The sequence below is a fragment of the Ptychodera flava genome, unplaced genomic scaffold, assembly GCF_041260155.1.
Source record: "Ptychodera flava strain L36383 unplaced genomic scaffold, AS_Pfla_20210202 Scaffold_66__1_contigs__length_654902_pilon, whole genome shotgun sequence".
Classification (NCBI taxonomy): domain Eukaryota; kingdom Metazoa; phylum Hemichordata; class Enteropneusta; family Ptychoderidae; genus Ptychodera; species Ptychodera flava.
In genome coordinates, this window is record NW_027248388.1 from 352,877 (window position 1) to 420,824 (window position 67,948).

At 37.5% G+C, this 67,948-nt stretch overlaps 2 protein-coding genes and 3 long non-coding RNA genes across 5 annotated transcripts; 2 read left to right on the top strand and 3 right to left on the bottom strand.

Annotated features, from left to right (window-relative positions):
* The first annotated feature begins 26,761 nt into the window (after positions 1-26,761).
* LOC139128739 (uncharacterized) lies at positions 26,762-28,103 on the top strand. Its single transcript, XR_011551389.1, has 3 exons — positions 26,762-26,781; positions 27,121-27,384; positions 27,812-28,103. It is a non-coding gene; the product is annotated as an uncharacterized lncRNA (long non-coding RNA).
* A 118-nt stretch (positions 28,104-28,221) lies between these two features.
* On the top strand, positions 28,222-40,085 carry LOC139128723 (hemicentin-1-like). The gene is made up of 15 exons (XM_070694452.1): positions 28,222-28,225; positions 28,511-28,774; positions 29,422-29,685; positions 30,788-31,057; positions 31,674-31,937; positions 32,389-32,652; positions 33,292-33,555; positions 34,195-34,458; positions 35,199-35,462; positions 36,559-36,822; positions 37,340-37,645; positions 37,958-38,098; positions 38,383-38,401; positions 39,292-39,368; positions 39,563-40,085. Exons 1-15 carry the CDS (start codon positions 28,222-28,224, stop codon positions 39,577-39,579), a joined length of 2,946 nt encoding a protein of 981 aa, XP_070550553.1. The 3' UTR covers positions 39,580-40,085.
* A 3,168-nt stretch (positions 40,086-43,253) lies between these two features.
* On the bottom strand, positions 43,254-48,775 carry LOC139128724 (tyrosine kinase receptor Cad96Ca-like). Its single transcript, XM_070694454.1, has 10 exons — positions 48,764-48,775; positions 47,488-47,541; positions 46,768-46,996; positions 46,341-46,451; positions 45,817-46,004; positions 45,212-45,319; positions 44,649-44,760; positions 44,120-44,216; positions 43,771-43,870; positions 43,254-43,616 (listed from the first exon to the last, which is right to left on the bottom strand). The coding sequence occupies exons 1-10, from the start codon at positions 48,773-48,775 to the stop codon at positions 43,563-43,565; spliced, it is 1,065 nt and encodes a 354-aa protein (XP_070550555.1). The 3' UTR covers positions 43,254-43,562.
* Position 48,776: 1 nt separating this feature from the next.
* On the bottom strand, positions 48,777-51,854 carry LOC139128746 (uncharacterized). Its single transcript, XR_011551392.1, has 3 exons — positions 51,597-51,854; positions 49,705-50,003; positions 48,777-49,042 (listed from the first exon to the last, which is right to left on the bottom strand). It is a non-coding gene; the product is annotated as an uncharacterized lncRNA (long non-coding RNA).
* Positions 51,855-52,152: 298 nt separating this feature from the next.
* Positions 52,153-54,713, bottom strand: LOC139128743 (uncharacterized). Its single transcript, XR_011551390.1, has 4 exons — positions 54,587-54,713; positions 53,998-54,264; positions 53,310-53,568; positions 52,153-52,410 (listed from the first exon to the last, which is right to left on the bottom strand). It is a non-coding gene; the product is annotated as an uncharacterized lncRNA (long non-coding RNA).
* Positions 54,714-67,948: the final 13,235 nt, after the last annotated feature.

Below are 67,948 nucleotides of genomic sequence, written 5' to 3' on the forward strand. Positions count from 1 at the left end.
TATATATATATATATATATATATATATATATATATATATATATATATAATATATATTACTTGTTTATTATTTATTTATTTATCTATTTAGTTAATTGGCTAGTTAGTTAGTTAGTTAGTGAGTGAGTTAGTTAGTAAGTTAGTTATTCATTTCCATTTTAAAATAATGTTGCATATTTTGTTTGCTATATCTTCACGACGTAGATCCACCAGTCGTAAGAATTGAAGGACCTTCGGGACCCGTTTCCGAGAATGATTTCATCACGATACGTTGCACGGTAGAAGATGGAATCCCTGATCCGTACAAGATGTCTCTTTACTTGTCCAACGTTACCGGTGTCTTCGAGGTTGGTTGGACTGAAGATCACAGCGGAGTGACAAATCACGAATTTGATATCGTTGACATCAAAAGATGGTCTACTGGTAGCTACTACTGTGTTGCCTGGGCGTCGTCAACGACAGCAAAGATTACGATGGACGAAGTGACACAATCAAAGTCACTGTGAACTGTAAGCTTAAGTATACTCAAAAGACAATAACTTTCTTTGCTTATTGAAAAAAAAAATGCTCGTGCAAATTTAAATCATGGACCTATCAATATTCCTATTGCAAATCGACACTCGGTTCCTTTTTAGCTCACGTGTTCACACGTGAGCTAATGTCATAGTGATGTCTGTCTGTGTGTGTGTTAGTGTGTGTGTGTGTTTTCTGTCTGTCTGTTTACACGATAACCCATAAAAGCCTTAACAGATTCAAGTCAGATCTTGTACACAGGTACCATATATTTCTTGCAAGAACTGATTAGATTTTGGTTAGTGTGACTTGCATATTAATGAAGTTATGCAATATCATTTTTCCGTACAATGGTTTCCCCATGGAGATGATAATGACAGTGTAGACATATATCAAGAAGTACTGCACAAAATTTCATGAAACTTTTCACAGAATCTCAGAACATTATGATGATACTGTGAGAGTTATGTCAATTATCTGCTCATTTGCATATTTAACGAACTTTTGTTATTAGTCACATAGCTATGTAATTCCTGCACCAAACTTAATGATAAGTGCAACAAATATTGATCTGATATATCTAATTATACTTAGAAGCATTAGCCAGTGTCAAGTTAATAAATAGCTCATTTGCATATTTTATGAAGTTTTGTAATTAGTCATATAACTCTGATATAACTGCACCAAATGTGATAAATTCTGCTTCAGAGACTGATCGACTAATATCTAACTGTGGTGTAAAGCACTTAGTAGTGTCAAGTTAATTAAGGGTTCATTTGCATATTTAATGAACTTTGTAATTAGGTATATAACTCTGAAATTACGGCGCCCAAGTCAGTGAAATCAGGTACAGATATTGATGTGATAAATATCTAATTGTACTGACAAGCATTTGACAGTGTCAAGTTAATAAATAGCTCATTTGCATATTTTATGAAGTTTTGTAATTAGTCATATAACTCCGAAATAACTGCACAAAATGTGATGAAATCTACTGCAGATACTGATCTGACAGATATCTAACTGTGGTGTAAAGCATTTAGTTGTGTGGAGTTAATTAAGGGTTCATTTGCATATTTAACGAACTTTGCAATTAGTGATATTGCTCCAAAATCACAGCATTACATTTGATGAAACTTGCCACAGATATTGATCTAATAAATATTTAATTGTACTGAAAAGCATTGGGCGTGTCAAGTTAAAAATTAACTCATTTACGTATTCAATAAACTTTTCTAATTAGTATTTTTTGCTGAGAGTACTGTGCGAAAGTTGATGAAACCTGCTACCTCACACGGGTGTCGATTATATTGGTATGAATTGGGTTTATTGGCAGGAATATTGAAAAACATAGTACAATAAATCCTCGTCAGAGGTACCGGTAGTTAGGCCGGCATGAGACCACATACACGTCTAGTCTTATTAGAAGTCTGTCTTCTACTCTGCGTCGTGTGCTCAATTGATCTGCTGTCAGAATGCTTGTCTTTGTTCTTGTGTTTTGGTAAGTGATTATCCTGAGGTGTGCAAATGTTGTATAACATCTCCTTGCTCGTTGATTGTCACTTAAGATGAGACAGGTCAAAGGTACAATTGTTTTAAACAACTACACAACAGTTAAGCAGTAACTCATGTCATAGTGTATTATTTCATGCGTCCAGTAGTGTCTGATAAATGTCAATACATGTCGAGTCATCAGCAGTCAATTTCAATGCTTAACAACTAAGTTTGTTATTTTGTCAAACTCAAAGTCATCTTTTCCATTCAGGGCCCACATTAGTAAAGTTGTTCTTTGAGTGAATGCTAAAAATTCTAGTCTGTTTACTGGATATCCAACATTCTGTGAAGCTCACTACTATTAATGAACCTGTTGTGAAACAGTTCATATCTGGTTCTTATATGTTTTCATGGTTTTTAATGCATAATTCGTGTTAAGGATTTCTTTCTGTTTTTTGAATGCATATTTTCTTTCCAGAACTACTTTGTCTCCAGCGTTGGTCTCCCCCGGTATCTGCGTACTCATTCTCGTCACAAAAAATTTGTCTAAATTCATGCGTGTTTCTGGCACCGATCTGTAACGTTCTCTTTCTGAATCGAATAACATTCGACAAATGTCTGATTTCATCCACCATTGCTTATGCTTTTTTCCTTTCTTCTGCTTCTTCGTGACAACAGATAAGGACGATCCAGCTGCCAATAAGACTGTAATTATTGCTGTTACTGTTGGGGGTCTGTTTCTTTTCATTATGTTCTGCGTTATCATCAAAAAAATAACTGAATGGAGAAATCGAGAAAAATACAGACCCCAAGAACTTGGTACGTACAAAAGCTTTATGAACATAAAATATTGTACATTAAATAGTTAGAGGTTATTACCCAAAATCGCCTGTTCCTGTGTCGTATAAGCATGAGTGTCATTTGTGCTGCGTCACACGAAGTCGAGTGTCTGACGCAGCACAAATGACACTCATGCTGATACGACACAAGGAACAGGCGATATTTGGTAATGACCGATTTATCATATACCCATACCCATAATTTTCAGGGAGTTTTTACTAATAGAACAAAAAACCTTAAATTTTTAGGCTTTACTTTATTACGCCTTGCGCATAAATATCAGAATGTTTATGTGAACAGGCTTCATTCATAAAGTATACGACGAAGATGTCAACATCACGCTGCAAGTCGTCCATATTTCAATGAAACCCAAGAAGAAAGACACCGGGATACAAAAATCGTCATACAGAAGGAACATTTTAAGGTGCAATATGCTATTACAACTGTAACCGATCAAAAACTGCTCAGCTTTAAATCTATCCTGATTTCGATCGTCATACGGCACAGAGCTCGCGCGGAGAGGGGACGCCATTTTGTTAGTTTACCTTCAGAATTGCCATGTCAACAGTCGTCGCGCGCGCGACATCGCTGTCACGCCACCGCACTCACTACCCGTTCGGTAGAGACCGTGCACAGTGCCGGCGCCGTGCGAACGGCAGAATGTTTGCTAGAACTTACCAAAAAAATAACCATGAGAAAACATTTCAAGACTCAACGTGATATTTCCGTATTTTGCAAGCAGAAATACCCGTGTTCCTCGAAGCCCTTCAAGTTTTTACGTCGGTGACATCGCTTCGCAGGCGGGGAGCGGCAGCCATTTTGTTGTTTACGTTGTTTACCAACAAACTGCTAATGTAGTTCGGGAAAACTCTAAAACTGATGACGTTCATCGTGCATATCTCGACGTTTACCGTGAAATATCACGGCTGATATTTTACGTTGAACGTCACTAGGATGTAGCAATATGGGCATGGGTATATGATAATGAATAAGGTTATGGAAGAAAAATTGAAAATGGGCTAATGTTGTTAGTTTGGGAGGGCGATAAGTCTTATTGCATTAAATAAACAAGAGAGAGAGAGAGAGAGAGAGAGAGAGAGAGAGAGAGAGAGAGACAGAGAGAGACAGACAGACAGAGAGATTTGTCAAAAGAGATTGAATTAGGAATCTTTTCATCTTTTTCAGCGCTCGGTAATTTCACCAGGTAAGCTTGTTGTATCTCTACTGTACGAAATTTAATATCATTGATAAAATAATTGCATTTTGTCTTGACTTTGTTTTATATCCGCATATGGTGAGCGAGAAATAAAGTATCATTGAATTGGATATATTTGGAGTCATTGAGTTTCATACTGTAGGAATTCAGTTGTAATACATGGGAATGATATAGACAATGCATTTAAACTTTCACCATATTTTTCTTCGAAACTCGATGGTTCTTGCTGTGTCCTATTTAAAAGGAATGTTTAGGTCTTGTATACGAGCTACATGCTTTACAATTATAGGTGATGTTAATTATTGTCTGCATAAAAAGTTGTAAAACACTAACATTCACACCCGTAATGCCACTGTGATTTATTGAACACTCTGCATTAAGGTGTGACGATTTGGATTTATTCAACAGACTTATCCTTTGGACAGACCGAGAAAATTTTAAACACGTAAAGAAAATTGAACTCTTTGTTTGTTCCAGCTCGTCTTAGATTGTCTATATCTGCGGCTGTAGCTTGTCCAAGATACCATGCAGTTTAGTTTTTTTTTCTTTGCTGTTTTCTTGTCTAATGTATAAGGGACATTAGCTGTAACTTTTGACTAATTTTTCACTACTCTGTTTCAACGTATCAACTACAGAATTTTACTATAATCCGATAATCATGACCAATGCCCGGTGTCTTGCTTGCCAACACAGCCTGTATATGTGAAATGGCCATTGTAATTGTTGATAAATGTATTTTAGTTCGGACCTGAATACAACATTTAAACAATAACAATGCAGATTGTAGTCATAAAGGGTATATTTATGAGCTAAATATTAAGAATTTTTTCAATGGTTCAGGGATTCAAACCCGAAACTGCAGATGATACACAGAACAAACAAAATTTTAAAAAGTGACCAAAGTCACAGCAAATGGATCTTTAAGTGCATCATGTCCATGCAAACCCAATGCACAATAACTTATCCTTGCAGTGGCGAAACCAATGATGCGTTGGATATGGTTATATTAGAGAAGGACAGGTCATCGAATGATGGGAATATAGGTCAAGGTATGTAACTAGTGGTTTAGACTTGGTATCACTTCTTTTGAAACAGTTTTTTATTTCATCTAAACCTTCCAAAATCGGTTTTTACTCCCTTTAGCAAATGCACTTCAAGATTTCCCGTTGAAAATTATGCATTGATAAGCCTCGGTAATATCCTTAAAATATGTGTCTGCGAATTTTTCTCTGAGTCTCCATTCAAATTATAAAGCGACAATTACATTTCAATGAAAAGCACCTTAGTCCAACACCTTCAATAGTGCATAACAAAATGGCATACGACAGGAAATCCCAGACACGGATTTGAAGGATATTACCAAGGCTTGCCAATGGTAAAATTGAACCGAAAATCGTGCATCGTATTCGCTAAAGGGAAGAAAAGCCGATTTCTGAACGTTCATCAGAAGGCCTGTCACGTGACTAGTATCGAAGCAATGACTGTGTTCTGTGCTCGGTTTGATTGCCCGATGTAAGGACCTTTAGGAAATATATACTTGAGTTGGGTCGGAAGTTCTATAACAGAGAGAATCTGAAAGTGTCTATTTGGTATGTTGCTACCTTTAGAACGTACTTGAAATGAACATAGAAGCTGATTCATGTCTTTTGCTAAAGTAAATATTCATTTCACTTATATTTCTTAAAGCGTTTCCATTATATCAATTATTCTTACATATTTTCTTTTGGACAGAAACATATACCAGTGATACTGTGAAATCTTCGATGTGATGGTCAAGTAAGAAGAGAAAAAGGATTGCATTCATTGTGTTGATCTCCGTTTATGTAAGCGTAAATAAGTACAAATAGCGACGACCTCAATTAATGAAGTCAAAAGACTGCAAATGTCATATTTTACACAGATAGAAATAACTGCGTGGTTCATTTGAAAAATGATACTACATTTAACCAATAAAGCACACCCTAAATCGCCATCAATATATTGGTATGATATAATAAGAAATATTGCATGTAAAACATGCTCGTAATTCTCAAATGATCACTTTATTAGTTAATTTGATGTATCAGTTACTGTTATTTGAATATAAGCGAATTATTATCCTTTGTATGGACTAAAATGTGTTGTTGTGTTACATGATTGTGTCACTTTCAGTTTATTCAGCATTGTCAAGGCATTAATAATTCATTACATTACTTAGTTAATTATATTGATAGATACGTAACACATAGCCGTGTTGACCTAAATTGGTAATTTACTAGGTTTAGGTATCACTTACTGAGATCAACTGTAATGAATTAGGATGAGCTTTCGAAGACAACAGTTTTGAGTATTCTTTGCTTTTCGCTTTTATTCATTCAACATTTGCATCTGACGGAAGAGACTGTTGTCTTCGAAAGCTCCTACCAAATCAAACGAGTTGTTCTCAGTAAAGTGCTATCTAAACCCTACTAAATTAATTATATTGAGTAATATGTGCGATTTATTGTCTTTTCAAAATTTTATAGTGGTTTGCACTGCCCGATGAACGAATCTGAAAATAGCGACAGCTTTGCGCTTTTTGCGTGTGTTTTTATTTGTGAATAAAGATCAAGCTCGATTTGCTGGTTAGATATTTTGATTTTCACTGTTCCGTTTATATCTTCCGCAATGTTATGCAATTGTTAACCTTGCTCGTGCTTGTTCTGGAAGCTACGACTCTCAACAATTACACTGTCAGTTAAATCAAGCTGCTATGTGTACGAGAGGGAGAACTAAAGTGTATTCATTTAAGATTTTATCAAAATGTGGACACGTTTCAAGTCTATGAATACACGGCTATTGACACAAATACTGTTGACACCCTTAAACGACGGGGATTTATTTAAAGCTGAGGTTAAACATCTGCAAATTATGTAACGGTGCATTTGTGTATAGATAAGCAACTTCTTTCTCCGGCTCTTTAAGACAACAGTTAACTCCTTCGGTGTTTGATCGACCAGGACTTACTGTGAATACTGTACTAAATCCCTTGACATGTCAACGCTACTTCTCTATTTCTAATAGAAAATTATTATGACAATTTGCTCCCTAATGCCACAAGTCAAATTCATTGTCTCATAAAGGCGAAGTGCATCACTTATGAGACGCCAGCGTCTTCACTGATATATCAAGTCAAGTTCAAAGATATGTCAAGTCAAGTTCATTGTCTCATTAAGGCGAAGTGCATCACTTTATGACACGCCATCGTCTTCACTGATATATCACATTGTTTGATATTTCGATGTCACTCACTCAGTCGGATTCCAAGGATCAGTGTGACGTATTCATTTCTCCTTGTCGTCATAGATGTTGGTGACCAGTTCTCCGTTTTCATGCAGTTTGCTCTCTAACCGGATTCTTCACCATGTTCCTATTAGATTTTACGTGGATCGATCATGTGGCCTCGCACAGAAGACTGAAAAAAATACACTATTTTCAATATTGCATCCTCATTTTTTATCATTGTACATAGGAACAACGACAGTACAACAGAAAAACCAAGCAAAATCTTTTTTTTTCAAAAAGGTAGTGTTATTAATTAACAGATCCCAATCGCAGTTCTTTGGCTAGTTCATCTAACCTCCTTGTTTCAGATTTGCTATAACCTCTTTATCAGACATTACATGGAATGGATTATGCACTGAAATTTGTGTTACAAAAGAAAAATACAAATGAATACACCACTAGACGTGGCATAATTAGCATGTGCTTGAAATTGATCGTTTGTTTTAAAGTGTCAAACGCAAATGGCCAATTGTACATAAACGAAAATAATTGACTCATTGTTATAAGACAACGCAACAAGTAACGGTATTGCAATTGTATTATTGAAATATGAACATTATTGTTGAGCGAACCCATTATTACTATCTCCCATCCCGCCACGCCAAATGACCAAGCATCAAATTTAAGTGACTGGATTAACTCTTGTGACCATCCGTCGTACAAATAGGGAGCCCTATGATGGAAAACGCAGAAACCGCGCTTTATATCGGAACTGCTCAAATATGGTTAGTCATTGTGAAAATTTACATATCAAGTGATTTCTCATCAACCTATGACCTCGTAAAACACACCCAAAGCCTGTCAATTTACAAATTCTGCCACCATTAACAAAATATATCACGCCCGAGATCTCTATGACAACACTCTGTAGAAGAGATAGTCATATTTACCACATCTGTATATGCGAGCAGCAGACGAACCACTTTTAATTAGATAGCATAATCGACTTTATGTTGCTTTTGAATATTCACCATGCTCCTAAATTACATGTGCATTTTCTCTAAGCAGTCACATTGATTACGTCAGTCTCAATTTCCTTTGTGGGCTTTATCACTCACCAACGTCTGCTTAAGGTTCATTGAAGTACGTCCTTTTCTACTCAGCTAGCCAGTTTTTGTCTCTTTATGGCAGGAAAATTTAGATATTCACTTGTGTTACGTGCAGAGAAAACGAACAAAAGGGTGAACTCAGCAGTTAACGTGTAAACAAAATTTATTACGAAAATAAAACTAATTGCTAAGTCAGGGATAGAGTACAAGCTTTAAAAGTGTACAGACTACTTATCTCAGCTGGGACGGCAAAGCTCCAGTCTCAGAGTTGTAACAGTCAGTTGGATGAATGAACAGTCCTTTGGCTTGCAGGCTTGAAGCTGCACAAAGACCACAGTATAAATCCAGCGTTGACAGTGAAGGTCTTGAAAAGTCTTGAGAATGACTACTGCTGGAGTTTAGTAACACACAAGAGACACGATCCCAAAAGTCTGACTGGAAGCTGTGCACGTCCCTTTTATAAAGGCATGTAAGAACAATCTAGAACCTTTTATTGACATGCTAATTACTGTTCTAAAATTATCTCCCTTACACAACTAATCAACTTTCCAGAACATTCCAAACATGACTAATTGAATTCAAGGTTGTGAGGTCATCAAGGGCAGTGACCTTGGAATGTTCTAGACTGATTGAACTCAGGTCATGATGAGTGTGGGGGAAATGACCTACATAACACACCCCCTCTTCAAAAAAAGAAAATTTTCAAAGAAAAATCTTTCTTTTACAAATGTAATCTTGAAAAGGATTTAAGTACTCAAATTTTGTTTTACTCTAAAGTAAAATTTCTTGAAAGTGAACAACAATAAAATTTCTTGAAAGTGAACACAATAATTTCTAAATACGAGAGAGACAGTCTGCAATTAAATTGTCTCTGCCTTTGATATGTCTAATGTCAAGATTAAACTCCTGTAACATTAAACTCCATCTTAGCAATCTCTGATTTTTGCCTTTAAATTTCTGCAGAAAAACAAGAGGGTTGTGATCAATATAAACCACTATTGGCTGATTTGAAGAAGTAACATAAACTTCAAAATGCTGTAAAGCTAATATCAAAGATAAACACTCTTTTTCAATTGTAGAGTAGTTTCTCTGGGATTTGTTAAATTTGCGTGAAAAATAGCAAACAGGATGATCTACACCATGACTATCCTCTTGCAATAAAACAGCACCAGCAGCCGTATCACTAGCATCCACAGCTAATTTGAATGGCAAAGTGAAATCTGGTGCAGACAACACTGGAGCACTTGCAGTATGGCTTTAAGTGTATCAAATGCCTGTTGGCATTGCTCTGACCAAACAAACTTTACTTTCTTTTAAGTAAGTTAGTCAAAGGCTCAGTAATTGTGGAGAAATTTGGACAGAATTTTCTGTAGTAACCAGCCATACCGAGAAAGCGCATCAGTTGTCGTTTGCAGTTTGGTATGGGAAAACTTGAAATGGCACTGATTTTGGCATCAACAGGTTTTACCTCACCCTGTCCTACAGTATGTCCGAGGTAAGTCACCCTCGCCCAACCAAACTCAGATTTGGCAAGGTTGACAGTCAACATTGCTTTACTCAGTCTCTCAAAGAACTTCCGCATGAGCTTGATGTGTTCCTCCCAGGTGTCACTATACAGGATGACGTCGTCAACGTAGGCTGCACACCCATCTAGCCCGGATATGACGTCGTTGATCATCCGTTGGAACGTTGCCGGAGAGTTCTTCATTCCGAATGGCATCACCTTGTACTGGAACAATCCGTCTGGTGTAACAAAGGCGGATATTTCACGAGCACGATCCGTCAGAGGGACTTGCCAAAATCCCTTCAGTAGGTCAAATTTTGTCACATACTTGGCTTTTCCCACTCGGTCGATGCAGTCATCAATCCTCGGGATTGGGAAAGTGTCTGTCTTTGTTAAAGTGTTGACCTTCTCCTAAAGTCTGTGCACATACGATAACTGTGATCTGATTTGGGAACAAGTATGCACGGCGAACTCCAGTTACTTTTACTGGGTTCAATGAAGTCATTGTCCAGCAGGTATTTGACTTCTTCCTGTAGATATTTCGCTTTTGTTGGATTCAGTCTGTATGGATGTTGTTTTACAGGCTTACTGTCCCCAACATCAACGTCGTGATAGATGACGTTTGTCCTCGTTGGAACATCTTGAAATAGGTGTTTATATTCGTGGAGCAGTTCTTTCACCTGTTGTTGTTGTTCTGGCTGGAGGTGTGCCAACTTTGTAGACTCCAGCTTCTCCAGGATTTCTGAGTTTTGAAGCTTGACCGAGCCCAGCTTTGAGTTTAGAGTATTTTCACTCAAGTCAGTTTCAGTATCACTATCTTCATAATGGTTTGAACTGACTGCACTGACAGGCTGAGTTATAGTAGGATTATCCCTATCCAAATATGGCTTAAGCATATTTATGTGACATAGCTGTTTTTGTTTTCGCCTGTCAGGTGTTATTATGATGTAATTTAAATCGCTCAATTTTTTATCAATTAGGTATGGCCCAAAGTAACGAGCATGGAGTGGTTTGCCAGGAATTGGAAGTAGAACAAGAACTTTTTGACCTGGTTCAAACTTCCGTTTTGAGGTGTTTTTATCATATTTGGTTTTCATTGACTGCTGAGATGACTCAAGATTTTCTCTGGCTAATTCACATGCTTTAGAGAGTTTTGTACGAAAATCTGACACATATTGCAAAATATTCAGACAATCATCATCGTCTGATAGGAATTTTCATCGTCTATAGGAATTTCTTTTAACGAGCTTAAGTGGGCCACGGACTGTATGTCCAAATACAAGCTCAAATGGGCTAAAACCAAGAGACTCTTGAATTGACTCTCTAACAGCAAAGAGCAGAAAATGAATTCCTTCATCCCACTGCTTCTCTGTGTCAAAACAGTAGGTCCTAATCATGTTTTTCAAAGTTTGATGAAATCGCTCAAGAGCACCCTGACTTTCTGGATGATAGGCGGATGACCTATACTGTTTAATGCCTAGCTGATCCATTACTTGTTGAAAAATACCAGACATAAAGTTGGAGCCTTGATCGGACTGGACACATTTAGGGAGGCCAAATAAAGTGAAAAATTTGACTAAAGCTCTCACTATAGTCTTTGTCTTTATATTTCTCAGTGGTATGGCTTCTGGGAACCGAGTTGATGTACACATTATTGTCAGCATGTACTCATTTCCTGATCTTGTTTTTGGTAGGGGCCCAACACAGTCTATTAGTATCCTACTAAATGGTTCTTGAAATGCAGGAATTGGCTGTAAAGGGCCTTTGGAATGGTCTTTGGCTTCCCCCTCCCCTTCTCCCCCCCCCCCCCAACCCCCCCCCCCCCCCCCCCCCCCCCCCCCCCCCCCCCCCCCCCCCCCCCCCCCCCCCCCCCCCCCCCCCCCCCCCCCCCCCCCCCCCCCCCCCACCCCCCCCCCCCCACCCCCCCCCCCCCCCCCCCCCCCCAACCCCCCCCCCCCCCCCCCAACCCCCCCCCCCCCCCCCCCCCCCCCCCCCCCCCCCAACCCCCACCCCCCCCCCCCCCCCCCCCCCCACCCCCCACCCCCCCAACCCCCCCCCCCCCCCCCCCCCCCCCCCCCCCCCCCCCCCCCCCCCGCCCCACCCCACCCCACCCATGACCCCCCCACCCCCTCCTCCACTCGTTTCCCGCAGGGCCCCAACACAGTCTATTAGTATCCTACTAAATGGTTCTTGAAATGCAGGAATTGGCTGTAAAGGGGCCTTTGGAATGGTCTGATTTGGCTTTCCTACCATTTGACATGTGTGACAAGTTTTACAGAAATGTGCTACATCCTGCCTGAGATTAGGCCAATAAAAGTGACTGAGAATTTTATGATAAGTTTTCCTGACTCCTAAGTGACCAGCCCAGGGCGTTTCATGGGCCAGGCGCAATATTTCAGCACGGTAGGGCTTTGGAACCACAATTTGATGTTTTATAGCCCAATCGTCATCAACCAAAACATCTGGAGGTCTCCATTTACGCATGAGAATACCAGATTTTGTATAATAGGAAACAGAGCTATCTGAAGTTTTACCTTCATCATCTACCCTGTCAAACAAAGACAAAATATCTGGGTCTTTGTGTTGTTCTGCAATGAGATTTGATCTAGAAAATGTCTGACTTTGGTCAGCAGAAGTTTTACTGGAAGTTTCAAATCCACGAGGGATAACGGAATGATCCGTGTCAAACACCTGACTGAGAAAGGTGTCATTTAAGTCAACATCTGTGACATTATTTTTGAGAGTATTTTGATTCTCGGAAGTTTTCTTTGACATGGCTCGAGTAATGGCACATGAAGGAAATAAATCGGGTATCTCTTGTTCAATTGGCTCTGGATCCTGATCTAAACTAGGATTATCAGTCACAAGTGGATTAGTAATGACCTTGTCCCCAGCAAGGTCGTTTCCAAGAAGAAGGTGAATCCCTTCAAAAGGCAAAAAAGGCCTAATACCTAAAGTCACAGGTCCAGAAACAAAGTCCGAAGACAAATAGACATTATGGAGAGGAACAGGAATGTAGTCATTACAATCTACCCCTTAATAAGAACTTTAGAACCTGAAAATGACTTTTCAGAAAACGGCAGGGTATCTGCCAACAAAAGAGACTGGGAAGCCCCGGTATCTCTTAAAATTTTGACAGGGGTAGCGGAAGAGAAATCACTAGAAAGTGATATAAAACCATCATGAATAAATGGTTCGAAAATACCCATAATGCTATCTTGAGAAGAATTGACCTTGACCTCATTAATTGGGGATAGAGGGGTTTAACCTCAGAAAATGTGTTGCACACATTATTAGACTCTAATTGAGTTGATGAAGAAATAAAGCCGGTGGGCTTAGATCCACTTTGACCACTTTGACCTTCACGTTTTCTTTTCAATTTGAAACACTCTGACATTAAATGGCCGTCTTTCTTACAATAATTACAAGAAAGTGTACCAAACTGTTTGTCAGAAGGAGATTGAGACTTGGGATCTGATGATGTGGGAGTGTTACTTGAACTCTGTGAACTGTTGTCATTTGATTTTCTACTCTCCTTTGAGAAATTCTTGGATGAAAAGGAGGAGTTAAATTTACCTGCATTGTTTCTGTATGAAAAGGACTGGGATGGTTTGCTGAGAAATGAAGATTTGTGGGTCAATGAATAATCATCGGCCAAACGTGCAGCAACCTCCAATGTATCTGCCTTTTGTTCATTGATAAACGTCTTGATGTCACTCCGGATGCACCTTTTAAATTCCTCAATCAAAACAAGCTGTCGTAATTTGTCATAATTCTGACTGACCTTTTCAGAGAACACCAACGATCAAACAGTTGTTCTTTTGTTCGAGCAAATTCAACATAAGTTTGATCCTTCACCTTCTCACAATCCCTAAATTTCTGACGGTAAGCTTCAGGCACCAACTCATAGCCCTTGAGAATTAATTCCTTCACAGAATCATAATTTGAAGCCTGCTCTACTGACAACTGAATGTAAATTTCTCTGGCTTTACCCACCAAAGCACTCTGCAAAAGCATAGACCAGGACTCCTTAGGCCAATTCAGACTCTGAGCAATTTTCTCAAAATGAAGGAAATATTTATCAACATCCTTTTCTTGGAAAGGGGGAAACTAACCTGAAATGCTTAGTGATGTCAAACTTGTCTGAAGGGAAGAATTTTCCTGACTGTCCAAGCTCTAAACGTTTTATTTCTACCTGTAATCGCTGTTCTTCTCTCTCTGTCTTTCTTCCATTTCTAATCTTTCTGCCTTTTTTTTTCTTTTGTCTTAATTCCTTTTCTTTTTCATTCGTATTTATTCTTTTCTCAAATCTGCCTGTCTCTCTTTTTCCATTTGTAATTCTTTTTTCTCTCATTTGTAATTCTAGTTTCTTAATCTCCAAATTTGTCTGCAATTCTAATTCTAATTTTCTGAGTTCAGAGGTAGACTCGGGCTCATAATCTTTCAGGGTGGATTCCTCAAATTGGCCTAAATCAACTAGATGTTTGGCAATACGGTACTGTATTTCCCTCTTGCGCATAGATCTTTTGACTTCTACTTTAAGGAAATTGGCCAGTGTTATGAGGTCATCTTTTCTGAGGGAATCAAATGTGTCCTGATCAAGGTCATCCATTTCCTCTGGTTTAAATTCCGCCATGATTGAATTTCGCTGAGTTCAAAGTATACAGTAGTTTTGAAAATGTTGTCAAAATGTTGTCAAACGGCTCAAAATATTCGTCTCCCGGACGAGCCCCCAATTTGTTACGTGCAGAGAAAACGAACAAAAGGGTGAACTCAGCAGTTAACGTGTAAACAAAATTTATTACGAAAATAAAACTAATTGCTAAGTCAGGGATAGAGTACAAGCTTTAAAAGTGTACAGACTACTTATCTCAGCTGGGACGGCAAAGCTCCAGTCTCAGAGTTGTAACAGTCAGTTGGATGAATGAACAGTCCTTTGGCTTGCAGGCTTGAAGCTGCACAAAGACCACAGTATAAATCCAGCGTTGACAGTGAAGGTCTTGAAAAGTCTTGAGAATGACTACTGCTGGAGTTTAGTAACACACAAGAGACACGATCCCAAAAGTCTGACTGGAAGCTGTGCACGTCCCTTTTATAAAGGCATGTAAGAACAATCTAGAACTTTTATTGACATGCTAATTACTGTTCTAAAATTATCTCCCTTACACAACTAATCAACTTTCCAGAACATTCCAAACATGACTAATTGAATTCAAGGTTGTGAGGTCATCAAGGGCAGTGACCTTGGGAATGTTCTAGACTGATTGAACTCAGGTCATGATGAGTGTGGGGGAAATGACCTACATAACACTTGTTTTAATTATCCTACAGTATGTACGCCTCTGCATGGTTTGAATCACTTAGCGATTATATTATTAAAGACTTTGTTCGAACGCTGTACCAAAACACACGGGGTTACGGTAGTTATATCCAACATCAAATAAGTTCTATAATTTACACGAATACGGGGGTAACCTTCTTCGATGACAGATGACAGCATTTGCGACTTGTCTATCGAAGATGATGATGTCGCCGCTTGTCGGTACGGTGGCTTTTCTCCAACGCCGAGTATTCGGCCGCTAGTCATTCTCAAATACTGAACCTGCAAGTTGCCGATTTCCATATACTTATAGTAAACAGCATGTAAATCTCATTTTTAGTAAACGTTACAGACAAAGAATAAAGACATGCTGCCAGAGAAATGCTGAAGATTTTAAGTTCACAGGATCATGACATATTAAGATATGCCAGACGTAAATACAACGCGCGGGCGCCACTGATTGCCCAACAATATTGCGCTATATTTACATAAAGATGTATAGTTAATGAGTGTCTTGATGGCATAGGAAGCTAAATCTAACCTGTTTCGGTACAACATCCAACCAGTGGCAAGATTTGTTTGTGCCAACCAATAGTTTTCATCAACTCGAATTCATGAAGCAGACGCTTCTTGTCTTCTCCGGTAGCGTTCTTCAATCAAAGAATCACAGAAACATGAGTTATTGACTTGAAGTTGAAATCATCTCGGGTAAGGATATGACTTCACAGTGTATATGATGTGAGATTTGTTGGAATCACCTGTGACAAAGCCCTTGACTTCTGTTTGGCATTTGGACTCTCTGTCTGTATGTCTGTCTGTCTCAGTCTGTCTCTTTCCGTCTCTCAGTTTCCCTGTCTGTCTCTCTGTCTGTCTTTCTCACCGCTGGGGGAGCCCTTCAGTTTGATGAACTACCCTTTTGAGTTACCTTGTAATGAGATCGAGTGTATCCTAAACTCGTTGTTGATTATCTGTGTTAACGTTGTTTTTTTTTTTTTTTTTATATATGAGAAAATAAACTGAAAAAATGTAACAAAATCGCATGCGATCACGCGATGATACACGATCCAAGCCGACGGCAGGCCGTCCAGACTATTCAAGTCTCATTCCGAAATGGTTACAAACTTTACCTAGAAACATATTTTTTTTCAACCTAATTTTTTTTCTGGTGATAGGATTGCGCTCTCTTTTCGATGTAAATTATCATGATTAACATCACAGTGTTGGCCTTCTTACACCTAGACTTCCGCCTCATTCTTTGTTCAAAAAGGTATATTGCTTTGCGTGTTCTGGGGGTTAACATGTGACGTCATCATGTATGTTAATCCGCGACGTGGATCCCTATTGCTCTTCTGAAAAACGGACGCATATAGCTATGAATTTTTCTTTGATATCGCATGCATTTTATCTCCAAACCATTAGAGGTTATAGCGCGAAGCTTGTTGAATATCACGTCGTATACGAGTGAAGTGTTTGTATTTTGTAAGTAACGCAGCAAAATGTCATCGTATTCATTGGTATACTCCTTAGAAAAGAGTTTGTAGAGCAGTTTGTCCGTCTCTCTTTCTCTCCATGACATTTAGTCTCGGCTTGGCTTAGGGATTGTATACTCAGCAGCTGGTCTTGTGTTGAGGAACTGTGGATCTTTTCGCAGCATAGGCTAACATAGACTCAGGGTCCACGATCGTCTGCGAGTCCATGTAGTATATTTATGAGCCGCTGGACAAGCAAACACTCGCCATCGACGAAGTTATAGTTTCTCCCATGTCTCTTGGTATGCTGAGAATGTAAGTAGCGACGTAACAGCGACAGCGAGTCTGAGAGAGAGTGACATTTGGACAGGTTGTCAAAGCGAGTATTTGTAAACAATAACATGAGGGCGTGGATTCAATCAAACAATAGATGTAAAATGAAACATGTCAATGATGGTCTTGAAGTAATCATCCGAGGCACGTATGTCACAATAAGTGTTTTTATATAACCGACACCTTGACAACCCATCACGTGTCACTTCCGAACGTCCAGACTACCTTCAATTTTATTAACATAACTCATACGTAGCTTGGTTACGTTGTCGATGTCGCCTTTGATGCCTGCTTCGAAATAACATCATTTGCTGTTTTGAAAGTCGTATAGGAATGGGTTACAAAGGGGGGTCCGTTACATTTATCGATTTATATTCAGACCCCCAAGGAGGCTCAACTTTGACAACAGTTCAAAATGAATATTTTTTCTGTCAGTTTTAAGATTGCATTCACTGCCACATGCCTATACGTCACTATGATGTCACTAGTGACGCTACACCATGGCAGTTGTGTATCCTTTAGTTGCAGCGTGCTGTGTTTAGAAAGTTGCGTCTATGTGTCGTTCAAAAGACAGATTTTGGTAATGTCGGGCCATGTAAGTATTGAAAGTGTCCATTTTATGTAAGCATCAAACATAAGTATATTGAATGGAATTATTTTCCTGATATACTGAAAACTGAAGAGTATTTTTACAGTTTTTATGAACCGACGCCGGGATCAACTTTACAAAGCGTACATTGTCGTGTTGATGTCCGACCCGCATACATACACGTTCCCTGACTACCTACCTAAGAGACCCTCTCTCGCTAACCCTTAACCTTTGGTCGAAGAGATGAAAGTCGACACCGACAATATTTGCATTTCAAGAAAAAAGAAAGCGTTTAAGATCCGTCATGCAGAATTTACACGCTCATTTGTTTACCTTTGTCCTCGCATACCAGGTCAACGTAAGGACACTTGAGTTACACCATATTCATCTACCACACTGGTTCGCGTGACTGTAGCTGTACGACAAAATAGCACGGTTACAGTAGATATCCGTACGAGTGGCAGTCGCACTATTGGCGGAGAACCAACAAATTTCAAAATAGTTGAAGGCGTCGAAAGGACGGGTTAGACATCCTGATTAAACGATGCCTGTCACTGGATCCGTGTTTTCCTTCATCACATGTGCTCTGTGCTGCCATCTACTATCACACGAGGAAGTCAGTAAGTGTGCTTTACCACAATCATCAGCGTTGAGTTGGTAACTTAAGTCTTTTAAGTTAGTGAAAAGGTTGTATGCTAGTAGTTAAAGAAGGGCAGGAACTCTTTTGTTAAAAGCACAAGCTTCTGAAAGGCTGGCAAGGTGTAAAAGCTAATCAAACGGTAGGAGATCTAGCTATGGCGTGCGTTCGTCCGTTGAAAACACTGAGGGGCGGGTTTCGGTCAATGCTGTCGTGGCGTCGTAAAATTTCTCTCAACTATGTATCTCCTTAAGTAAAGAATATAAACATATGCAAATATTGATCTCACCTTTAGATGGACAATCGATCCACACCTTAATAGTTAAGAGACTACATTTTTGTCCTCAAAACGAAAATTAATATGTTCAGATTTTGTCCTCTCCATAAATCATGTCGATCTCAACGTTGCAAACTAAGCTCATGAATGTCACAGTTAGCTATAAGGGAAATCCCTGTTAAATTAAAATAAAACAGACTGTTTCGAGAAGTCGCTTGATGTGTGCACCTGATTCTGAGAATAATACAGTATCGTATAGTTTACAAAACATAAAAATCCCTTTAACGAAAATAGATCAGTGAAAGTTGCAACGTTGGAGCTTCAAGACTTCTGGTGAAAAAGTACGGCCGGTCATTTTGACAATAATTGCTGAAGTTAGAGTAAACAATTATAATGTCCACGCTTCTGGCCTTTAATGTCAGGTCAGCTCTCTGTTAAAACGACATACCGGGTGACACTAGCTACGGATTTTAGCTAGATAGGTTTCACAATTTTTTAACGACCTTGTTCCACCTTGTTATACGAACGCAATTCCCACATACGATATACCGGAAGCGTGTACTGACTCGTTTTGGATATTGCGTGTCTTTCTCATGATTGACCGGATACTCGGAGCACGGAATGTTGAATTTACGGTACGGTTTCTCGATGATTTGCATTATGGAAGAATGTATCATTATCAAGTGAGAATTTTCATGAAACTCGGATTGTAAACCCACTTGCTATTACTTATGAGAGGGAATTACGTTGTAACATTAATAGACTTTTCCTTTGTTTTACATGTCAAGCAAATCTTGTACTTCTCCTAGGAAGTTGAAACACCCACTCTTCAGCTTGTCAAGACAGTATGCGTGTTATGTGGACTATTATTGTCGACATATCATTTGAATTGTAGGTTACCCTGGATTTCATTTGTCAGCAAAAGCGATGCAGTCAGTACATGTAAAGTCTGAGTGGACAAGCTGAACACTGTGTCTCTCAAAATTCTTTGCAATCTAGCACAATAAACTGTAGCAAACATACTGAATAAATAAGCGAAAAATGTCACAAAATGTTTCTGTCAATTTGAACTTGGTTAACTGTGAAAGTTAACTGCACACTTTGAGGTAACACGCTACAGAGGTAACTTAAGCTTAATTTTGTTAGTTTTTGTTTTTTTGCTTTTTGTTTTTTTTTAATAATCTAACACTTAAGCTGTTCATCTTGCTGGACTCTTGAAGGAACTCCTTCAAAAACTAAGGAGCAAATTGATTTTCAAGAAGCAAATTAGTTCCCTAAAAGCCATCGTTTATTTTCCCGTGTAGTGAACGCAGCGCGTAGTATCAGTGCAGTCACGTCGTACTTGCAAATTTAAGAATTTAACAGGCAAGTAGTTAATACTGGAATCCATAATCTCAATAACGAACACGTTCTAATAAATACCGAATAATGGTTCTTGTGAATTTAAGCAAATATGATCAGTCATTTAAATCATTCTGACAAGAGTGATTTTTGCCAAAATGTTAGTTATGACTTTCTTGCACTGACGTGACGAACGTATAGTGTCGCAACTGTGTTCAGCTTCACTCTTTGTTTTACTGGGGAATAGCCTCAAGCTGTCCGTTGCGAACAGTAATCGTACGTTGTCCAGTCCTTACCAGATATCCGAGGTACCACGGGACCGTAATACTTGTGTAATTGAAGACGAACACGCCGGTAGAATTGAGATTGATGGCTTTATTTACAGCACGGGAACTCAGCCCGAGTTACAACTTAAGCTCTCTCATCATCGTCTCTCTCTCTGAATGAATGTCATTTCTCATTTATCACAATTTTAAGCTTACTCTCTTACGTAATCTACCTTTACTCAAACGGTAATACACATTGTATTCTATTGACACACCATCTCGTGATACAACGAAATGCTGACTTTTCATGATATGTTGACTCTGCAAACTTACAGTCATTGTCGACACTTTTATTGCCACTTGGATTGTCACCTTGAAACATCATGCGCTTTACACCTGTACAATCACGTCACTTTCTTAAATCAAAGATGCTTACATGTAAAATGCTGACTTGGGAGATATTACAGCACAAACCAATATCATAAAATCCTGTTCGTGTCACTCGGTACTTGGTGGAAAATAGACGTTCGATGTGAGGAATTTAAGACTGTGACACTAGTACCCATTTTGAAGCAAAGTAATGGTAAATTATAAGTATCGTTTCTTTTCTAGTTTAACATTTGCAGACGGACAGCTGATTCGTGTTCTCCATTAACTTTGATGCTTTTTCACAGTATTTTTGTTTGTAAGTATAATGCAATTTCGTGCTCTGCTCAATCATGACATCTTGTCAGTAAGCGTCCATAAGTCGTGTGCAATGCAATGTTGTTCACTACATTTGAATTCTAGTCCAGACCAAATTTCACCGACCCACAATAATAGAGTAGTTTACACTTGAGTAGGATGAGTAAACAAGTAAAATGCTTTATCTAGACATGATGAAACACTAGTTGACCCACACATACACATACACACATACACATACACACATACATATACACACAACCAAAAGTGAAAACATCATAAGTGTAACAGTTACTGACCCTTGAAGGATAGCTGTTATCTTTAACGTAAAATTCTGCCAATATTATGTTAGAATATCGCAAAACTTAATAGGCAAGTACAATGACAATTTCTCAGTGCATTTTCTTTCAAGTCACCGGCTGGATGAAATTACTCGGGCCAGGAAAACAATATACCTTTTGTGTTCATTAGTAATCGTGTAAACCAATATTCATTCCAATTGAAGATATTTTAACCCAACAATATTGCAATTGCTGATACATGAGCATGATCCGACCCACTGTCATAATATTCTGATATAGCAGTGTCACCGTGTTGAGTAACCTTAGTCCACAGTAAGTGGAGCGTTGGGAAGTTTTTGTGCTACTTTACGACAGAAATGGGTCGAGAATCTGTGACCTTTGCCCTAATTTGATCGAAACCATTCAACAACAGCGTCGTCCGACCCCGGTATAGCTAGTTGACACGCCCACTTCAAGCTTGTAGTTTTATTGAAAGGATATCCAATGACTTCATTGGCATCGTAAATAATGTAAAGGTGATGTGTGTATGCATAACTTCATGCAGTCGACAACAGTTGTGGCATAGTAACATAAGCTCTATTGTATTGCTGCCCGGTCCGCTGATTTCTGTTTACAAGCTGCAGGAAGGTGTAGTGTAACCTAAATATGTGACACCTGAAACGTTAAAAAATGATGTTAGCAAGCTATCACGTGTAGGCATAAGATGTAATTTTGTTTTAATTGATTAACCGTTGGAAAGTAATGCTTTGCCTAAAGTAAAAACGACAAAACTGTTTTTTTTTTTTTCGAATGCTGACTTTAAGCATGATTTCATTTTATCTGAAGATAATACATCCATCATAGGGAAATGAGACTACCCACGTACATGTATGTCTATGTAAGACTATTGATTGAACAAGCTGTGTCACAAGGCATTATAATTTTTCCAATCACGTTAAATCCTAGCTAGAAGTAATCAAGTTATTTTAATAATAGTATTATCGATCTGTATACCTAACTATTTAGCGATGACGTACACAACAATTAGCCATGCTATTCCATGTATGATAGCTTATTTTGGTTTGTGTGGAGATATGTCTGTGCAATTTTATAAGAGAAGTAAAGTTTACAATATCAGAGACAAACAGAACACAATATCTACGCGATAAAAGTTGATAAACTGTATATACAATTTCATACAAAGTTTTAGATGACTTTGTTGGAACTTTTCCCGTGTTTGATGTTTGCACATGACTTCAAAGAAAGCGACCATCTTCCAAAGCATTCGACGCGTCTATGTTGGCAGAAAGTTTCCCCGGGTCAAGTGAGGTCACGGTAAAGGAACGCGGAAATAGCTATACAAACAATTGAACATAATGAGAATGCCGATAAGAGCAAGCATTGATTCTGGTAATTTACGAGTAGATATATATTGCTTGTCAAAACTGTCAAGGTACGAATGGCTTAAAGTGATGGTCCAACTCACGTTAAGACATACAGACTCCAGCTTTGTCACGCTTGTCATAGTGCGACGTGCGCTGAAACCCATACACAGTGAAATGTACACACAGAAACATCACACAGGTGGACACGGAATAAGCGAGAAAACGATCTGGTCAACACAAAATATCAGTTACTTGATTTGTTTGTTCTTGACGTCATACTAGATGGGTCCTTCTGGGTGCAAGCCATACGGCTAAGCGGTACACTGACTGCATCGAACGGATTTAAGTTGTTTATTGTTTGCCAAAAATTTTGCAATTTCACTCCAAAATCAGAAATATTGACATAGTCGTTAACAAGCTAGGGCGAATACACACTCTGAGTGAACAATATCAACTATTACATTACGTCTCTGCGCATGCACCTTGCTGAAAATAGTTCCGTTCAGAGTGAAGATATAGCCCATATTTTAACATCTTAGAAATGCTGGTTCATATCAACACTTATTGAACGAAACGAAAGTGGAAATATAGACATAGCATGTAAGATAACACTGTATATTTTACACAATTGCGCTGTGTTTACGAGGTCAATATTTTTCGCTTCAAGTTCAGTGTGTCAAGTGCAACGAAATTAATAGTGTAAAGAATGATACAATGGACATATGTTATATTAGGCCAAAGTAATTAAATTCTTGTTTTGCGTCCCTACCCGCTTAGGTTAAGGTTTTCATGAAAAACACACGCAGTGTATTTGAATAGGAAATTTTAAGACATGACCGCTTAGCTTTTCTGAACTAAAATTTTGTTACAATTTTTTATTTGCTGAAATCAAATTACATTGTGTTAATTTTCTTGTGTGTGTTTTTCAGCCGCTAAGACGCGTACCTTTTCCCATTTAGAGTGGACGCAAAACAAAGAATTTAATTACTTTGGCCTTATCTGTTTTCACAGATGCACTTTCAGCAAGTTTCAACGTAACCCCGTCAGATACTGTTACTGTGGTAGGCAGGGACGCACAGCTTAATTGCCGTTTCAATAACCTTGGAAGCCAGACACCCTCATGGAAGTTCAAAGAAGGCGATCGCTATGTCGAAGTTACGATGGACTTCTTAGCACTTCGACCGAGCTATGAGCTGACCGGGGAGAGATCGAGAGGGGAGTATCATTTGCTCATGCGCAACGTGACGTCAGCTTTGGCGGGCAAATACGAGTGCACACTAGTGGGTTCGAGTGATTTCGGAAGGGCGGAGCTGTTGGTACTCGGTATGTGACGATTCATGGATGCTCATTCACTGAACTCAACTCTTCTCTTTCGAAGAAACATAAAAACACATTTTTAGTCGTCGAAAGGAAAAAAAAACACGTTAATTTGTACATTGATTGAAATGCTTTAATCAGCATATCCAAGCCCATCGACTTTTCTTTCATTTTTTGAAATTAAATTGTTTATGATTAATTTATAATATTGCAACTTTCAACCGTAGGGCGCCCATCACTTATGATAAATTTTAACGACACTAAATAGATCTATTATTACATATTAGTTCATTCTTGTACATTTTGTTAGTCTATGCTTTTCAATGTCATACGCTGACTCGTGATAAATTAATTGCACTTTTAATTTGCAAACATAATATCACTTTTAGCTGAGCGCCAAATACTTTGCTTGATTTTCTCCATGCTGTAATTTTACCAGTCATTTTAGTTCATTTAGATTATGTATAATTATGACAACGCTCACGAAGTCAAAGTCTCATAAATCGCAGAACACGGTCCAATCTGTGAAGTCAATCCAGGTCACACCGTGGTAACAGACACAACCGATGTCACATTGACCTGTCGTGTTGACGGTAACTCCCAGGGCGACCTAGTATGGTTGAAGAACGCCAACGAAATATCGCGTGTTAACGCTTCAACCAACGAATATTCAACGAGACTTCAAAAGGCTGACAACGGGGCAGTATTCAACTGCCAATACGAAAACGACAATATCTCGACAAATCTTTGGCCCCAGTTGACATGCGCAGACGACGTCATCATGAATGTGCAGTGTAAGTACATTTATGCTAGGGTATAAATCCTTTTCTGACATTTGTTGCACTTGTCGCTGTAATAAACAGCTAGATTTGGGATTTTGTTTTGTAGACAATGCTTTTGCGGCGTGACACTTAAAAAAAACAATTCGAAGTGAAATGGGTAATATATCATTGATTAACATTAACTGGTTAATGTTGGGGGGGGGGGGGGAGGGATTGCGACGATAAACTGCTGAATTTTTTGTTAAGGTGAGAATATCTATCTTTTTTTGCTGTAACTCGTAACTGTCAATGATACTCAACAGGAATATTTATAGTGAACGACAACATTTACCTCAAGGTCACGTTTCAAATAAGTTACTATGTTTCCACAAACCAGGCATATCAAGGATATTTGTTTGAACTCATGGTAGTTGAGATTTGTAAAAAGTAATGAATAACTCTGCGACAAGTAGTAAATGCTTTTCGGATCATTCGTTGAACATCGTGATTTTAGAAAACATAATTTCGGCTGCAATCGGCCCTGTTCACGAAATGATATTTAACTGTCATTTAACTAAGTCCTATTGACATTGATATGAAAATGTCACGCAAAACCTAAAGAAATAAATTACTCCTTTCTCCTTGTCGCACGGTCTTGAACCAACCTTCACACGCCTTGGCCACGTGAGGGACTCTTCAAGGTAAAATCTCTACAACTGAGGGAGGGCGTTACTATACCATTGTATCCCTTTAATATCTTCCCGTTATGCCATGTCCGTGTAATCTCGATAGACCCTGCAACAGTGGCTGTGAACAACAACACCATTGGGCCATTTCTCGAAGGGGATGAGGTCTTCGCTGTCTGTGAAATCAAAGAGTACGGTAACCCCGAAACACTGAATGCCTGGTACTGGCTAGAGCCTGATGGACGCAACAAATCAGACGGTGAGGGGTTAATCTTGGCAGCGTCAGCAGACAAGACAACGGGACGTACACTTGTGTTGCTGAAATATGTACCATGACAATAGCATTGGACGAGGCATGGCTTTCTATGACGTCATTGTACACTGTAAGTGCAATAAAAAGCCTTTTTCTTTTTGTCTTGAAACCGATAGACATAGAAATAAGAAATACAACATGAAACGGTGGAAAAGAGTATCATGATTTATATTGCGAACAAGGAAAGGGAAACCCATGTGGAAAAGATAGACAATTAGCTTTTAATTCTTAATATTGGCATGAGCCACAGTTTAAGGGAGTTACCTAATCTGTTATACAGCATTACAAACGGCAAAAACAAACAATCAAAATTTTGCAGATTCGCCGTCAGTACAGATAGAAGACAGCAGTGGCGGGAAAGTTATTGTGGGCGATATTTACAATGCCAGCTGTCGCGTTGATGCAAACCCTGAAGGCGATATCGCCTGGACGAATATCAATGATGACATCATCAGCCATGACCAAGAACTAATTATCATGAGCACAAAGAGGTCAGAATCTGGGAGGTACACGTGTCATGTCAATAATACGTATTTCAATGGACAAACGGGATATGGAAATTCCTCAATTTTTATGGATGTACAATGTAAGTAACATGACATATTTTTATGTATTTGTCAAATGGTACGTGGATACATGGATACATGGACAGATAGACAGACAGACAGACAGATAGATAGATAGATAGATAGATAGATAGATAGATAGATAGATAGATAGATAGATACATACATACATACATACATACATACATACATACATACATACATACATACATACATACATACATACATACATACATACATACATACATACATACATACATACATACATACATACATACATACATACATACATACGTGGATAATTACGTATGTATGTACATACATGCATGCGTGCATACATTCTTACCTTCATGCAATAATGTCATTTTATTACAGACCCTCCTGATGTGAGCATTGAAGATAATAGTAAAGGAGAGTTATACAGGGAGATACGTTTACCGCTGATTGTGTTGCCGACTCTAATCCCGATGCTGACCACAAATGGACTTTTCCAGACGAAAGACTTTCTACCTCGTCACAACTTGAGATCCCGTCAGCGCTCAGGAATGACAGCGGGAACTATACTTGTGAAGTGAAAACCATTTTTGGGACGGAACTCAGGGAAAAGCAAGCACCACAACTTTATTTGGACGTACAATGTAAGTTTATTTTATACAATTGAAATGGCCGATCCGATGTGTTCTAGCTTTCAAAGCATATTTATGTCTCTACGTGTTTTTCTTATGAACATCATGTTGGATAGAAAAGTGAGTAGCGGGTAATGAACCTAAAATGGAACTCCATATAAACTGTGATTTTTGTGAAACACAATAAAACCTGGAGATTTCCCATCCCTAAATACCAGAAAAATTACCAGTATCATGATTAGTTGACATAGTGAACAATATCTGTGGTCATCGAATTAAATCATTGGCTGAGCCATGAGTTAGTTAAATAGCGTAAAGATACTCAGTAATTTCAGTTTATCATTCCGACAGATAAACCTGTGATAACATCAATTAATTACGGACCCATAAGTCCAACTGGTCAAGTTATTGTCAACAGCAGCATTGCTGTCCTCTGTGACGTCATGGAGAGCAACCCTGCAGTGGAGGTCGTGTCGTGGGAGCATGGAGGCGATTGGTTAAATTTTACATCTGTAACACGTGATGATCACGGGACCTACACCTGTACGGCAATGAATACATTTTGGGATAACACACCTGGCAGTACAATGTTACCGATATTTCTCGATGTACAATGTAAGTATTTACAATCTTTCCACGCATCATACATAGATACACAGATACCTACCTACCAATCTACCAAGTAGACCTACCTACCTAGTACCTACCTACCTGCCTACCTGTATAGATACCTATGTATAACTACCTACCTACCTACCTACACCTACCTACCTTCATATACAGTCTGCATTAGGATTGCAAGATGCATAAACTGTTGTAATATGAATTTTTGTTGTTGTTTACACAAAAGGAAACAGAGACTCTCATACACACAAATACAACAAATACTCATAATTCTACGTATAAAATATTATACTTTCATTATATATTAAATTATATATATGTAAATATATATAATATATATATATATATATATATATATATATATATATATATATATATATATATATATATATATATACACTCACATGAAACATTTCAGATAAGCCGGAAATAACGTTGTCTGAAGTCGACAACATTGGACTTGAAGGCAGACCGTTCACCAAGTACTGTGAAGTCATTGGTAATCCCATTGCAAGCAGCGTACTATGGAAATATGGAGATGTAGTGGTTTCCGGAAACGAAACGTTGGCGTTGACTCTCCAGAGAAATTACGAGGGGGCGTACACGTGTTACGCAACGGCTGAATTTTGGGATGATACTGTTGGAGTAACTTTCGCCTCTTTCGATTTGAATGTACAGTGTGAGTATATGGGTGTCTGAAACATCTCTCCCCTTCTCTCCATCGCTTTCTGTTTCTCATTCGCTTTTTAAATAAATATCTTGTCGATATTCAAGGGTACTACGGAATTCAACTCAAACTGAAAGAATGTTTCTGTTAAATGGATCATGATGAGTAACCTTAGAAATATGATTGGACGCGAGTTTGGAAGGGAATGTTCATGAATGATTACTATTTGACAGCCTCACAACATGGTTTACATACAACAAATACATGGTGTATGAACAAGTGCTCAATCGTCAAAACCGAATAAAGTGAAACAGATAAAGAGATGAGGAAAACAACGTGTAAAATAGTATAAAAGGGGGATAGGTCGAAGCGTATGTTGATTATCCCCTGCTCATTTATTTCGAAAAACAAATGCGAACCAGATATTGAGTACTGCTATTCGATTCACAGATTTCCCCATCGTAAATGTTGAGAAGAAAACCGTGACTGTGAAGGAGGGCGAAAGTACAACTTTAAACTGTGAGATTGATTCAAATCCGGCAGTGGCTTACCATAACTGGATGAAAGGTGGCGCTGTCGTGTCCACAGACTTGAACTATGTAATTGGAGAGGTCCAACGGAGCGACGCAGGATTTTATAGATGTATCGCAAGCAGCGAGTTTTACGATGGGACACAGGGAATGGGATACAATGAAACTGAAGTGATTGTAGAGTGTAAGTAAAACAATACCCCACCTTAAAGGTCGTCAAGAACGACATTATATTATTTAACACACTTGGAAGTAATTTTGGAGAATAGGATCTTTTAATAGTTCAATTTTTTCAAAGTGTTAGGCAGTCTCCGGTGAAATTTTCAATATTTTACAAATTACCCGTAAAATGAATTGAGCTGCGGAAAAAAATAGATAAGCTTAAATTTGCTGGTGTGATTATACCAACATTTCTACAATACTCTATCAATCCTAAACTTAGTTCTAATGATGCTATTTGTAGTAGGCAACTATTATCTTTCAAGAAAGTGTTCTTTCACTCAGCGATAGACAACTGAGTCGAAGAAAATCCAGCAGAACCTGTGAGAGCATGTTCAACTAAAAAATACGATAATTTTAAAGAATGATTAAGTTTATCTACTTCGGATCTATCAAGATAAAAACATTAATTTGAATGTGATCCCCATACCGATATCACTGTAATGATTGGATGAGAGATTAATGATATTTGGGTGATTGTGCTGTGAAACGAACAACAATGTAAACTTTATTTACCATCACTTCAAACCTAGCAGAGCTGTTATTATGACGAGAGAAACTTTAATCAGATATGTATAGCAAAACTTTATTGATATGACCATTGCCTCCCAGATATCCCGGATGTAAGCGTCGAAAAAGCAGACTGGATGAGAAAAGAAGGCGAACAGGTGACTTTCACTTGCACAGTTGATTCAAACCCGGAAGTAACATTCCACAACTGGACGAAAGATGGCGCTGTCGTGTCCACAGACCTGAGCCATGCCATCGCAAACGTCCAACGACAGAATGCCGGCACATACCAATGCATCGCTGGCAATGTGTTCTATGATGGAACGACAGGCACAGGATCGAGTGCCACTGAACTCACTGTTCAATGTATGTATACTGGAGAGAGAGAGAGAGAGAGAGAGAGAGAGAGAGAGAGAGAGAGAGAGAGAGAGAGAGAGAGAGATTGGTAAGAAGGTAGGTAGGTAGGTAGGTGGGAAGTTAAATAAATAGATAGATAAAATATGTTATGCTATAATGCTATTTCTTCTTGGTGCCTTGAGTTTCAGCTGTAGTAATTCATGGTGATATTAAAACATCAGTTTTCCTTACTTAAAGCGTGTTTCGAAATTGGTGTTATTCGTTCAGAATGATGACCCACAAATCAACGAGACAATCATAATGATGATTATCTCAACATGCTTTTCTCAAATAATGTGCACGAGGTTCTTGTAGAAGAATCGACTATTCAGCTAACGTGTATGTGAACTGGAATTTCGAAAGCAAATGTATGAAATGAGAACCTTGGGACGGAGAATACTGAGCTTAATCTGTCCCGAGGTTTAACGATAGTTTACATGATTTGTATGTCTCTTAGATAAATGTAGCCAGTGGCAAGTAAGCTGTAGGTTAGGTTTTATGATAAATTATAATACCATTTTCGCGCTTGCGAAGGTATTTATGGTCGACATATCCTTACAACTACTACTGTAATATTATCACATTGGTTAAAAAGAGATAAAAACAGACTGAGTGTATCTTCAACGAAGTCATCAAAGCCATTTGTAAAAACGATAAGGGTTGGGGAATTTAAATCTTAATCCATAATTAATAACAATTGTGCTTGCCAAACCATGGTAGAGAAAGGTTCAACCATTATGCTGGTTTTTTATTACTGATTACTAAGTATCTCCCGGTAAGACAAAACTAGATGACTACAATCATAAGGAATGTGAATTTTGATCTTCAGGAGTCCACCTCTGGGAGTTTACATTCACATATATATATATAATTTACATATGGTATAAATGTAATGTTTTCGGTGAAAACAGTGGCCAAACAGAATGGCAGGTGGAGGTAAAAAAAAACATGTCAGAGAGACAATAAATAAGTTTTAGTTGATGGTGCTGTGGGAACATATCGGATGTAACGATGCCACGCACGACTTACAAATAGCTAATAATTAGATCATAAGCGATATTTTGATTGACAGATTTCCCAGACGTAGAGGTTGACAAGAAAACTGTGACAGTGAAGGAAGGGGAAGATGCAGCTCTAAACTGCGAAATTGATTCTAAACCGGAAGTAACTTACCACAACTGGACGTACATGTATGGTGGCGCCGTCTTATCCACAAACTTAAGTCTTGTTATTGAAAATGTCCAACGACACAATGCCGGAATCTATGTGTGCATCGCTGGTAATGTGTTTTATGATGGGTCGCCAGGAACTGGATACAATGAAACCGAACTCATCGTTGAATGTGAGTCTAAAAATGCGAAACCCATCGCACCAATCTGTAAAATATGAATAACCGTTTATCAGCGACAAGTTAAATGAACTTGCTCTTAATGCTGAGCTGAGACTGAATGGTGTTGTGTAAAGCTTGTGTCATTAAAATCTGTCATTTTGCATAAAACGTTAGCAAAATTGAAACAAAATGATACTGAAAAACCTATATCAAGCGTCGACAGCAATTTTCAGGTTTCTTAAACCCCTAAGATGAATATTGGTTGCCTGAATTTAACTGTGATCTTGATGATTATTTCAGTTCATGCATATATGGCAAATCGCGCCAAATAAACTGGCCACGCAGTAATTATATTTAACAGTAAATGCATTGAACAATAGACTGCTTTCAATGCCTTAAACCACTCCTATACTGTTTGAGTCTATCGAATGTAAATGCTGAAAAAGTTGAAGATATCAGTTGCTGTAAATTATGTGTAATATGATCTACAGGTTCTGTCATAGACATGTTAAGGCCATCTTAAACATGTAAAGTGAACAGACAATACAGTGTACAAAGAGTCTAAATTGTGCTGAGGGGAGTGTTGATTTCACTAATAGTTGTTTAATTGATAATATTCGATCCGCAGACTCTCCCGAAGTCAAGGTTGAAAGGACAACTCTGATGGTAAAGGAAGGTGAAAATATAACCTTGAGCTGCGAAATTGATTCCCACCCTGAAGCAGCTTACCATAACTGGACGAAAGGTGGCGTTGTCGTGTCCTCAGACCTCAGCCACGTGATTAATGTTGTTCAACGAAGTGACGCTGGAGTTTATATGTGCATCGCTGGTACTGAGTTTTACGATGGAACCGTGGGAACGGGTTATAACACAACTGAATTAAATGTTCAATGTAAGTTAAAAACTTTCCTGTAGTAATCTGAAATGAATGTATTGTATTTATGTCTAGGTTTTCCATCCTATTCTCAAAGGTGGGAAAATATTCTTGCGCAAAACAGGTCAACCCAACTGTGGATATTTTCAGTTTTGATAACCAGCTTCGTAAGCTTATAACAGAGAATGTAAGCCATTTAACAATTGCATGCTGAACACTTTGGATCTGGAACACGTTTCAGTTGATGATCTATAAAAGAAAAACTAAGTAAATATATCGTTGGGGAAATCCTAGCCGTCATCATCATGAACCGAAAAAAATACAAGTAATACATTTTTATATCTCATTGCTACTAGGCAGTACGATGACATGAACCCAATTATGTATTTGGTAACTGAAGAAAGTAACATTAAAAACATTGAATATTAGTTCAAAATTATAGATAACAATGCCAAATGATATTTTTCAGACATCCCGGACGTAATGGTTGACAAGAAAACTGTGACAGTGAAGGAAGGTGACAATGTAACATTTTATTGTAACATTGACTCTGACCCGGAAGTAACTTACCACAACTGGACCAGAGGTGGCGTTGTCGTGTCCACTGAACTGAGCTATAGGATTCAGAATGTCCAACGACAAGACGGCGGGGAGTACACATGCATCGCTGGTACTACCTTTTACGACGGAACGGTGGGAACGGGATACGATAAAACAGAACTGTATGTGCAGTGTAAGTATGGAAATAGTGTTTACAAATGTGTGACATAAACATTGAATAGAGTAAAGTGTTATTGAACAAAATCCATAAAGGAGATTTTCACCCGTAAAGATGTTTATTCCCTGTATAAAGTTTCATGAAGAAGCTTCTATGTATAACGGTTATCAAAAAACTCAAAATTAAAGAGTATACATAGAGAAAGATGATGACTATAGGATTTGTGCATCTATTTCGCTATGTATCTGAGGTGAATGTCAACCTGATGGCTTTAACTCTAAAGGAACACTAAATTACAACCCATGACTCGGAAACCGTTTTCTAAACCACCCATTATGTACCATGGATGGATAATTATAGTGATGTATTTTGTGAACAATTCTCGAAGTAAGATATACAAGCTATGAGTTGGCCCTGTATGGAAACCTTTAATGCTCAATATGATAATTGCAGTAGGAAGTCACAAACATAGTGTAAAAGTCAATTTAATGTACGTAAATTACGACAAATGCAAAAATGAATTTCGATGTACAGATTTTTCAAGGAAGCAGATACTGACGTCAATATGCACGGTATGCTTCTGGAGTTGCTTGAGAAAGTATATGTATTCAAGAAGTAAACTTGTCTTTTTGTGTACTGGGTTTTGAATGACAGATATACCCGAGATAATGGTTGACAAGCAGATTGTTACAGTGAAGGAAGGTGAAAATATAACCTTGAATTGCGAAATCGATTCCAATCCGGTAGTAGCTTACCATAATTGGACGAAAGATGGCGCTGTCGTGTCGACAGACCTTAGCCATATGGTAAACAATGTTCAAAGAAGTGATGCTGGAGCTTACGTGTGCATGGCTGGTGTTGATTTTTACGATGGCACATCAGCAACAGCGAATGGTGAAACCATGGTAAATGTTGAATGTAAGTTCCGAAACCTTCCTTTACATTTCTGCAAAAAGAATAAAATATTAAGCATTTCTTCAAAAACAAACACTGGTAACTCGACTATTTAGTTTATCTATATGAATCAGAAGATGTGTCCAGAAGCAGAAACACACTAATAAGTATTGCGCCTAAAATGCTGTACCGGGAAGGGGTTATATTGAGCGTTAACAACATACTTAACGCGATTGGGATAATCGGATTTTAATATTTTTCAAATTCTCTAAAATGTTAGGTGCCCTAAAGTTGAATGTCGCAATATTACAAATTACTCATAAAAACAACTGTGTAACATAAAAAAGAAAACTAGATGAGATTACATTTGTAGATAAAATCGACATTCCTTTACCATCCAATTATCCCAAATCAGTTCCAATCGTGTTACTTTATCAGTTGTATCATATCTTTAATATGAATATTGTTTCGTATGCATGTCCTTTTATTAATGCGGAATGAAATACAGACTTTTAGACATCGGGTGCCGATGTTTTACTAGAGGATAGCAAGTAATGTGTATCTGTGGTACGTAAAGTTAAGAAGTTGTATTAAGCTTTATTGAACAACGTAGAACGAACACTTTACAATAGCGAATGTTGCATGCTGATGTATAATTCGCAGATTTCCCGGATGTAAGAGTTGAAAAGGCAACTCTGACAGTGAAGGAAGGTGAAACAGCAACCTTTATCTGCAGCATTGATTCAAACCCGGAAGTGACTTACCACAACTGGACTAATGGCGGCGTTGTCTTGTCGACACACCTAAGCCATACTATTGAAAAGACGAAACGACTTGACAGCGGGGTCTATACCTGTGTTGCCGGTAACGTGTTATACGATGGAACACTGGGAACAGGATACAGCGAAACTGAACTCGATGTCGAATGTAAGTCAGAATCATCCCGTTTACAAATGTGTAGAATAAATTTAGTCAGTTATTTGGGTAAGGGGGCGTATAACGGAAATTCTTCACAGTTGAAGGTAGGACCGACGAAAACAGAGATAAGATTGACCTGGTATAAGTGTGACGGGAGAACAAATTTGACAGCTTTAACGTACAGCAAATTCTGAAACAAAAAACTTTAATTTGTTCCTGCATTGAAGGTAGGAAACTGGATGTGATGACTGTCAGTTGGATACTAGTCGAATACTCTGCGAATGTTTTAGTGGATATACTTTTTCCAAAACAACGCCAAACAGTGTACGCTAATTGTTGTGCAGCAGTAGTGAATACATTTGTTAAGCTACACACAGGGCACAACTTTTAACCTTTGTGTTGGTAAAGACAAACGACTCAGTTTATGTTAGTGAAAGCCATCAAGACTAAATCATGTTTAGCAGGATGGCTGTTTCACACAGACCGCCATATTGGTTAGTGATAGTCTCTTAGTTACCGCCTATCACAGGGATATATGTAGACTCTTTTTCAGGCAAAATTAATGTATATAATACAGTTCTAAATAAAAATCAATTATTTGGCAGGTTTCTGATCTGACTTTAAGCCGAGATTTTAAGATGTTTTAACCTTCGCCTTTTCGTGATATTGATCCCGGCGTTAAATGGCTTTAATGATGGTTTCGTAATCCTAGTTTGATAAAGTTTGCACCATACTTTTGCTAATTTCAGATATTCCAGAGGTAACCATTGATAATCGAAACACCACTATCAAAGAAGGTGAATCTGCCACATTTAATTGCAACGTCGTCTCAAACCCGGAAGTAAGCTACCACAACTGGTCTAAAGATGGAGCTGTCATCTCCACGGACCTGAGCCACAGTGTTAGCAATGCCACTCGGCATGACGCTGGTCTTTACACATGCATTGCTGGTAATGTCTTTCATGACGGTTCGATGGGCGTGGCATACGACACTGCAGAACTGACTATCCAATGTAAGTATAACCTCACATCACGTCTTCTTTTCAGAATGTTGGCACTCCTTTTTTCTTTTAAGTATAGTTTATTCAAATCTGCAAAATTTCCCAATACAAGTTTGAAGTTACAGCATCAATTAGAAATGCTGAATACAATGCATAATCAATTATCAGAAAAAGTCAAAGTTCATCGGTATGGCATTCACTTCTCTCGTTTCTAGTGAAAGAAAGAGATCAAAGACCATTCAGTATCTTCGACTTAGACTAACAGTAAGAATTTGTCTTGAAAATCTCTGGTGTTTTCATTCTTTTTTGTCAATACCATATAATACTGCCATTTAATACTTTGCAATACAAAATAATACATGATAGTATCAAAAAGAAAAAAGCTTCATATTACCCTTGATGCTTGAGGCTACTCCTAATCATTGCATTATGTGTTTTCCTCAAATAGCGCTTAAAAATCTTCAATTTTCATATTATTCTTTATAGCTTGGATACAAGTTAATTCTTCAATTAACAATCTCCATACATTTCTTTCGTTTATAATTCTTGCTTTGTAAACACAAAATGTTGCCACAATTACTATTAAATTAAGTAGTTCAAGTCTGTCGCATTCTAGCATGTATCCACATATAACATGCTTCCACATCAACTTTATATTGGTATTATACATTCTGTTAATCAAGTCATTCAACTTTCTCCAAAACTGTCTTATAACAGGACAATAAAACAGAAAGTGTGAACAGTCCTCAATACATTTGCATGTTTTACATTCTGGATGCCCCACTTTCCTCCATTTCCAGAGATTTAATTAATTTCATTGTTGGCACTCCTATCGTTTAAGCTTATATGTCACTGTGACATATTTTATTGACAAAATGGTCGTCAATGTCGATCACCTATCAATATATATTCAGGCATCCACCCATGCGATCATCTGTCCGTTGAACTTTATTCACAGTACCTACATTCCAGCTACATACATTTAGATCTACTATCAATCGATCTAGCTGTGAATCTACGTTTTGCAAGATATTATATAAAATTATTACGCTTTGCTGTAAACAAAAACCTCTCAAATCGCAATTCTAAACGTTTTGTTTGCTTCTAGACGGCCCTGATGTGAAAATAAATGGCTCCATCATTGTCGTAACGGAGGGTGAAAGTGCATTTCTGGACTGCGTCATTGATGCCAATCCCTTAGCTGAGAGCTACAATTGGACTAAAGGTGACATCCTAGTGTCATCGAATCTTACTCACTTTATAGAGAGAACCAACCGCGATGATGCCGGTGTATATGAATGCAGGGCAAGTAATACGCTATACGATGGAACAATGGCGACTGGAAATGATACTGTTTTACTCGTTGTCGAATGTGAGTTCACTGTTTCAGTTATATTAAGATATGTATAATTAATGCATTTTGTAAATAAAGTATAGCTTTGTCAATACCAATGAAATTTGTGACGTCATACCCTCAGATTATTATTGATCATGTATCCGATTTTCCATCATTGTTACCCAAGATGTTTTCTAAATCTACAAATTCACTGGTATTGCCAAATCTATAAATTGATGGCATTAATGTACCCCTCCCAACCGATAATGAACTCAAGCAAACTTAGCACTCCATAATGTACTCGGCTCAGCCCCGTACATGATGTTGAGCAAAGTTTGCTTTCGTCCATTATGGGCCGGAAGGGGTACATTATTGCTCAAACAATATTATTATATAATTACATTACTCAGTTACAATATCAACAACAAGATAATTGTTACAATATTTCCACACACATATACTTTTAATATGTCGTTATTATAATTATTTATTTATTTATTTATTTATTTTAAAACCTAATGCATATTATGTTTGTTATGTTTTCACGACGTAGATCCACCAGTCGTAAGAATTGAAGGACCATCGGGACCCGTTGCTGAGAATAATAAAATCACGATACGTTGCATTGTGGAGGATGGAATCCCTGATCCGTACAAGATATCTCTGTACTTGTCAAACGTTACCGGTGACTTCGAAGTTGATTGGACTGAAGATCACCGCGGAGTGACAAGCCACGCATTTGACATCGTTGACATCAAAAGATGGTCTGCTGGTAGTTACTACTGTGTTGCCTGGGCGTCGTTCAACGACAGCAAAGACTACGATGGACGAAGTGACAAAATCGACATCACTGTGAACTGTAAGTATACACAGAAGAAAATTACTTTCCCTAAGAGTTGAAAAAAGTATTGCTCAAGCAAACTTTTGTACCTGTCAATTTTCTCATAATTTATCGACACTTAGTTCCCTATCTCCCATATATTTGGACAATGCCTAATTTATTTTAGTGATGTTACTTCTTTTATGGTGTGCATATTTTCTTCAAAGAACTCATTCATTCCCGTGTTGGTTTGAGCATCCCTAATTGGAGTATTTATCCGTGTAACTTTTTTTGTTGCACCAATTTCTAACATTGCTATTTTCCGTGGCTTCTTCTTCTTCGTTACAACAGATAAGGACGACCCCGCTGCCAATGTGACGGTCATCATCGTTATCGTTGTTGGGATTCTAATTCTTATCATTATATTCGTCGCTATCATCCGCAAAACAAATAAACGGAGAAAACGAGAAAAATACAGGCTCAAGCAAAGTGGTACGTACAAAAATTCCACGATTGTAAATTACTGTATATTAGGTGTTAAGTAAACGCATGGAAATATATGTAAAAATGTCATTTTTGACTTATTGTGTTCAACAACTATTCCACATGTCTGTTTTAGATGGCGAAATATATCATAGATAGATAAAGACGCAATGAGAGAGAGAGAGAGAGAGAGAGAGAGAGAGAGAGAGAGAGAGAGAGAGAGAGAGAGAGAGAGAGAGAGATGTACACTTTGTCAAAGGCGAATGACGTAAGGATCTTTACATTTTTTTCAGCCTCCGGTATTAATGGCAGGTAAGATTGTGTATCTCTATTCTATGAATGATATACAATTGATAGTGCTTGCGGTTTTATCTTCATTTTCTCTTTGGCTTTGTTTTCATTTACATAGCGTAGCAATGAATCAAGTATAAATGAATTAGGTCTATTTAGAGTCATTAAGGTTACAATTGTATGGATGCTTTTAACACGATCGAAACTAATTTGGTAGAATATGATCTCTCAATTGTTCAAATTTACCAAAAGGTTTAGGTGCCCTATAGCTGAAAGCTGCAATATTACAAATTATTCATAAAAACAAATGACTCTGCAATTTAAGCTAATCTTTTTTTTAATTTGCCATTCAGAAAATAGATTATCTTAAATTTGCTAATTAAAAAAATCATTTCTACAACATCCCTTCTCCCAATTTATTTCCAATCGTGTTAGTTCGTAAAACCTGGGGATTATATTGACAACACTTGTACATTTGACTTTTTTCCGTTCTAAAATGTATGTTTTTTCTCCGTCTTCAAAGTTAAAAAGTTATATTCATGTACAAAACATCATCTTGCAACCGAAGTGCATGTTTAAGAATTATGGGCAACGTTTTTTAATTATAGCTTGCATTTTAACTTACTTGTAAACAACTAAATACTGCACATTCCTTGCACACACTTAGTGATATGGTGAATTCTTGAACAGTAGGGTTTATTCGACAGGCTCTAGTTCACAGACAGACCGAGAAAAATATAGGGAGCATTGAACTCTATTCGAGCTTGTCTACGATTGCATATTTCTGCAACTTTAGGCTCTCAATGATATCAGTTAGGTTTGATCATCCTCCTCCTGCTCTGTTTATTATTCTTTGATGTTAAGGATATCATGTCTATTCAAATCTAATGCACAATAACTTATCCTTACAGTGGTGAAACCAAAGATGAACTTGATATGGATAAATTAGAGATGGACAGGACACCGCCCGATGGAAATATGACTCAAGGTATGTTGCAAACACGTGACCTTATATTAACACTTCTCTTTCTACATGATTTATTTTCAACTGCTTTAAAAACGTCTTTGAAATTAACATCGAAGCTGACCTATGCCATGTGCAGAAATGAATACCTATTTTGCTGATATGTCTTACAGCATTGCCACAACTTCAATTATTCATATAAATTTTCTTTTCCACAGAAAATATATACCAGTGATGCTGTGAACTTTTCGGTGTGAAGTTCAAGTTTGAAGAGTAACGGGATGTATTCATTGCGTTGCTCTCCGTTTATCTAAGCCTGGATACTAATAAAAGAGTCCGTCATTACTGCCATTCAATGTACTAAAACACTGCAAACACCTTAATTTTATACGGATAGAAATAAACCTGCATCGGTTTAGTAGAAAGATAATACTATAATAATACCAATATTGCATATCAAACATGTTTCTAATTTTTCATAATTTCTAATTTTTCATGATTTCAAATGAATTATGGGTTAATTAATTATCTTTAAATGTTTATTTTATCTGGATATAGGCAATTTATTCAACTATAACTATATTATATCTGTAATTTCATATACACGGGTGTATGCATCTTACGACGAAGATTTATTTTTTGAACTAATATGATTTTCATGTTAAACATGGGGGGGAGAGAGAGAGAGAGAGAGAGAGAGAGAGAGAGAGAGAGAGAGAGAGAGAGAGAGAGAGAGAGTGAGAGAGAGAGTGAGAGAGAGAGAGAGAGAGAGAGAGAGAGAGAGAGAGAGAGAGAGAGAGAGAGAGAGATGGTTTTATATGTGATGAAAATATGTAGATTACGATGTGTTATATTACAAGATAGCGTAAATTTACACAGATAGTCTGTATGATTCGTATATCATGTGAAACATTTGAGAGAGTGTTTTTACACTGCCTTACGGACGAATCTGAAAGCAACGACGGCTTGGCGACTTTTGTATGTTTTTTGTTTCAAATAAAAATTTTAATCTCGATTTGTTTGACAGATATTTTATGTGTGTGATTCATTCTATTACTTTCGCTGAGTTATACAAACACGAATTGAACTAATTTGAAAGAATTAGATCTTCCTTTTTTTCAAATTTCTCGAAAATGTTAGGTGCCCTATAGCTGAATGTTGCAATATTACAAATTACTTATAAAAACAAGTGTGTAACTTTTAAAAAATGCAGATGAGTTTACATTTGCAGATTAAACAGACATTACTTCACCACCCGATTATCCAAAATTAGTTTCAATCATGTTTACATTTATTTTACCTTGTTGGGGACCTGAAATTAAGCTGTTATGCGTACGAAAGGGTGGCCTAAATGTCATTTTCTTATTCATTTAAGACTTCATTCAAACTGTGGAGATGGTTCCAATCTAAGAATACACGGTAATTGACGCAGATACTGTGAACCCCATTTAGTGCGGAAAATGCATTGAAGCTGGGGTTTAATAATAATACATTTGTGTATAATTTTGCCGGTCCTAGACGCAATATTTGATATCTTGATTTATCAAGGTTTACTTTCATAACTGATCAAACTTCGTTGCAATGTCAAGGCACCCTTATCTATTGCTAAGAAAAAGTGATAATCACCATTGCCTCATAGTGCACCTATTTATGATACTTCTAATTCCGAAATAGATAGGGTCGTAACGAATTTCTCTGCCTTTTATTAAGATTCAGCAGGTCACATATTCAACATTTAACATTGATATTTTTCCATATCATTCAGTAGTATATCAAAGAAACTTCCATCGTTGAATACGCATTCTTAGGGAGGACAAATGATAAAGAGAAAGAGATACCTACTAATAGTTTTCATCTCAAGTTCATTTTTTTCTCGCTGTTCATGAACTAAACTTGTAATTTTTACAACGTTCGTGTAGCATACGGAGCGACAGGTGCTCAAAGAGAAAAACAACAACAGCATAGTTTGGCTCAAATTTTCGTCCTTAAATCGTATCCTTTTCAAACAAAGAATAGAAATCGGCGCAGCTTTGGTTCTAGAGAAACATGAAGTGGATGTCATCTACAAAGCAACCATCATTGTGTTTTCTATGAGGTGAAAACAATTTTGATTTTCAGAAAACCTGTTTTTATTATTTTTATTTTTATTTTTTTAATTTACTTCAAAGAACTTCACAACAAACTATCGGATGAGTTGCAGACGAAACATTTATTTTAAAGTTGACATGTTCAGTGAATAAACATAAATTTACTACACAATATTGGAGATAATCGTGTAACAGAGAAAGAAAACCAAATAACTGAGTATAATTTCAAACTCAGTGAAAATAAGACTGATCACAATACTAAACACTGTTTTATCCTGACTGGTGAAGATGTATCTACTAGATTTATCACCTTAATATGCAAATTAATAAAAAACACCTTAACTCATTTTCGTTTACAGACTTTTTATATGCTTTTCTTACTGCAGTAACAATTCTGTGCACTTAAAATTCATAAAAAAGTGTTATCATATACCTACACTCACGTGCCTGTGTAAACCTATGGGAGAAAGCGCCCTCAGATCCGTGCATTTTTTTTACGTATCACGCCCCGGCCCGGTGCCCAAATAAGGGTAATCGCGTGCATTTCTGAACTATCTCGATTCTGGTTACTACGCGCGTTGCTATCCGCAAACGTTCTATTCGTACACAAAGCCAGCGCGAGATTAGGAAAATGTCTGCTCGCTCAGATCGTAGTGGCGCGTTGCGACAGTGGAGCCGCGCAGGTGACATCGGCTTTTATTTCTAAATTCTAGTGAAATCCTGTGTATCCTAAGTGTGTGCCTGTTCAGTGTAAATTACCAGAAACTGACATTACGCTTTTGTCCTTCTTACACCTCGATTTCAGCCTTGATATCTGTTGGTCACGTACAGTACGGATGTTGCTTTGCGCGTTCTAGAATTCTGCAGGTGAACAAATGACGTCATTATGTATGTCAATCCGCGAAAGGAAGCGGCCGTCGTATTTCTGAAAAACTGACACAAATGGCGATGAATTTTTGATATCGCTCACATTTTTCTCTCCTAAAAAATGTTGAATATTATGTAAACTACATGTTTATCATTCCATAAGGTATATGATAAAACCTTTACGGCCCTGATACGGCTTTTGCGGCCCTTGGTCGTACGGCGTACGGGCCCTCGCACGCTCGGGCCCTTCCGCCGTACGACCTCGGGCCGCAAAAGCCGTATCAGGGCCGTAAAGATTAATATCAATTTGGTGAGTTGCCAAATGGCCACCCTGATAGCTAATTTCGAGATTTATCAACGGCAACTGAGATTATTTCTATGACATTGACAAGACACATGTGGCATTCTCATCGCGAAAATAATTTTAAAGTATAGATCCGTGTCAGAAATTGTAAACTGGCGTATAATGCAAATATCCACTAGGACTCACTGGTGAAGCCTTCTATTTGACACAAGTAAAATGTAATTGAGACTAAAAACATTACAGGACTGACCTGGAGTAAAAAAACAACCTTAAACCTCCTTATAATGTACGTGAGCATATGATCTATATTCTCAACACACTGACGTAAGCCTTTCCCTCTCATTAGTAATGTACAAAATAAGTTCAATTTAACGTTTTCTCTGAGTAACTAAACAAAATTAAATGAACTGTAAGTAAATATATATATATATATATATATATATATATATATATATATATATATATATATATCGAAGTATACAGATGTTGTCGTGGGAAATTGCAGTGCTCAATGCTAAGCAGAGCGTTATAAGTAAACACATTACCTCAAGTATAAAGAAATGAAATCTTTCACTTAAATTTCATATATATATATATATATATATATATATATATATATATATATATATATATATATATATATATATATATATATATATATATATATATATCGGTAAAATAAACTTCAGTTAGGATGCATATACTATAAGGAAAAGCAATAATTGGGATTCAATGAATAAAATCTTTTGTATAAGTCCCAAAGTATCATTATGGTACTAACGCTAAGTGAACGTACATGAATATACATGACATGTTTTCCAAAAGAGAAAATGTCGTAGTTAGACTCCGATCGTCGCTTAATATGCTAAACTGTTGTTGTTTGTTGTCTGTAGGCCAAAGACAAAGTTAATGCTTGAGTTATACTTGAATCGTCTAGTCCCAAATCATCGGGATGTTTCTCTACTCCGTAGTTGTAATCTTCTCTTCATAAGCACCCTTGATGTCGATGTAAACCTACGAAAAACAAATAACAAACAAATTCAGGAACAAAATAAACACACAGATATTTGAATGATAACCAGTTACACAGTTCATACTTTTCCCTTCTTTTGGGAGAGTGTGTTACAGGAAGAAGTATTAAGTCAGCATGTCGAGAGTTAACAGTTACCTCTTTGTCCAGTTCCATTTCTTCCAGTTCGCTAGCAATCTCCTTGAACTTCGGCCTCCGTTTCGGTTTTTCGGACCAACATTTCATCACAAGCAGGTATCTAGAGAAGATTAGTTAACAGGCAGATGTTCATAAGAGGACGTACAAACCAATCGCGTGAAGTATAAGCACGCCACAGAACGGATTGAATTATGTTACCGCACCACATGCAGAAAAATGAAGAAATATATTGGTTGAGATTTCGTCATCATTCTTTGGTCATTCTACATAGGACCACCGACATTTGCTAAAAGAGTACGCAGGAATACATATATATTTCTTTTAGAAAAGTAGTGTTATTCAAACTCACAGGTCCCCATCGCAGTACGCGGGCTTTTTCATCCTACCCCCTTGCTTCAGATATGCTTTCACCTCATTATCAGACATTCTTGGGTAAGGCGTATGTCCTGCAATGTGTGTTACAACAGAAAACAAGTACAAACAAACACAATTTTAGCATACAGCACTAGACTTGGCATGTGACATAAAAGCGTTTGTTTAAACTTAAAACGAGTTTAAAGGTATACTATCACCTGTTCCAATTTTGCCACAGTTACCATGATAAGAGAAAATCTAACCAATCACAGATTTTAAGCGATTGGCCACTTTTTAAAAACAGCACCCGCATTTGGAATACGAAGAAACACCTCCTTGACCATATATGGGCATATTTAGATTACAGGTGACCGTATACATTTAAACAAAAACATGCTGAACGCTTATGGTCAAATATCCATCTCCGACAATAAATGATCGATGTATTGAAAGCCAACTAAACGTAATACGTAACGGTGTTGCAGATGTATTATTGAAATAGGAACATTATTAGTGAGACCTACCTATTGTGACTATCTCCCACACAACGATGCCAAATGACCAAACATCACTCTTTGTTGAAAATTCAGACGCCTGGATTGCTTCTGGTGCCATCCACCGTACACGTTGGGAACCCTGTGATGAGAAACACAGAAACCACGGTTTACTTACAGAACTGCTCAAAATTGTAAGCAATATCAGAAGCTTAAAACATTGAATCATATATATATATAATTATATATATATATATATATATATATATATATATATATATATATATATATATATATATCATCTGTCTGATGATTGCAGGATGCATAAAACCTAAGTAACATATATTATTACTTTGTATTTTACGTAATACATACATACACACACATACATACCTACCTTCATACATACCGACATACCTACCTGCATACATACATACACATACATACATACATACATACATACATACATACATACATACATACATACATACATACATACATACATACATACATACATACATACATACATACATACATACATACATACATACATACATACATACATACATTGTGCAGATTTTTTTGTCACTCACCTCTTTGACATTATTATGACTTCGTAAATCTCGTCCAAAGTTTGTCACTTTACAAATTCTTCCGCCATTTAACATAACATTCCTAGCTGCGAGATCTCCGTGAACGCACTGTGTAGAACAGATAGTCATATTTTAGCACAGTAGTATATATGCAGGTAAAATCGACCAGGATTTAAATCACATTGCAGATGAATATTCACCGGGATCAAGATTTCTTTGCAGCAGCCTGTTGATAACGTCACTCTCATTATTTTTTTATCTATTTTACTTCTCTCTCTCTCTCTCTCTCTCTCTCTCTCTCTCTCTCTCTCTCTCATCTGTATTATTCAGTGAATACTTTCAGCTGGTTAATTTTGCTTTTTATGGCAGGAATATTTAAGTATCCATAAGCTTTAATTGTCCTGTAATATGCTTGCCTCTGCACATTTTGAATGTCCAAATCACGGCATAACCGCCACGGTAGATTTGTTCGCATCTTTTCTTTCATATTGCTTTTCGAAAACATTTGTGACGATATTGTTCAAAGCGCTTTACAAAACACACGGGTAGGCGGTAGTTATATCCAACGTCAAATAGGATCTAATATTTACATAGAGATGGCTTACCTTCTTCGATGACAGGTACTCCATTCCACTTGCGACTTGTCCAGCAAAGATGATAAGATCACCGCTAGTCAGGATGGGGGACGTTTCTCCAGCTTCCAGGTATTCGGTCGCAATACAGTTACGAGATTTTCTCAAATAATCCTGCAAGTTGCCAAGTTCCATGTACTCAAAAAGCATGTAAATATCATCTATAGTAAAAGTACAAACAAAAGAAAACGAAATGCTGAAAAACAGTCGAACGACAGAAGTAAATTGTTAAAGACTAATGCTCAGAGAATTATGAAAAATCAGCATATTTCGTCTGCCTATGGCTATGCTTAGATAATGGACGCCTTAGACGTTTATGGATTTACATCGAATGCCTAAAAATATCGCACTGATGTTCAATAAAGTTGTAATGTATGAGAGAGAGAGAGAGAGAGAGAGAGAGAGAGAGAGAGAGAGAGAGAGAGAGAGAGAGAGAGAGAGAGGTGGGGGTGAGGGTGCCAGTGGGGTGTCTTTGTGACGTTGGAAGCCACACTAACCTGTTTTGGTACAACATCCAACCAATGACAAGATGTGTTTGTGTCGACCAATATGTTTGAGTAATTCAAATTCATCAAGCAGACTTTTTTTGTCTTCTCCGGTAGCGTTATCTAGCCAACGAATTAGAGAAACAAAAGTTATAAAGTTATTAACGTGAAGTTGAAGTTATTTTATGTTAGAATATGATTTCACGGTGTGTATGATATGAGATATGCTGGGATCACCTGATACATGAAAATGTAAATCTCTCTCTCTCTCTCTCTCTCTCTCTCTCTCTCTCTCTCTCTCTCAACCAATCAATCAATCAAAATCAAAACGATTATTTGATAATATTTCTATGCCTTGAAATTTCCATTAATACTTACAAAGGGTCGTAAAGAGGTTTTAATTTATTAGTTACATTTTTTAACATTTGGTACACATTACCTTTGAGAGTCTTCAAGGCTACTATTGTCGGACCCTCCTTGCCGGCAAGTTTCCATGCTTCAGCTCTGGCAACTTTTCCAAATGTACCTTCGCCGATGATACTCTTTTGATGGACGTTTTCTTTCGGAAACTCGAGAAGCACTTCGATGGGCATCTCGTACTCGAAATCGCCGTAGGAATTCGGACGCTCCGGGACGGGGTTAGGTTCAATACTTGAGTAGGCGTTGGGCTGTTGAATTTAAGACAAGCATATTGTTGGCCAACTATCAAGTTCTTTGCCTCGCACTTTGAATGCAAATTACCGTAAAAAAGTTCCAGTTGTCAGGTTTCGAAACGATTTTGCTGTCTGCATCATTTGATCAATAGGGATATTTAGATAATGATAATAATGAACCTTGAACAAATCATGGAAAGTTTACAACTCGATTCAATTATTATTATTATTATTATTATTATTATTATTATTATTATTTATTATTATTATTTCTATACTCTATTTCAAGAGGGTGATCTGATTACAATAGATAAATATTGTAATTTTTATCAGAGCCCTATATGATATCACTAAATGATATTAATAAAACAAAGATTACAATGCTTTTAGTATTGAGATTATACATTTTCAACCTTTTTGTCGGTAGGGTAGACGCCATTGACGAGAAATCATTCGAAATATTCTCGTAATAACAGATTTAAAAGTTAATGGTAACAATGACGAACCTCTTGCACTTGCTCGAACTCTATTTCTTGATAGGCGTTCCCGTCTCCTTCAAACTGTTAATTAATTATGACAAGTAAAAACCAGTTTTACATCAAGGGTCAGGGGTATAGCAACGTCGAAGTTAAATATTTGATTTAGCGTGCGTTTCTATTCAACCGGGGAATCAATAGGGGAGGAAGTTACTATTTATATCATATAGCTTTGGTAACGAACATATACCTGATATAGTCCTTTTTTTCAAACCAGTACTCGATAGCGTACGCTTATTTTGGAACATTTTCGTAACTTCACACGTTAAACATAATACGATACGTAAAAACATCAACCCTCTCTAAAGTTCAGAGCACGAATTATCCACACTGAAGGAATAAAGAATAAAGTCTGTGATTTTTAGGGGGTCGGGGTGAGGGGGCTGCTGTTTCATACTGGCCGCCATATCGGTTGTTGTATTGTCACTCAGCGAAAAGTTAGGTCACGGTTAAGGCCATACGATTTACAATCGCTTCCAGTGTATAAACCGTGCGACCAAATTGTAGCTTTCATCACATATAAAATAATCAGATTATGCAGATTAAATTTTAAGGGGAAGAAGCTATAGCTAAAAAACAGAACTTACCTTATTTCCACAGTCAGGTTTCTCTCTCTTCACAGTTTTTGTTCTTCTTCTCCTCCTTTTGAGGACAATGCCAAGGCAACAACAAAACACAAACAACCACAAAAACAATGCCACATGGTAAAGCTATAGCTACAGGTGATCCACCGGATGAACTTGAAGATGGTGTATCTAGGAAAAATCATAAATAGTGCAACCATTACTTTTGGAAAACATCCATGAGAAGATGATCCGTTCGCAATTTCACCCTAACAAAACAGTATATTAGAAGAAGCTAAAGAAGACAGAGAGCAGGGAACTGAAATTGCTTGAAAACGGTTACAATCTATGATGAAATACAATTATTTTGATCGTACAGTAAGATTAAAGCAATTTTACATTTTCTGCCACCAGAAAACATTTTTCCTCATATGTTGAAAGATTGAAATGTGTATATTTACTAAATTGACTATGCATCATTTATATAAATACCGTAAGAATGTTTTCCCTGACTAGTGAGAAGTTGCCGTGACGAATTGAGCTTGCACTTTGACATCAATAATATAATAAAATTAAAAATATAATACCTTAATTTTTATTCTTATATTACAGTAATTCTATCATGAAAATAAAATATAATAAATAGTACATGGCACAAATTTGGGCAACAACTATTCACTTACCTTGCGTTGCATGGTCCGAGTCATTTACGTTAAGTTGGATTTCATGTTCATCAACTCCGATATAATTCTCAGCCGTGCACACATACAACCCTCCGTCACTGTCATTAACTGCGGAGATGTGCAGTTTACTATCGTCACCCCTTGACTCAAGTTCTTCACCATTCTTTGTCCACGTTATGTCAGCACTAGGGTAGGCGTCCACGTTGCAGTGCAGACTCACAGGTGACCCTGAGGCGACAGTGATCTCCTCATTTTCCGGGTTTGTTATAGCTGGTCTATCTGCAGATATTGATTGAGGAAAAAATTGGCTTCTTTACATGTTTTCCACGAGTGTTTGTCGAAACCATATAGTATAACCATGGTATAACAATATGCAATAGGTAAATGTGTTTTGGCGCTGATTTCAGTGGGAAAGTGGCCGTGAATTTGCATTTTGATGTAACCACATGTGTGCCACTACTATTGTACTAATTCTTAGATTCTATTTTAACGGTATAACCCTCAATGTTTTATGCTTCAAACTCTGCAGATTAGCTTTAGCGCTCTCAATTCTAAAAAATGGGAGTGTATGCTTTGTTTACATTGAAAGATTGTGTAATCCTAATTGCCAATTATTATTACAAATCTTTATTACGTATTACTCTCAATAATTCTATAGTTCTTTTCACAACACACCTCTTTTCATAGAGGTCGAGAGAGAGAGATTAACATGTATTTTGATAAGTACTAAACAAAAAGGCATATAACAAGAAATATAAAATTAAACGCATTAAATATACGAAGAACACAGACAAAGAAAAACCTGTAAAACAAAAAAAAATAAGACCTGCATGACTATTGGTTACAGGAGATATATTTTTTCAGAAGAGGCATGTACAGTCTAAGAAGCATTTCTGTTATTTATTGCAAATACAAAGACTCTTGGTCGCTATCTTACTTACAATGTACATGGAGTTCAGTGTTTTTACTTCTTGCCGATTCGATTGTGCCGTCTGCAAAACTCGTGTTGGCTACACAATAGTAACTACCATCGTTCCAGCGTTGTACGACCCCGAGGTCAAAGGTGTGATTTTTGACCCATCGATTTTCAATCGTCTGAACCTCATTGACAGTTTCATTGATGTGATACAATGTATCGAATACGGATCAGGTACCCCGTTGATCACTGTACATGCAATGCTACTTTGGGCGCCTTCTACAACAGCACTTTCCGGGCCCTGGACGTTGACGACTGAAATGTCTATAGTTGAATGAAATACACATGGGTGAATGTTGAAAAAGATATGAATTAATGGTATACTCTCTTACAGCCTATTGCTGGCTACGCACGATGGCTGATGTAATCTTGCAAAGCATGAGCTAGAGTAACCATTGAGGGTAAGTGGCAGCCCGTTGAGCAAAACACCACTCGCCATAGACTGTACCCATCGAAGGCTGTGAATGAGTCGAGATATTATGGAAGAGACAGACAGACAGACAGACAACAGACAGACAGACACTCACTGGCAGGCAGTGTTAGGGAGAAAATAGACAGAGAAAGACATATTTACCAGCAGAAGAGAGAGAGAGAGAGAGAGAGAGAGAGAGAGAGAGAGAGAGAGAGAGAGAGAGAGAGAGAGAGAGAGAGAAACGCACAATCAGAGAGTAGGGAGAGTTATCTTTAGAGTGTCAGAGTAACATAAAAAGGGACACACAGTGACAAACAGCAGTCCTTGACAAAACTGCAGAGAGATAGAGTGATAGCAGGACAGGGACACTGTTGAAACTTTGGTGTGGATCGTTGTTCGGCTTTCTGATTATAATCAAAATACCTTAATCGTTAGTGATTGAAAATGTGTATGACTGTCCAAAATTTACTATGTCTTGATTAACACTTGCAATAGACTTGAGTCACAATATGCAGGCTGAAACAGGTAATATAGGGCTCAGCCCTTGGTGTCGCGCCAGGGGTTAAGATTGGCAATGTTATTTGTATTGATTCATGATAAACTGTAATTGTTACTTCATAAACGTTTATATGCCAACTATGCCCAGTTTCCCTCTGATGAAAGCAGTTCACGTACACACGACGTCAAACCCTGCACAGGCTGCAGCAGGGCAGGTATAGATTTTCTGTAGCGTGTAAACATTTTGGACAAAAATTGGGAATTTTTACAATGATAACAGCCTATTGCGATAAACAAGGACGTATTACGCAATCATTATCATTGCAATGGTAACCGCACTGCCCACCTTCCACTTGCAAGCTGAAAACTATAGCGTTCCGTCTAAAAACTTGCAATTTTTGAATCTAATTATTGACACAGGGGGCGCTCTTCTATAATTCAATCCCAGCATTCTTTGCGTATGCCCCCGTTCATGTGCACGACAGTTTTCTCCGTTTATCTATATCAACGATACTTTGTATCAGCGACAAGGTGTATAATAACATTTACTGGCTAATAAAAGAGGTATATTTTATAAAAGGCATGTTATATCATAGTAATTTGTTTCGTATTTGTTTATTTACGAGTACTCAAAAAAAAAACATGGCGGCGCCCACTTGAGAAAGAAGGGTACACTTCCGGTTACTCGCATAGTATATTATGAATAAGCGCATGCGTAGTCAGTAAGCCGCTGGCGCGACTATTAACAATACAATTCCTGTTGGAATAGATGCCTATCAAGATGCAAGTGTGTCTTCACAGTATTATGCTAATGACCGCATAACGACATAAATGTGATAATACTGATGTCAAAAGCTACGGAGACTTTCTTGCTTCGTTCTTGTTACTTGATTCTCAACGAAGTGTTAAAATGAAATCACAGCTACAAAATTAACTCCAATACTCACACTCGACAATCAATTCTGTTATGTTGAATCCAGTCCCTGTTCACCGTCATAGAATGTGTTCACTGCCGTGCAATTGTACACTCCGGCATCACTACGATTAGCCCGGTAAATGGTGTGAATTAATTCAGACGATACCACGTGTCCATCGAAAGTCCACTTGTGGTCCTCCGAGAAAGGATTCGAATCGAGCAGTACACGCTAGCGTAACAGAGGCTTGCTCCTTGACTCGTATTTGCGATTGTTGTAAATTTATTTCGGGTTTGTCTGTAATACATCAATAAAAGTAGTGAGTCTTGAACCTTCATTTTATAGTTTTATGGGAAAATTTTCAATATTTCCCCATATCTTTATATAAGATAATTAAGTTCAATTACGGGTAACTGATGTGTAACAGAATACACAGTTTGTCTTGACCCCATCTTATGGGTTCTTTGCCTATGCTAAATTTCCAAGGTTGAATACATCAATGTCTAGGTGAGCATTTTATGCCAGTTAAGTCTGTTCGTTCCCGTTTCACTATTAATAAAGTGACTTAATCGATCGAACTTACATTGTACATCGAGGATAGTTGTGTTCTTTCCATAGCCTCGATCGCCATCATAGAATGTGTTGGCCCCTATGCATGTGTAATTCCCAGAGTCGAGGCGACTTACTCGATCTAGAAAGAGATGGGCACTAGGTACCGTGTTCCCGTCTTTTAAGAGCCACCACATATCCACGTCTAATGGGTTCGCATGTCTGATGTTGCATGACACAGATACATTGTCTTCTTCCTTGCAGACAAGCTCTGCCGGCACGTAAAATGTAGGTGGGTCTGGTGAGGGAAACAATAACAGCTAAAGGGGAAGATGCATGTTGCCAAAACAGTGTTTTTTTTCAAAGCAATATTTCTCGTCAAAGATGACAAGGAAACCCCCTCATACTATATATTTTCAACAAGCAGAGACTCTAAAGTCTAGTATGGTAGCAATAGTTCACTCGAAGGATGAAATGGGTGTATTAATGATAAAAATTAATTTAAGTCAAAAATTTGACTTTGTTTTCTGAAATGTATATTTCACTTCAAAGGAGAGTATATGAAGAAAAAAAACGACTTTTTAAATTTGCATTATCTATCCTCATTCTAAAATGGAAAGGATTCAAAGACTGACACTCAAAAAGTGGTAAAAATCATGATTAGCAAAATTAAAATGCCTCTTACTTAAAATATAAGAACTTTATTGACAAACCATAGCGTGATTTTATTATGTAGCATTTGAGGACATAAATTCAAAATTTCAGAAAATTTGACCCAGCCAGAGTGAAGTTAATTTTTTGAAAATTTTAAATTTGGAGGAAAGTGAAGCCAGGCAATCGGGTCATTTGCATAGCTTTGCATAAATTAACAATTCTGTATCAGGCAACTTACGTCTACCTAACAAGCTCAAACGTGAGTGTAATAAATATTTTAATCTTATTTAACTACTTAATCAAAATTGAATGAACATTTGCGAAAAGTGATTTTACGAGCAAAATACACTGCGTACGGTGCAGCGCCCCCTTAAATGTAATAAAACAAAGTTATTTAAAGTATTTAGAATAAAAGCATTTAACTTCAGCTTTCATACTAATGTGTATGCATTTATAGCAGACATGCTGCTGTTAGTTCCTCTTTCTAATAAGTAATATTACACACTTACGTCAATAAAAATGTCAAATACATTTGGAACTTACATTGCACGATTAGCTGAAATGACTTTAAGCTTGTTACCGTGACACCATTCCAAAATCTGTTGGAAGCTTCACAAATATAACACCGCTTTGTTGTCGCTGAACTTGTACACACTCAACATTTCACCGTTTGATAAGCAGTCTGTGTCATTCTTCCACGTAACGTTTGGTAATGGATTGGCATCGGCAGAACAGATTATAGTAAAGTTCCTGTCCTCGATCACGACTATTGTTTCATTGAAATGGTCAATTTCTGGCGAATCTATTGTAAAGAGAAAAATAATAATGGCTACAATTCGTTACAGGTTTTACACTGTAGATAGACCCCCCCCGGAAAAAAAATAATGATAATAAAATAAAATTTGGCTCAAGTCACCCGAATTCATCAAAACGTCGTCGATGCTTGGTACAAATTTCACAACCATTGACAACACCTAACAGTCAGCATATAACTATGATGCAAAATGGGGAGACACCAGACCCGAGACCTATGTAAGAAACGGAGATGATTTTTCGCAGTTAAATCGGAAATGTTGCCAAGCATGATACGGAATGTCCGACTGTCCGATAATATGCGTTTCAGCAAGCGTTTGTATTTTCAAGTTTGAAACGAAGTGTATGACAGTGTTGAATAGTTCGCAAAGGAAGCATTTAATATAATCACACAGAGCACGAACGCCGCTGTACTTACATTGTACATCCACAAAGACTGACGAATTTCCATACCCAATGTGTCCGTTGAAATATGTATTATTGGCATGACACGTGTACGTTCCAGCGTCTGATATCGCTGAGTTTGTAATGACCAGTGTTTGGCTATTGTTGACGATGTCATCATAGGGATCGGTCCAAACAATATCAGCTTCAGGATTAGCATCAACAATGCAACTTGCGAGGTAGACATCGCCCTCTATCACTTTACCACCGCTACTGTCTTCTATTCGTACCAACGGTACATCTGAAATGTTTCATCATTGGTTTGTTGTTATTGTTTGTTTCTAAAACATAGTTTCATGAATTTCAAATTTTCTTCCCTTTATTTAAAGGAGGAAAAATATGTATATATATATTGCATCCCTTACCATCGCTTCAACGTATTTTATTGCCTTGGAATAATCCTTCATCTGTCTCTGTCTGTCTGTGTAGGTCTCTGTCTCTACATCTGTTCTCTGTTACTCTGTCTCTCTCTCATTTTATCTGCTCTTTTCTTCTCTTTGTGGGTTTTTGTCTGCATTTTCAAAGACAACGAATGTTTCTGTCGAGTTTTTTTTTTTACTTACAGTTAACGATAACGTCATATGACACATTCCCTCGTCCGGTACTGTTATCATAATACTTATTTTCAGCCACACAAATGTACGTCCCATTGTCTTGTCTGGTGACATTGTCAATCAGCAATAATCCATCGCTTGCCCTTCGTCCATCAGGTCCTAACCAGTAAAATCTTGCAAAACTTCAGGATTACCATACCCTGTAATTAGACAGAGGGCAAACACCTTGTCGCCTTCCAATACTGGTCTGATCGTCTTGTTTGTCACAGCTACTGTCGCTGGGTCTGTCAATATCAAAAAAGTAAAGGCGGTGATGAGAAGAGACACATAGGTGTACAACAGACAAGAAAGGATAATTTGAAAGTCCATAATTATAGTGACTTCTCCTGCTATACACCATGACTGTGTTCATTTCAATAAATTAATTTCGAACAGTGTGCGGCTTCAGCCGAAATTTTGCGCATCTGAATGTCTGGTGCCCCACCCAATGCCACCCACATCCATCGAGAAAGCATCGTACATAAGTTTCAGTAGAATATTTTATATTTTTCATTGAGGAATTTATCCACTTTCAGTAACACTTCTGCAGGCCCTATACTCAGGTATTGACATATTGCAGAAAATTTACCAAAGGAATGTTGCCCTCTATCTCTATAGACCGAGCACATGCACCAGCAAACAGGGAGTCAGAGAATGAGGGAGAGGGAAATAGAGACAAACAAACGCACGGTCAGAGAGTACGGGAGAGTTATTTTAGAGCGTCAGAGAAACGTAAACAGGGACACACAGTGACAAATAGCAGTCCTAGACAAAACTGCAGAGAGATAAGTGATAGTAGGGCAGGGACACAGTTGAAAGTTTGGTGTGGATTGTTACTTGGCACACACATTTTTTTTTTTTTACTTTTAGTTTTCTGATCATAATCGGAATACCTTAATCGTTAGTGGTTGAAAACATGATAAGGAAACCCCCTAATACTATATATTTTCAAAAAGCAGAGACTGTAAAGTTTAGTATGGTAGCAGTAGTTTACTCGAAGGATGAAGTAGGTGTATTAATGATAAAAAATAATTTAAGCAACAAATTTGACTTTATTTTTTGAAATGTAATATTTCACTCCAAAGGAAAGTATATGAAGAAAAAAAGACTTTTTTAATTGCATTATCTATCCTCATTCTAAAATGGCAAGGATTCAAAGACTAACACTCAAAAAAGTGGTAAACTCATGATTAGCAAAATTAAAATGCCTCTTCTTAAAATATGTAAGAATTAAAATATGTAAGAACTTTACTGCCAAACAATAGAGAGTCATTTTATTATGTAATCTTTAAAGAACATAATTTCAAAATTTCAGACAATTTGACCCAACCAGAGTGAAGTAAACTTCTTTGAAAATTTTGAAATTGGAGGAAAGTGAAGCCAGGCAATCGGGGTGATTTACATAAATTTGCATAAATTAACATTTCAGTATCAGGCAAATTACAGCTACCAAACAAGCTAAAACGTGAATCCAATCAATATTTTAATCTTAGTTACCAACTTAATTAAAATTGAATGAATATTTGCGAAACAGTGATTTTTGAGCAGAATACGCTGCGTACGGTGTAGCGCCCCCTTAAATGTAATAAAACAAAGTTATTTAAAGTATTCAGAATAAAAGCATTTAACTTCAGCTTTCATACTAATGTGTATGCATTTATAGCAGACATGCTGCTGTAAGTTCCTCTTTCTAATAAGTAATATTACACACTTACGTCATTAAAAATGTCAAATACATTGGAACTTACATTGCACGATTAGCTGAAATGACTTTGAGCTTGCTGCCGTGACACCATTCCAAAATCTGTTGGAAGCTTCACAAATATAAACACCGCTTTGTTGTCGCTGAACTTGTACACACGTCAACATTTCACCGTTTGATAAGCAGTCTGTGTCATCTTCCACGTAACGTTTGGTAACGGATTGGCATCGGCCGAGCAGATTATAGTAAAGTTTCTGTCTTCAATCACGACTATTGTTTCATTGAAATGGTCAATTTCTGGTGAATCTATTGTAAAGAGATAAAATAATTATGGCTGCAATTCTTTTCAGGTTTCAGATTTTGGATGACAAAAAAAATATAGAATTTGGCTAAGTCACCCAAATTCGTCAAAACGTCGTTCGATGCTTTGGTACAAAATTTCACAACCATTGACAACACCTAACAGTCAGCATATAACTATGATGCAAACATGGGGAGACACGAGACCCGAGAACCATGACAGAAACGGAGATGATTTTTCGCAGTAAATCGGAACTGTTGCCAAGCAAGATACGGAATGTCCGACTTCTTCAACTTTTGTCGACTCAAATATGCGTTTCAGCAAGCGTTGGTATATTCAAGTTTGAAAGCATGTATATGACACTGTTGAATATTTCGCAAAGGAAGCACTTAATATATACACACAGAGCACGAACGCCGTGGTACTTACATTGAACATCCACAAAAATTGACGAATTGCCATACCCAATTTGTCCGTTAAAATATGTATTATTGGCATGACACGTATACGTTCCGGCGTCTGATATCGCTGAGTTTGTAATGACCAGCGTTTGGCTAATGTTGACGATGTCATCATAGGGATCGGACCAAACAATATCAGCTTCAGGATTAGCATCAACAATGCAACTTGCGAGGTAAACATCGCCCTCTATCACTTTACCATAGCTACTGTCTTCTATCGTACCAACGGTACATCTGAAATGTTTCATCATTGGTTTGTTGTTATTTTTTGTTCCTAAAACATAGTTTTCATGAATTTCAAATTGTCTTCCTTTATTTAAAGGAAGAAATTTATGTATATAGATATTGCATCCTTTACCATCGCTTCATCGTATTTTATTGCCTTGGAATAATCCTTTATATGCCTCTGTCTGTCTGTGTAGGTCTCTGTCTCTACATCTGTTCTCTGTTACTCTGTCTCTCTCTCATTTTATCTGCTCTTTTCTTCTCTTTGTGGGTTTTTGTCTGCATTTTCAACGACAACGAATGTTTCTGTCGTGTTTTTTTTTACTTACAGTTAACGATAACGTCATATGACACATTCCCTCGTCCGGTACTGTTATCATAATACTTATTTTCAGCCACACAAATGTACGTCCATTGTCTTGTCTGGTGACATTGTCAATCAGCAATAATCCATCGCTTGCCCTCCGTCCATCAGGTCCTAACCAGTAAAAAAAAATCTTGCAAAACTTCAGGATTACCATACTCTGTAATTAGACAGAGGGCAAACACCTTGTCGCCTTCCAATACTGGTCTGATCGTCTTGTTTGTCACAGCTACTGTCGCTGGGTCTGCCAATATCAAAAAAGTAAAGGCGGTGATGAGAAGAGACACATTGGTGTACAACAGACAAGAAAGGTAATTTGAAAGTCCATAATTATAGTGGCTTCTCCTGCTATATACCATGACTGTGTTTAAGCCAATAAATTAATTTCTAACAGTGTGCGGCTTTAGCCGAAACTTTGTGCATCTGAATATCTAGTGCCCCATCCAACCCCACCCAAATCCATCTAGAAAAGATCTTACATGAGTGTCAGTAAGAATATTTTTAATTTATAATCGAGGAATTTATCCCACTTTCAGTAAAACGTATTGTAGGCCCTATACTCAGGTATTGACATATTGCAGAAAGTTTACCAGAGGAATGTTACCCTTTATCTCTATACCATGAATATGTACATTGGAAACCATAGAAAGAATCAACTTTAGAACTCTAAGGCTCGGTAAAAGATTAAATCCAGTATATTTTTCGATCGGATTCGAGCGAAGACATCGCAGTCCCAACCGCTCGGCCAAAGGACATTATCGACAACCAGTCTGAATCATTCTTAACTCATGTCACTAACTGTTACTAATACGAAGTCAACATGGTAAGAAAATATGTAAGGCTGGCAATTTAAAGCGTACACCATCGTCTGCGACAATAAGCACCTATTAAAACCGGAACTCTTGATATACTTAGTACCATAAATTATACTTACACTGCACGTCAACGATTATGTCGTCTACGCATGTCAGCTGGGGCCAAAGGTCTGACGGAATATCTCGGTTTTCGTACTGGCAGTTATACACCGCACCATGTCGCCTTTTTGAAGTGTCGTTGAATATTCCAGTGAGGAACTATTGCCACGCAAGATTTCTTTTCCGTTTTTAAACCAAACTAGGTCACCCAGTAGGTCACCATTGATATGGCAGCTAAATACCGACTCGTTTTCATCTGATACCACTGCAGGACCTGGATTGATCCCACAAATGGGTCCATTTTCTGTCATTAAAGAATATAGCCATGTACGCTTAGAACATATTTACAAAGGGAAGACACAAAATATGAAGAAAAGATATAAAAATAATAGCAAGAAAAGACAAGCAAACCCAGAGATCAAAACATGTTTTTGTATAGAATACAAAATGCAGACAACTTAATGATATTCTGTTCATTACCTACAAATTCAGTGACAAAAGAGTATGTTCATATTCATGATGACTTTTCTGTTTTGTTAACGCAGTATGTGCTTTAAGTACGAAAGACAGACTTTTGTTCAAGCTCACCTCCTAGAGGGTTAGATTATTAAACAATGAATTCTAACAAATTGATAATCCATATTTCTGTCCCCATAGCCCATTCAACCTCTATTTCATGATGTAAAAAGCTTCCGCCAGAAATAAAGATATATTAAATAAATAATATTGACATTTCCTAAAGCTGCCTAATGTGATTTTTGTCCTTTTTCCCGTCTACCAATTAATCGTCAGTAGCTGATTAAATAAATATCATTGGTATGTTACAAACGAGTACTTTAAGCTCTGCGTCTGCGCTGTGATGAAGACCAGGCGGGCCGAGCAAAGTGCACGTGTAAGTGCCACCAAAATCTAAAGGTACGTTCGTCATGAGCAAATGATATTCTTGATATCCTCCAATCGATGCTTCGCCAATCAAGCTGTATCCCGGCCGAAGTATAGTGAAGTTGCTCGTTACTTAACAGGGCGAGTATTTTCTTCAATTTTCCATGATGGCGTCTCGCTTCCAAGATTTCGGAAACTGCAATTCAGCTGTGCGTCCCTGCCAACAACTGTGACTGTATCTAATGGGGTTTCTTCCAAACTTACTGCCTGTGCATCTAAATAAACCATATATATATATATATATATATATATATATATATATATATATATATATATATATATATATATATATATATATATATATATATATATATATATATATATATGTGTGTGTGTGTGTGTGGTGTGTGTGTGTGTGTATGTGTGTGTGTGTGTGTGTGTGTGTGTGTGTGTGTATGTATGTATGTGTGTGTATATACCTAAAACAGAGCGTATAAATAGTAACACAAATAATTGAAAAGATTTTTAACACTAAGCTCAAATTTATATGTTTTGGCATACCATTCTATTTGTAGGTGGTGTTAAAATGTGATAAATAATATTTGTTTTGGTTGCGACATTTTGAAACCAACTCAGAATGTTTGCTTAACAGCGTAGATTTGTCAGCATAGGTAATGTGTAACTTTTCTGATATACAAAGATTACATCACTTTCTGACGTTAGAATAACTTCATGCTTGGTAAATAATTGGCCACGAGATGTCAAAGACCTTGGCCTTGTCTTGTAAAGACCAAATAAACTTTGACAGCTGCTTGCTGTTCCTGTTTTTGTTGTTATATATTACAGAACGATTGCATGTAATTATCGAAGCGAGTCTTGAAGCTGTTATCAGTGAGTTCGATGTAGTCTTTCTTGCTGACTGCCGTTGATACCTTTGCCTTGTGAACGCATGTGATTAGCGTGCCTTTAAGGGCCATGTAGCCTTGTCTCGGGAACTGTAATCGGCTAATCCATTTTCACTTTGGTCTCCAACGATGACGGCCTCTAATTATGCGATTTGATTATACTTGCCATATTCTTCATACAGCTGTAACTAACTTTAAATGTGTTTTCTTCTTTTCAATCGAAACACAAAGTGGGTTACGGCTGTATGAGGAATATGACAAGTATAATCAAATCGCATAATAAGAGGGTAATCACCGGAGATCAGTGTTAGGATCAACCAGGTGATTGTTATTGCAGGGTTAAGTCTGCATGCCCCAATACGCTTTAGTTAAAAAAGTGAAAAATAAAAGCAATATATAAGAAAAATAATAAAAGTCACAACTCATAAAAAAATCAGGGAATGGTTAAAAATAGATCAAGATGTAAATCCCATGTGTAAAATGACTAAAAAGGGTAATTTTTTAACCCTACTTTAAAATTATCAAATGACTGAAGAGCACCAAGGTGTGACAGTAGATAATTTCACAAACCAGGCGCATAAGTTGAAAACACTCTTTCTCCATAGTAAGCTGTGTGACCAAGGGTTGATGTAAGTTAACTTCCCCATTAGAGTGTGAGCTTAAGGTGTGACTGGTGCAACGTCGAATCTAGAGTTCACATATAAGATGGTACATGACTACAAAGAACTTGAAAGTAATACGAAGAATTTTAAATTCAATGCGTTGTTAAACAGGGAGCCAACGGAGGTAAAAAAGATTGCGAGTTATGTCATTACTTTTCTTGTTCTTGATAGAAAGAGCTGTCGAATTTTGAAGTGTTTGCAGTATGCGTATTTCAAATACGCCATGATCGTGCTCTTTGCTATCGAATACCAATGAAACAGTTCATAGGATTCTACACACCTAATTTCGTATTGTCGATATAACTTCACAGACTGTTAGGATAATGATGCTTCCATTCATGTATGCGAAGATTTACCTTAGCAAGTCGCCCGAAGAGAAAATACACACTTATAGCGCCTAATGACCTAAAACAATTTACGGCAGAGTCTGATTCCGATAGTCTACTTCCCGAGACACGTGATTTATGGAAAGCTAGGTGACGCTCTTCTGTAGCTTTGAAAATATCGCTAATGTTTAGAGAAACATTTGCGACAAGCCTCAAAAAGGCCGATTCTTTCACAATTTTTTTCTGATCTACCACTTGTTTGGATTCATTATAAAGCTCTTTGTATAAGAAATCTTTTCACGGTCTTAGATTTTGAAAATCAAAAATTTCAATATTCTCCATAGAGTTAAACACAGGGGTGGCAGCAATTTGAAATTTCTAGGATCGGTAAACTTTGGGTAATTCGTGTCTCTAGAACCTACACAGTGACCTATGATTTTTATTTTTCAATTTGAAAGAGAATGGTTGAAAGATTCCTTTAGAAAATTTTGAGCAACCTCAAAGGGTGTTATTCGTACAATTGCCGACCGCTCTTTCGCTTCTGTGTCGAAATGATATGGCACTGTCGTGACGTCGAACTCGCCAGGTAAACTGTGAACAATGTGCAGAATTGCAACAGTTGCAGCGCGTACAAAGAAGTACACCGTGAAAGAGATTAAGTGGAATAACGTCATCTTCCACTTATAGTAATCAGATCGTGCTTGTTCTACCGGCTGGTAAAATCCAGTTAAAGATTTATTGTCTAATAGGACCAATAAAGGAACAATCACAACTTAAATAGCGTTTATAACTTTTAGATTGTATAAATGTTTAAACAATCGACCGTAAATTTTATTGCTCAAATAACATCTGTACCAACTGCAACTCTTAGCATATCTTTTACCAATTAGTTTCTTTTTTTTTGAAATCGTCAGTTTGCTCCTTTTTTGAAAATGTTTTTTTTTTTCTAATGGTCAACTTAATACGTGGTCAAAGCGTCTACTTGCCTGCTGCCACATTCCATCATCGTGTATATTTGTAGCATACAGAGTTTTAAATCGTGAAAAATCAAAATTCTATAACCTGCATTACGTATAATTGCTGTTTCTCAAGAAAATTGAAAACATTATATGGTTGAGCATGCTTACTTAGATTTAGTTGAAACATTCATATAATCTGCTTTGCGAAATCTAGTCGAAATAAGCAATAAAATATTTGACGCAATGAATGCACTATCGTAAACACGGCTTTGCTTTCTGCATGGGATTCTCACTGTGAGTTGCTCATTGTGAATTGTGTGAAAACTTGTCTTGTTTCATGTCCACATGTTTCGTAGCATGGCAGAATTATTAGACAGTAGCCTGGTAAAATATGTCGCTCACTTAACTCTAAGGCTATGGTTGTTAGATAGTGTACTTACCGACTTCTGTGTATACAAGCAGATGCAAGCACAAAACACAGAAAATAGAAGACAGCGATCCAGTGGCATGCATCTCTACTTCAAGATTACGTATTCGCTCAATCGATGCCTCTTTTAGAGCGGTTTCTATGCAATTGTTGTGTCACTTGCACGAATTCAAACCGCACAGTATTTTTTTTGTGATTTACCTGTCAATTACAGTTTTAGTATGAAACTTGGGAAAAATACTGTTACCGGTATTTACCCTTGCGTCATTCTGTACATTTACACTGACCTGGTAATTGATAACAAGGATTAACAATAAACGCACAAGTTCTGCATTAACGGTTCGTAAACACTGTCATAATACTTCCTATACACTAATGTTCAGTAACCCCTCATCTATCCTATAGGCATAGCAAAATATAATCAAACGGAAAATTAATGTTCCACATAAATCTGCAAATACAAATGCAGCTCAATTACCCAAATACAAATATCATTTTACACACGAATTCGCAAATACATTATTCACGCCTGTGAGTTTGTCTGTCTGCGTGATTACGATTAAACCTATTGGCCTTTGAAGTCACATTTACTGTGCCAATTTATTAACCTATGGGGGCGTGCCTTATACATCGCTATTTCCCACGCCATTAGCCTAGCGAAATTGCGATGCATTATCAAAACGCAGATCGTCTATGTAGCTGACACGAACTTTGTGATACGAGCTATCAAATACTATGAAAAATAGTAAAGAATGAGCTACAAAATGACTATCAGTTTTCAGTTGCAGGTAGAATAAGTCTGTGCCTTTGTATGTAATACTATAAAAATAGTAGAAAGTGAGCAACCTGCTGAAAGTTAGTCGAGGAGACCTTAAACTTTTACACTACCCAAAACATTAGTATTTCATTGTCGGCTACACGGACTGTGTGTCCTTATAAGGGAGATTTAGCTGCAATAGGAAATAAATAATCAGTGCTTTCTGAATATCCCACATGTTCAAGCTGTTTTTGCCATGATGTACAATTGGCTGCAATGTAGGCACGGCAAGAGTACGAAACATTGTGTATCATTTCAATATCTGGCTATCGTCGAGTTTCTGCGCCATTCTAATGCTAGAAAGTACTACACTTTTAGAAGGCGTATCTTTCGTTTAGTTCTCAACACTGGTCGTTGTTTAGAAAGCCGATGAGAATACCCCGGGCGTGACTAGGTAACCTCCGGTTACTTTCAAACAAATCGTCACACAGGGGAAGCAGACGATAGAAATTGCTATTTTCGTGACTTTATCATGCAAATGGTAACTCAAAAAGGAATAAAAGCTGCTCTCGAAACAGTCAGCAAAGGTTGACAGATGTGTATACGTTTATTTTTGTACGTCTCACGCACGTTTTGTAGATTAAATTATAGATAACAAGAACCGACCCATTTGAGAGTTTGGATAGAACACACAACGGAAGTGCAAAATTACTTATTGAGTTGATTGTAGAGACCGAAGTTATTTAGGATAGAGTTTATTTGTCCTAGCTTACTGCAGACATACAACAGGCTAAGCGACGAGATATTTACTTTTCTGTACAGTTTTTATACTGTTATTCTTAATCATGACATTAAAGCCAATATTGTATTATGCCAGCTTTTCTCCACACAGATTTAGACATGGTTGATATGGCCTATTTGGGCCAAATCGACCATACCCACCACGTCTATTAAAATCATGAGTTTACTTTTCTTGTTTATGCACACACTTTATCGATTGGAAATCTGGGGAATGGTTATTACATCAGGTTGACAACTCCCATATGTGGCCAGCCAATTCAGATTACTCTTTGCACGGAGCTAGCTCCATGCTCTTTCTTAAGACAGTTGCGATTCCGAATAAAGCAAGACAAATTTGTTGGTTGGACTAATTTCCCTACAATTACAACACTAACGTCCATCAAACAGGAAAAAATATGCAGACCTAGCAAAACCGTTTGTAATGACATTCGAGACACAGAGAGCATGTAATGACCAAGATATTCCATAATGCTTGCCGTAGAGCATGCCGGTCTATCTATCTCCGCTTTTGGCTCTATGACTAACCATGGAGATTGCATGAGGTAGACGAGAACTTTTTACCTCCTTGGCCTGACGTATGCGTTACCTAAAAATAAAGTCACGGAGGTTACTATTTAAGTAATTTTCTGTCACGGTATCAACCGATGCGCGATGGTCAGCTATTAGCCCTACGGCCGGTATGAGTCAAGAGTGCTCGGCTATGACTACGCCGTAGCCGTATTATAGCCATGCCACGCAGAGCGGAGTAGCGCGTGTGTAGACGCCAAAGAAGTAGCCGAGGCCCTTCTTTTATTGTACATGTGGTCTTTGGTCCTTGCAAACTTTGCAGCCACCTAAGTCTGTGTATTGTGATTTGTGTTCGTCCACAGTGTTTCCCTCTATTGTGGTGCAGGGTAACATAGTGAACGGAACATGTACACAAAGGTCCACACAGCATCGTACCTATGGTGCATCAGAAAAAACATGAGAATTTTTTCTCTATAGAAAGGGATTGAATGCATACAATTAGCACCTAGTTAAAGCTTGTGGCAATTTTTTAGAGAACACAAACGGACCCTGAAGCATTTCCTCTAGTATTAACAATCCATTTAGGCACAGGCCTTGTCCATAATGTGGGGACTTTATAGTTTTTACTCCATTGTTCCACTATGTGGATTTGTTGGACACCATGGAATTTAGTTTTCTTTTTCGGCCCAACCACGCGTGTTGCAAATTTGATTGTATTTTTATCTTTATTGAACTGTTATGAACAATTGAACCACTTGACCTTGAACAATTTGATGTCAATTTGTTGCAGTTCTAGACCCCCCCCCCTCCCCAACGGCTTCTCTCTATTCTCGTCGCTGAACATCCGGGTATTTAGCGTGGCGATTGAGTCATTTGTTGCGTCACATCATGGTGAAAAGAAATGACCAAAATTCGGATTTTTTGACTGCTATACTGTACAATACATTCAACGTTTCTAGGTAGATGAATGTTCAGTATGTCACACAATTTCTATATCCTTTGCTGTCTTGAAGCGTCTGATCTAAATCAACCCCTATGTTAGAACCCACCGAGAAGGAACTCGGCATGGCGTCTCAAACGTGACGAATTGGTAGTGTGACAGCTTTTTGCTGTTTAGAACTACTATAGGCAACAAGATGTCTAACCAGTACATAGACAAATGCTCAGAACAACCATTTTATACAATAGCGCACTTCCTAAAAACTGTCAAAACATTTGGCTGATCTAACATTTGTAGATAAACATCAAGAACAGTAGTATTAGTGCATGTGTTATAATCCCGAGCAGGCCAGTTTCTGGTTGGGGAAAAGTTTGAATGATGTGTATCAATGGCTTGGTGTATTAATTAAAAATGTTTTAAAAAAATCCTGCATAAGGCAGAATAAAAACTAGTATCGATAGACACTTCTGCTTGACACAAATGTGGTAGTAATGGCTTCCCTCGCTGTTTATCAATGTGTGTCTAACAGAAAGAATGATCAGTCCGTCTGCATTAACTGTATCATGTTTTGTCTACCTGAGTGTTGACATATTAATCGGCAGCAATCTGTTTAGATATCATTTACATGATAAGTATTTCGGCACCTCTGTTTTGTGTTCTATCCAAAAATTCAAACGAGTCGGTTCTTTTTATGTAGAGGGACTGTGGTACAATATTATCAACAAAACTTGTATGCGACCTACAAAAAAGGAAACGTAATGTATACACAACTGTCTGACTTCGGTGACTTTTGCTTTTTACAGACTCTGCAGATTTTAACAAGTCTTTGAAACAGTTCACCAATATTCCACTGTTGTGCTAACAACGCCGTTTTAAGTAATTTTAAACAGTCGATGAGCTTTTATTGTCAATGTAGTACGCACAGAAAAGAGAAAGACTTAAGCTTTTGCTCAAACTTTCCTCAAGGACCAATTCGACTATTTTCTTTCAAAACCAAAAGTAAAAATCAGGGGTCATAGTGCAAATTGTGGTTAAAGAGAAACAAATTATCCAAAATTACTGATATCCGAAATTCAAAAAAGGCCGCAATGCCCGTGTTAACTCTATGGAGAAAAACAACATTTTCCATTTTTCAACTTGAAAAAGATAAGAAGGTCAATGTTTTTCTTACTCCAAAAGCTTCAAAACAAGGCCCTACAAAAGGTACATTAGAAAAGAATAGGAAATATTTGACAGTCCGAATATATTTCCCCAAGGCGTGTTCTACCTTAAGGCATTAAAATCGGTGATCGGAAGGCAGAGTACGGTCATGGCGCCAAATAGACAGTAATACTATTTCTACAATTTGCATAACAAATATTCGCTGATAAATAGTAACTGCAAACTCACCTTTATGAAGATTTTAACTGATCTGCAACACTGCAATTCTTACTTGATTGAAAGGCATGGGCGTATTGAAAGATACTAGTTACTAAACAAACATCTGATCGACTTAAATGGGTTGCAGAGAGTTCACGCTTTGTTTTATTGCTTTATTGTTTTTTGGATTAGATTGCAGAAGTAAATGCCGAAAACATAAATCCGTTTAAATGTTTGGTCTCTCTCTCTGTCTCTCTGTCTCCTCTCTGTCTCTGAATCAATCAATCAAAATCAAAACCATTATTTGATAATATTTGGTGCCTTAGAACTTCAATTAATACTTACCAGGGATCGTAAAAGGTAATTCGAAAGGTTTAGTTACACGTTTTAACGTGTAGTACGCTTACTGGTAAAACAGTCTCGTTTGAGTACGAATTTAGAACGTGTGGGCGAAATGATTTATTTGCACGGACCGCTTTGTTTACGTATTACTGCCTATAATGAAAGTATTTTACTATCATGTCATAGAGGCGCATCGGTGGTGAGATCATAGTTTTGATAGCAGACGACAGGCGCAGCAACTTTCATTTGCGCAAATTGGTAAGTAGATTTTTATATCGGTAAACAGAGAGAGAGAGAGAGAGAAGAGAGAGAGAGAGAGAGAGAGAGAGAGAGAGAGAGAGAGAGAGAGAGAGAGAGAGAGAGAGAGGAACCAAACATCTAAAAGTGTTCATGTTTTCGGCCTTCGCTTCTGCAATCTAATCACAAATACAATAAAGCAATCAAACAAAGCGTGAACTCTCTGCAACCTATTTTAGTCGATGAGGATGTTTGTTTTAG

Bases quoted from the DNA above. Each gene is read 5' to 3' on its own strand.
- LOC139128724 (XM_070694454.1), bottom strand. The intron at 44,761-45,211 runs GTGAGTGACAAA...TTCTCATCACAG, and splicing joins GTCATAATAATGTCAAAGAG to GGTTCCCAACGTGTACGGTG. The intron at 43,871-44,119 runs GTGAGTTTGAAT...AATCTTCTCTAG, and splicing joins GCGTACTGCGATGGGGACCT to ATACCTGCTTGTGATGAAAT.
- LOC139128723 (XM_070694452.1), top strand. The intron at 28,775-29,421 runs GTAAGTAAAACA...ATTGCCTCCCAG, and splicing joins AACTGAAGTGATTGTAGAGT to ATATCCCGGATGTAAGCGTC. The intron at 34,459-35,198 runs GTAAGTCAGAAT...TGCTAATTTCAG, and splicing joins AACTGAACTCGATGTCGAAT to ATATTCCAGAGGTAACCATT.